A 72,089-nucleotide genomic window follows, 5' to 3' on the forward strand; every position below is an offset into this window, starting at 1 on the left:
AGGTACTGTGAGACTCTGAAAAAACTCAAACGGACAATTCAGAACGGGAGAAGAGGAATGTTAAGCAATGGCGGACACATTATCCATGACAATGCTCGCCCACACATCGCTCGGCAAACCGTTGCTCTCCTGCAACAGTTTCAGTGGAACATAATCACCCACCCACCCTATAGTCCCGACTTGGCGCCCAGTGACTATCACCTGTTCTCTAGGTTAAAAGAACATTTGCCCGGAAAGCGATTCAGCTTCGACGACGAGGTGAAAGAAGAGGTTCATAACTTCCTGAACAGCATGGCGGCGAGCTGATATAACATGGGCATACAAAAACTGCCACACCGTCTACAAAAATGCATCGACAGAAATCGTGATTATGTCGAAAAATAGCTAAATGTTCAAGTTGTAAACTGATGTAAACCATTTTAGGAATAAACAGGTCTATGTACTTATAAAAAAATAGGATACCTTACTTTTGGGATTACCCTCATAATATTAGTATCTTGTGAAGTTAAAGAGACTAGTCAGGGATAATCTATGCTCAAACAAGTGTACGGGAACAAGAAGGACTGAAGAAATACCCTTGAGGTTCTCTGAGGCTATAGATGCTGCGGTAATAAATAGGTCAGTAAGCAGTTTAGTTGAGGAGGAATGGACGTCTCTAAAAAGAGCGATCACAGAAGTGGGAAAGAAAAATATAGGTACAAGAAAGTTAACTGCGAAGGAACCATGGGTAACAGAAGGATACGTCACCTGATCGACGAAAGAAGGAAGCACAGGAATGTTCAGTGAAATTCGGGAATACGGAAATACAGGTAACTTAGAAATGAAATAAATAGGAATTGAAAAGGAGCTAAGACGAAATGGCTGCAGGAAAAATGTGAAGACATCGAAAAAGGAATGATTGTCGGAGAGACTGACACAGTATCTTTGTAGAAAAGACGAAATATCTTCTGCTGAAATTAAAAGCATGGGTGGTAACATTAAGAATGAAAAGGGAATTTCATTATTCAATGTAGAGGAGAGAGCGGATAGATACAAAGAGTAAAATGAGGACATCTGTGAGGGGGACGACTTGTCTGATGATATAATAGAAGAAACAAGCGTCGTCATAGAAGAGATAGGGAGCCAGTATGAGATCCATAACTTAAAAGAGCTTTGGGAGACTTGACATCAAATAAAGTAGAAGGGATCGATGACAATACATCGGAATTTCTAAAATCATTGAGGCAAGTGGCAACAAAACGACTATTCACGTTGGTGTGTAGAGTGCCAATATACCAACAGACTTTCATTCGCGTAGTTCCGAAGACAGCAAGAGCAGCCAAATGTGACAATTACCACAAAAATCAAGTGGCTCTGAGCACTACGGGACTTAACTGCAGTGGTCATCAGTCCCCTAGAACTTAGAACTACTTAAACCTAACTAACCTAAGGACATCACACACATCCATGCCCAAGGCAGGATTCGAACCTGCGACCGTAGCGGTCGCGTGGCTCCAGACTGTAGCGCCTAGAACCGCTCGGCCACTCCGGCTGGCCAATTACCACAACAATTTCCAAGTTGCTGACTAGCACAGTATACAGAAGAGTGGTAAAAAAAACTGAGGAGTAGTTAGATGACGATCAGTTTTGCTTCAGGAAAGGTATAGATACCAGATAGGTAGTTCTGACGTTGCAATTGATAATGGGAGCAAGACTAAAGAAAAATTAATACACGTTCATACGGTTAGTCGACAGGGACGGTGTAAAATCGTGCAAGATATTCGAAATTCTGAGAAAAGTACGGGTAAGCTGTAGAAAAAGACGGGTAACACACGATAGGTACAAGAGCCAAGAGGGAACGAAGTGCTGGAATTAAAAGGGGTGTAACACTGGGATGTAGTCATTTACCCCTAGCGTTCAATATACACATCGAAGACTCAATGACGGAAATAAAAGAATAGTTCAGAAGTGGAATTAAAATTCAAGGTGAAAGGATGTCAGTGATAAGAATCGCTGATGACATTGCTATCCTCAGTGAAAACGAAAAAGAATTACAGGATCTATTCAGTGGAACGAATAGTCTAATGAGTACAGAATGTGAACTGAAAGAAAATCGAAGAAAGACGAAAATAGTGAGAAGCAGCATAAATGAGAGCAGCAAGAAACTTATGGTGAGAACAGGTGATCACGTAGTAGATGAAATCAAGGAATTCTGCTTCCTGGACAGCAAAATAACCCATGAAGGACGGGGCGAGGAGGACACGAAAAGCAATCTAGCATTGGCAACAAGGGCATTCTTGGCCAAAAGAAGTTTACTAGTATCCAAACATAGTCCTTAATTTGGGAAAGAAATGTTTGAGAACGTACGTTTGGAACAGAGCAGCAATGAAATATGGACTATGTGAAAACGGAAACAAAAGAGAATCGAAGAGATTTCGTGCTACAGAATAATTTTGAAAATTAGGTGAACTGATAAGGTAAGGTATGAGGAAATTCTCCGGACAATCGGCGAGGAAATGTATATATGATAACCACTTACAAGAAGAATGGACAGGGTGATGGGACATCTGTTAAGACATCAGGGAATAACCTCCATGGTAAAAATTGTAGAGGAAGACACAGACCGAATTTTTTTTTTTTTTTTTTTTTAAGAAAACCTTGTGACATTTCCGCTGTATGTCGACGGTAGTATCTGTACGTGAGTCACGAGTGACAGTAGTTCAGCAGCATAGTAGTCTACATTTCGTCCAGTAAATCAGCTGGCACAACATACTTAGCCTCGATCTTTATGAGCTTGTGGAAGACGAATCTGTGCTTTGCATTACGGATTTTGTGATGTTAACTGCAACAAATTAAGAAAAGACCGTTAGTTTAGGCGCTAACATTACACGGCACTTCAACATACTTAGATATTACAAAACATGAATTTCTCGTATCACAGCTGACAAACGTTTCCTTTCCGTTTTTTCGTGCCAAATATGACGCTACTATCCGAAGTCAACACAAATTTTCCATACGGATTTCACTATGTATGTCACTGACGACTGTTCAAATTTAGGTTAAATCTTAAACGGATGTTGGTAACTCCACCGTAATATCTCCACTTCTTCGTAATGATCACATCCTACATGAATATAACTGAAAATAACTATTTTCAACAGCACTTTTTTTGTTGTTGATACTCGTAAAGACAAAATTACAGTTCACTGTTGATTTTTCTCTGAACATGATGTTTTTAATGTTTTAAATATTGTTTCAGTATCACAAAAATTCAAATATGACATTGGTACCAATATTTGTGTGACTCAAGTGTGCTTCAGAATTTATATTTGAGACGTAATTTACGTAATTAGCATTTAATTTCATCCCAGCTCAACAGTTTTGATGTAATTTAAACGTTTTGTGTTTACGTAAACTTTGCAGTTAAATATTTCATCGTATAATGTGTAAACTACTATTCCCTAATACTTTCGTTGGATTTTCAGTTTTTTACACAAGACGTAGTCATTCACGAATTGTGTCAGGTATATTCCACAATTAAATTTCTTCTCAAGGGATTATCTTTAAATGTGTAGATGACACCAAACATGGTTGTAGTAATTTTTCAGAATTATGTACATATTACAGTTGCGTAAAATTACAGTCATGAATAAAATATTGGTTGTAATTACTGTAACTTATAAAATTTTCTTTTGTTTATTAATAAGCTTGTTCATGAATATCAAAAATAGTGGTCCGATATGTATTTCTTCATCTAACATTTTTACTAATTTGCTCTGGATATAATACTTTGTATGATACCTGCAGATATAATTCAGTGGACAATTCCTCACTCAAAATAACGTAAGAAAACTTTGTTTTGTTAACGCTATACATGTATGGAACAGACTGGGGAAAAATTCTTGGCCATAAATTCTTCTCTAGTGCTTTGTACAAGTTTGCTCTTGTTGTTATTATGCACCCTGTAAAATAGTGAAACAAATTAGTGAACAAATCAGATTTTCCAAGAGAATCTTTGTGTTTATAAAGGTAAAACAAACTGTTTTCGGGATGCTGGTTTCTATCAATTAATCCGTCTAAAAAAAATGGGCTACTAATGTTTAAAGGACGTTAAGGAAATGTGTATCACATAATATTGCAAACTTCTGTAAAGTAATGAAACACTTATGTCTATCTATAAAGCTGTCCCAAAATATTATCCTGTTGATACTGATGTAAAGGACTCCAAAGGGTAATTTGAGTGGTTCAAATGGCTCTGAGGACTATGGGACTTAACATCTGTGGTCATCAGTCCCCTAGAACTTAGAACTACTTAAACCTAACTAACCTAACGGCATCACACAACTCCCAATCATCACGAGAGAGAGAGGTAATTTGAGTGGATTTGACAGATAGAAATACACTGAAGCGCCAAAGAAACTGGTATGAACATGCGTATTCAAATAGAGAGACATGTAAACAGGCAGCATACGGCGTTGCAGTCGGCAACGTCTATATAAGACAACAAGTGCCTGGCGCAGTTGTTAGATCGGTTACTGCTGCTACAATGGCAGTTTATCAAGATTTGAGTGAGTTTGAACGTTGTGTTATGGTCGGCGCATGAGTGGTGGGACACAGCATCTCCAAGTAGCGATGAAGTGGGGATTTTCCCTAACGACCATATCACGTTGTTGTTGTTGTTGTTGTGGTCCTCAGTCCTGAGACTGGTTTGATGCAGCTCTCCATGCTACTCTATCCTGTGCAAGCTTCTTCATCTCCCAGTATCTACTGCAGCCTACATCCTTCTGAATCTGCTTAGTGTATTCATCTCTTGGTCTCCCTCTACGATTTTTACCCTCCACGCTGCCCTCCAATACTAAATTGGTGGTCCCTTGATGCCTCAGAACATGTCCTACCAACCGATCCCTTCTTCTGGTCAAGTTGTGCTACAAACTTCTCTTCTCCCCAATCCTATTCAATACTTCCTCATTAGTTATGTGATCTACCCATCTAGTCTTCAGCATGCTTCTGTAGCACCACATTTCGAAAGCTTCTATTCTCTTCTTGTCCAAACTATTTATTGTCCATGTTTCACTTCCATACATGGCTACACTCCATACAAATACTTCCAGAAACGACTTCCTGACACTTAAATCTATACTCGATGTTAACAAATTTCTCTTCTTCAGAAACGCTTTCCTTGCCATTGCCAGTCTACATTTTATATCCTCTCTACTTCGACCATCATCAGTTATTTTGCTCCCCAAATAGCAAAACTCCTTTACTACTCTAAGTGTCTCATTTCCTAATCTAATCCCCTCAGCATCACCCGACTTAATTCGGCTACATTCCATTATCCTCGTTTTGCTTTTGTTGATGTTCATTTTATATACTCCTCTCAAGACACTGTCCACTCCATTCAACTGCTCTTCCAAGTCCTATTCTGTCTCTGACAGAATTACAGTGTCATCGGCGAGCCTCAAAGTTTTTATTTCTTCTCCATGGATTTTAATACCTACTCCGAATTTTTCTTTTGTTTCCTTGTATCACGTATGTACTGTGAATATCATGAATCCGGTAAAACATAAAATCTCCGACACTGCTGCGGCCGGAAAAAGATCCTTCAAGAACGGGATCAAAAACGATTAAAGAGAATCTTTCGACGTGTCAGAAATGCAACTCTTCCGCAAATTGCTGCAGATTTCAATACGGGGCCATCAACAAGTGTCAGCGTGCGAACCATTCAACGAAACACCATCGATATGGGCTTTCGATGCCGAAGGTTCACTCTTGTACTCTTGATGACTGCGCGACACAAAGCTTTACGCCTCGCATGGGCCCACCAATACCGACATTGGACTGTTGACGACTGGATTCATGTTGCCTGGTCGGGTGAGTCTCGTTTCAAATTGTATCGAGCGGTTGGATGTGTACGGGCATGGAGCCAACCTAATGAATCCATTTACCCTGCATGTCAGCAGGGGACTGTTCAAGCTGGTAGAGCCTCTGTAATGGTGTGGGGCGTGTGCAGTTGGAGTGATATGGGACGCCTGATACATATAGATAGAACTCTGACAGGTGTCACGTACATTAGTGTGTTTGTTCATCTGCATCTATTTATGTCCAATGTGCATTCTGACGGACTTGGGCAATTCCAGCAGGGCAATGTGACACTGCACACGTCCAGAATTGCCACAGAGTGGCTCCAGAAACACTCTTTAGAATGTAAACAGTTCTGCTGGTCACCAAACACCCCAGACTTGAACATCATTGAGCATATCTGGGATGCCTTGTAACGTGCTGTTCAGAAGAGATCTCCACACCTTTTACGGATTTATGGACAGCCGTGCAGGATTCATGGTGTCAATTACCTCCAGCACTACTTCAGACATTAGTCGAGTCCATGCCACGACGTGTTTCTGCACTTCTGCGTGTTCGCGAGGGCTCTACACGATATTAGGTAGTTGTGCCAGTTTCTTTGGCTCTTCAGTGTACAATCAAAAGAATACTGCATTTGTTACAGTTATATGTTTTATATTGGGACCTTGCAGGAAAGCGATCTTAACCCAGATTCAGTTCTCGTGGGCAAAGTGTTGAGTGACAATACTTAAACGCATTTCAGAAAAAGTGTGACTTTGTAGGGGTATACGCGAAATAATAGACTATCTTCTCTGGGGCAGCGACGATCTACTAGAGCAAGGCAGAGGCAAAGCCTAAAAGGAAGAGAGAGATGAAAAAGAAAAGCAGGAGTCATTAGCCATCTTCCATGAGGAGAAGCCAAAACCCAAGAGAGAGGCATTCATCTCTCTGCAGGAAGAGCTGGAAGACAGTCATATGGCCTCTCCCCCACGTCTGCTCATTGATCACTGAGCTAATGACTTCTTGATACATATTAACAGCTAAGGTGACTGCAAACACAAAGCAAGCAATGCAGTTTCCAGTCCCGAGCAACAAAAGATTTTCGTTTTTCATAACATTCTCAATGCAGGATGTATATGCAGGGTCCAGTCGCATTTGACCACCACTTACGTTCGACGTCAGCATGCAATAATGGCTCACAGACGCCAGGTGGCAGCACTACCAGTGGAGGATATAAAGCGTGCATGTCAGGATGATGTGGACGACAGTCCACTCGTTGTCATAATGCGGAAACGGAGCTATTTATCTGACGTCGAAAAGGGTTTGATTATTTGCTTTCGTGCCAACGGTGGAAGCATTTCCGAAACGGCAAAGTCTTTAAACAGTTCGCGTGCCGCCATGGTTAGGCTATACCGTGCATGGAAGAATGGTGTTATCCAAAACTGGAGCTGAGGCAACTGTGGTGTACTACGGGCCAGAGATGACAGGTGCTGAACGATGGCTACGCATTGTGTACAGGCGAATGTACGTGTAGCTGTTGAGCAACTGACCACCCAGATGAACCAAGGGGCCGGCCGCTGTGGCCGAGCGGTTCTAGGTGCTTCAGTCCGGAACCGTGCTGCTGCTACGGTAGCAGGTTCAAATCCTGCCTCGGGCATGGCTGTGTGTGATGTCCTTAGGTTAGTTAGGTTTAAGTAGGTCTGAGTCTAGGGAACTGATGACCTCAGATGTTAAGTCCCACAGTGCTTAGAGCCATTTGAACCATTTGAACCAAGGGGCTACCAACACTGTATCCTCGAAGTTGGCTCATCGAACGTTGCTGCGTGTGGGCTACGTACCAGACGCGTGGTTCATGCACCCATGCTGACTGCTGCCCGTCGGCGACGAAGGCTGTAGCACACCAGTACCTCAACTAGGCGCCCACTGTGTGACGACAGTTGGCCATTTCAGGTGAATAACATTTCACGCCCCATCGGACAGATGGTCGTTGGGTGTGTGTTGCGTGAAACGTCTGAAAACAAACACCCAACAACAGTCGTCCAAAGTGTCCACCCCGGAGGGCATCTCGTCATTCTGGAATGTACAGTGGATCGACACAAGCTTGCATCTATCCTTGGGGACTAAGTCCACCAATACATGCAATTTGTTTTTCCTATGCACGATGGCATCTACAGCAGAACAATACAAGTTGACATAAGGCTCGCAGTGTGTGGTTCAAAGAGCACCAGTGTGAGTTTACCCTATTGTCCTGACCTACAAACTCCCTAGATTTAAATCCAGTATGCCGGCCGCTGTGGATGAGCGGTTCTAGGCACTTCAGTCCGGAACCACGCGGTCACTACGGTCGCAGGCTCGAATCCTGCCTCGGACATGGATGTGTATGGTGTCCTTAGGTTAGTTCGGTTTAAGTAGTTCTACGCCTGGGGGACTGATGACCTCAGATGTTAAGTCCCATAGTGCTTAGAACCATTTGAACCATTTGAAACCCAGTAGAGATTCTCTGGGACCACTTAGATCGGGCTGTTTGCGTCACCGATCTTCAACAGGAAAACCTAGCGCAGCTCGTCATGGCTAGAGTCGGCATGACTCCACATCCCAGTCGGTATCTTCAAAAACCTCACTGATTGTCTTCTTGCACGTCCAGTAGCGGTCGGCACTGCAAAAGGTGGTTATTTAGGTTCAAAAATGGTTCAAATGGCTCTGAGCACTATGGGACTCAACATCTTAGGTCATAAGTCCCCTAGAACTTAGAACTACTTAAACCTAACTAACCTAAGGACATCACACACACCCATGCCCGAGGCAGGATTCGAACCTGCGACCGTAGCGGTCCCGCAGTTCCGGACTGCAGCGCCAGAACCGCACGGCCACCGCGGCCGGCGGTTATTTAGGCTTCCGACTGTGGGTGACAGTGTGAATGGACAGTGTAATTAAACTTTCGTGACAAACGAGTGATCGTAGGACAATGAAACTTTGTGGAAGAGAAATTAAAAAAGTGTAAATGTCGTGTGGCTAGGACCAGTCGTCGGGTAGACCGTTCGCCGGGTGCAAGTCTTATGATATGGCGCCACTTCAGCGACTTGCGCGTCGACGGGGTTGAAATGATGATGATGATTAGGACAACACAACACCAGTCCCTTAGCGGAGAAAGTCTCCGACTCAGTCGGGAATCGAACCCGGGTCCTTAGGGTTGACATTCTATCGCGCTGACCACTCAGCTACCGGGGGCGGACTGAAGAGAAATGACGAATAAACTTTCTCCTTCTTTCGTTTCACCCTCTTTGAGGTATGCAGGATCAATCATTTCTTTGTGCGTTGTTCTTTTCTTAGGGCCCAGTATTTCTTCATTCTTTCTGATCTTCTTTTCCTCTCTTCTTCCGAGATGAAGGGTTTGGACTTTTGGGTAGATTTGTCTTGGAACCTTATGTTTTCGTCTTTAGCAATTAATTTAGCTGTTCGAACGATAAGTGAATTTTCTGAAATCTTTAATTCTACTACATCTTTCTCAGTTTATTTAAACCAGTTGGGTTTCGTTTTGCGGTTACGGAAAAAGTCAAAGATTTGTTTGGTTAATCTGTTGGAAGTCATTCTGAGAAGATACCATAAAAATTTATCCTCCTTTTTCATATAGTATCTGTAAGTTTTTCCGTTTTCTTGTAGAGAGTTTCATTTATGATGTATATAATCTTATTTTCTTGAAATTTTGGTCCTATGATTTTTCTTAAAAATTTTCTTACCTTTAGCTCTAGTTTCTCCATTTGGCCTTTGAAATTCGTGTTGAGTGTTTCTGCTGCACACAGTGCGACGAATAAACTACTGAAAGAAACATATTTTAATTTTCAAATGAGAAGGTAACATTTGATAATTGCGTACCACATTCACTACATTCTAGATTTGATTAGATTAGATTAGTACTTGTTCCATAGATCATGAATACGACACTTCGTAGTGATGTGGAACGTGTCAGGTTAATAAAAGGTGTCTATGCAAGATATTAGATTACACAAAATATCACATGACAATTAATATTATTTTTTTGTGGGGGTTCGGGAAATTACCTACTTACTATATCCAAAAATTCATCTAATGAGTAGAAGGAGTTGCCATTAAGAAATTCTTTTAATTTCCTTTTAAATGCTATATGGCTATATGTCAGACTTTTGGTCCTATTAGGTAAGTGACCGAAGACTTTTGTGGCAACATAACTTACCCCCTTCTGAGCCAAGTCAGATTTAACCTTGAGTACACTGCTATTACTTTTGAATTCGTTCGGATTGTTAATAACAAATTTCTTAAGTGAATATATACATTGTGAGGCTACAGTGACGATCTCTAGTTCTTTAAATTAGTGTATGCAGGATGATCTTCGATGAGCTCCAGCAATTATTCTGATTACACGCTTTTGTACAATGAACACTCTTTTACTCAATGATGAGTTACCCCAGAATACGATGCCATACGAAAGCAGAGAATGAAAATAGGCGTGGTAAGCTAATTTACTGAGATGTATATCGCCAAAATTTGCAATGACCCTAACAAGTAGCTGAACTCAAACGTTTCAGCAGATCCTCAGTGTGTTTTTTCCAGTTCAACCCCTCATCAATGCATACACCTAGAAATTTTGAATATTCTACCTTAGCTACCGATTTCTGATCGAAGTCTATATTTATTAATGATGTCGTTCCATTTACTGTGTGGAATTATATATACTCTGTTTTGTCAAAGTTTAATGAGAGCCCTTTGCAGAGAACCACTTGACGATTTTCTGAAAAACATCGTTTGCAATTTCACCAGTTAATTCTTGTCTGTTGGGTGTGATAGCTATACTTGTATCATCGGCAAAATGTTGTTCATTGTAACGACCACCTGCATCCATGACAACTTGTAACTGCGCAAGAGATAATATCTCTAATGCTGGCCGAAATAATGGTGGACCCTGGAATGTTCTGGTGTCATGATACATCTCCTGCACTGCTTGAAGATAGCAAATTGCATCCAGCATCCTCACTCATGGCAGCGCTTAACTTGTTCAACAACTTGGGCCGCAGTTGGCTGTCGGTCTCTCCCAGAGGCAATTCCCAACGCCAGTCAGATCGAACTTCCGAATCATTTCTTCAATCCCGGTACGGGAAGAGGGCCTCTCTACATTCCTTTAATGCGTCTGTGCTCACCAAGAGCAGCAGCACAACTGCCATTCTTTTTATGAAACAGCTTTACGGATAAAGCCTGGTCACGATGTCCGGACCCGTGATGACTGCCTGCAGCGGTTATGTGTTTCAAACCTGCGTAGCCCTACCAGTGCTGCCACCTAACGGCAAGACGTGACACAGACGCTACCAACAACGCAAATCCTCGAGCGCGCAGTCTGAACATCATTACTACAAATCTGAGTAACAAAATGGCTCTAAGCACGATGGGACTTAAAATCTGATGTCATCAGTCCCCCAGGCTTAGAACTACTTAAACCTAACTAACCTAAGGACATCACACACATCCATGCCCAAGGCAGGATTCGAACCTGCGACCGTAGCAGCAACGCGGTTCCAGACTGAAGCGCCTAGAATCGCTCAGCCTCAGCGGCCAGCTTTGGGTACCCATATGGTAAAAAGTTTTACTCTACACTGGCTCACGTAGCGAATATCTAATTACACTACTAGCCACTAAAATTGCTACACCACGAAGATGACGTGCTACAGACGCGAAATTTAACCGACAGGAAGAAGATGGTGTGATATGCAAATGATTAACTTTTCAGAGCATTCACACAATGTTGGCGCCGGTTGCCACACCTACAACGTGCTGACATGGGGAAAGTTTCCAACTGATTTTTCATACACAAACAGCAGTTGACTGGCGTTGCTTGGTGAAACGTTGTTGTGATGTCTCGTGCAAGGAGGAGAAACACGTACCATCACGTTTCCTACTTTGATAAAGGTCGGATTGTAGCCTAGCGCAATTGCGGTATATCGTATCGCGACATTGCTGCTCGGGTGGGTAGAGATCCAATGACTGTTAGCAGACTATCGAATCGGTGGGTTCAGGAGGGTAATACGGAACGCCGTGCTGCATCCCAACGGCCTCGTATCACTAGCAGTCGAGATGACAGGCATCTTATCCGCATGGCTGTAACGGATCGTGCAGCCCCGTCTCTATCCCTGAGTCAACAAATAGGGACGTTTGCGAGACAACAACCATCTGCACGAGCAGTTCGACGACGTTTGCAGCAGCATGGACTATCAGCTCGGAGACCATGGCTACGGTTACCCTTCACGCTGCATCACAGACAAGAGCGCCTCCGATGGTGTACTCAGCGACGAATCCGTGTACACAAATGGCTAAACGTCATTTTTTCGGATGAATCCAGGTTCTATTTACAGCATCATGATGGTCGCATCCGTGTTTGCCGACATCGTGGTGAACACAGTGGAAGCGTGTATTCGTCATCGCCATACTGGCGTATCACCCGGCGTGATGGTATGGGGTGCCATTGGTTACACGTCTCGGTCACCTCTTGTTCGCATTGACGGTACTTTGAAAACGGATGTTACATTTCAGATGTGTTACGACCCGTGGCTCTACCCATCATTCAACCCCTACCAAACCCTACATTTCAGCAGGAAAATGCACGACCACATGTTGCAGGTCCTGTACGGGCCTCTCTGGATACAGAAAATGTTCGACTGCTGCCCTGCCCAGCACTTTCTCCAGATCTTTCACAAATTGAAAACGTCTGGTCAATGGTGGCCGAGCAACTGGCTCGTCACAATACGCCAGTCACTACTATTGATGAACTGTAGTATCGTGTTGAATCTGCATGGGCAGCTGTACCTGTACACGCCATCCAAGCTCTGTTTGACTCAATGCCACGGCGTGTCAAGGCCGATTTCTCAGGATCTATGCACCGAAATTGCGTGAAAATGTAATCACATGTCAGTTCTAGCACAATATATTTGTCCAATGAATACCCGTTTATCATCTGCATTTCTTCTTGGTGTAGCAACTTTAATTGCCAGTAGTGTATAACCACCATGATTCGCTACTACGGTTTCATGGCGTTATACCTTCAACGGTTTCACCCCCATCGAGCCATCCATTGCATTTAAGTTAAGACGACAGGAGTAGTAAAATTTTTCTGTAGTGCTTGCAAATGTAGATAATGTTTTCAAAAGTAAACTTCCGATGTGACTGAAATTAATTTCTTTAAATTAATTTGTTTCGAATTATGGCTGTGTACCATCGATTTTTAACATAGAAACGATTCAACAACTGGGTTCTTCTCAGGGAACGACGCAGAGATTGATATCGGTATATACTGGGAGAGACACTGTGGCAATTCCTTGTTGTAAAAAGGAGGAATGTTCCTGCAGTGACATATTACTTCACCTGAATATACTGACTCCGTAAATGTTTCCTGCGTGAATTTGCGTATGGAGGGTTACGTTGGACAAACTCCGAGATTGAACCCTAACAGGCTGTGCTCGGTGGTCGCTGTTTGTTGGAACAGAGCTCTCCTTACCTCATCAGAAGATGTCTCGTTGTCCTCACTGGAACTCCTCACCGGAAAGCACAGCCGCTACCATAGCCATTGTCACTGTTTGGAAATGGAAATGCCATGTGGCTAGGGCCTCCCATCGGGTAGACCGTTCGCCTGGTGCAAATCTTTCGAGTTGACGCCACTTCGTCGACTTGCGTGTCGTAGGGGATGAAAAGATGATGATAAGGACTACACAGTACCCAGTCCCTGAGCGAAGAAAATCTCCGACCCAGCGTGGAATCGAACCCGGACCGTTAGGTATGACATTCCGTCGAGCTGACCACTCAGCTACCAGGGGCGGACATTGTTACGGTGAAAGTATGGCTCGACACTATTATCACGAATTGATTGTTCATAGTCTCTGAGTTAAGCCACTGCGTGCAGTTTTTGTTAATTAAGGAAAATGGTTATATTTGGCGATATGATTAATATAGTGCCACCTGAAAGGCAGTAAAAACCTACAGGCCAATTTTAAGATCGCGATGTCTAATCCTATATCTAAGACCACTAAAATCATTATCTTTTATTATTGAAAGTCATTTAATACCTCACCAGTTTCTCACTTTTCCGCGCAGAGTGCAGTTCGTCAGACATCGGCTATCTCTACCGACATTTGTCACCTTGATTTATTTTTGTACCTTTCCTAATAAATAATGTTGCAAATATGAGTCGTCAGTACGAGTACGGATTCAGGTATGGCCAACTTGGCTACAGTAAGTTATTTGTTACTTATTACCATTTGAAGCAACGCATATTGTCGCCGACTTTATAAGGGGTTTCTACGATCTGCCATAGCTCAAGGTCAATGTCTCCTCCCGACTGAAACTTTCCTATTATCTGGGTCTGCGTGTCGTGACCATCTGTCGCGGCGTGCGTAACTTTCCTGTCTCTTCGGCCACACACACAGCTATAGCAGTCGGCCTAATTCTGTATTGAAATAATGTGGCATAAACGCCATAACATGAAAACTAATAAATGAGGTGGGCAGAACACTTAGTGACGCGGATGGATTCTAAGATACAAGAAAATGCCATGAAGAGCACTCAATGGTAGACGGGTAGGTAACAGTAGAAGACATACCGTCCATCCAAAGAATTCAGAGTCTGGTTTTATTCCTGGCGAATAAGCGACGTCAACGCAATAACTGCGGTAGCAGCTTGAACTGACAGCTTTGGATAACAGATATACATCCTATCAGTGAGTTGTAGGTGGGCGCTGTTAAGTGTTGGACGTGCAGCCGTAGTATGTAAACATAGTTGTGTCACAAATCACAATAGAGCAACGTCTCCAAATCAAGTGTCCAAGATAATCGCCAGAATATTTTGGACAATAGAAAATCGTATGCAAAGTTTGCCCCACAAACTTTGACTTCCGAACAAAAACAACGACGTGTGGATTTCTGCAGCCACTTAATTGAAACGCGAAACGCAGACAATTTTTTTTTCCGGAAAATGTCATCAGTGGTGACTGTCTTGCTGTTATCAGTACGAACCTACCACAAAACGACAAAGTGCACAGAAATTTACACGATGGATCAGCGCTTTGACGTCAAAACCGACATTTGATGCAATGTGGCACGTGAGTTGAACGACATCGCAAAGAAGGACTTTTCTGACAATTTCGCATGGTTGTATGAACGTTCTGTGCGTTGAAATCAAGTGGGGCGAGGCTATGTAGAACGTCTAAGGTATTAAAACCACCACCTTGAAGTTTGTCTATAGTTTTCGTAGTCCAGTCTGGAAACTATTTGGGTATGCAGGAGCAACATGGTTGAATAGTAATGCATGGAGACGTCTGGGTGATCCTTTTATCGCCAGTGAATGACAAATGGCGGAAGTCAATGCTGATGGAGGTCATGATACATAGATTAATAGTGTGCTTTCAAATGTTCAGCTGAGTTGTTGATTCCATAATTCTGCACAATATTTAGACGACTGACCTAGTTGGTGCTCCTCAGTTGCTGCGAGCTGTGTTGTGTCTGCCTAGACTTCAACCATACTGTGAAGAACGTCACGCCGCTATGTACTGGATGCTTATTATGGTGATCTGCGTGCTCCAGTCGGCCGTTGTGGCCGAGCGGTTCTAGGCGCTTCAGTACGGAACCGCACTGTTGCTACGGTCGCAGGTTCGAATCCTGCTTCGAGCATGGATGTCTGTGATGTCCTTAGGTTAGTTAGGTTTAAGAAGTTCTAAGTCTAGGGGACTGATGACCTCAGATGTTAAGTCTCATAGTGCTTAGAGCCATTTGAACCATTTTGCGGGCTGCAGCGCAGGATTTTAAACATCGCAGGACTCTGAAAAATCGTAGGTACGTTCATTAATCGGTGCGTTTGCGGAGTACGCTGAAAAAAATAGTTCCATTTCCTGTCGCCATGTGAACATATGGCGCTGTAAGCAGTCAGAATTTGGTGTGGATGCAGGAAAGGGGAGGAAACTGTCCAAACGTGATAATGGTGGTTCTGGCACGTTTGTTCGAGTATAGTCACAAGTTACAACTTGTGTTCATTATGGTCTCCTGAATTGACAAGGAAATAGACAATTTCCGTGATACAGCTCGAGCACAGGCTGCAGAATTTAAGGCATGTGCTGTGCAATCAACTACAGCAATTCCATGAACAACTGCCTGCAGAACCACCTCAGTTACCTGTTTCTTCAGATTTCTTCAGATTTCTTGATCGTATTCTTTAGCCCGTTTATTGACATGGGGCCTCTTCACAGCTATATTGCCGGCGATATTCTACGAATGCAGGGCTGCTGTTGTAACAGTTCACGGTCTTTCTTATCAATAACCATTGTTTCATACAGAAAACGTCAGCCTTCTTAATCCTTTACACGAACACTCACTTCACAAAAGACATCAACACGCGTCGGTAAGTGACAAACGATATACTGCTGTGAAAATGGGAAACATTTCGCATTCTCACTGATTACAGCGCCATATCTTCACCTGGTGGCAGAAAATCGAACTATTATTTTTTTCAAAATACTCTTCAGGCAATCAGATTAATGAACACACCTAACATGTTTCAGCATCCTGCGGTGTATGAAGCCCGCACTAAAGCACGCGTAACACCATCAATGTAATTATAACCACCTGGCATAACCGTGTTCGACTTACAGCTTCTGTTACACCTTTTGATACTCATTTATTTTTCAGGGCCAGCATAGTCATTCAATGAATCACACATGGCCTTAGCATTTTTCAGCTCTTGTGGGTGAGACGACCCGTATTTTGGTACAGACGCCAAGTTTTGGTCAGTATAATTAAGGAATTTATCGAAAAGAAGGAAGTGATAGAAAAGCTAACAAAAGCAAGTACTGGGTTCTGGCATTCTGGCACTCAACTTGTCAGCATCTCATAACTGACAGCATGTCTCTGGAAACCGTCTCAGGTAGCTGTAATTTTGGTTGGTATAATGACAGCAACACTGTCTGGATCACTCCGCTTTTATTAATGATGCCTGGTTTCGATCTAGTTAGCAGATAATCTTCAGATATGGCGCTAGAAGGTGATTAATTTCATTATTACCAGTACTGACAGGCTGCACCTTTCTGCACTGGATCTCAAGATGATCGGTCGTCAGATAAAACAGAATAGTGGCCGGCCTGAGTGGCCGAGCGGTTCTAAGCGCTACAGTCTGGAATCGCGCGACAGCTACGGTCGCAGGTTCGAATCCTGCCTCGGGCATGGATGTGTGTGATGTCCTTAGGTTACTTAGGTTTAAGTAGTTGTAAGTTCTAGGGGACTGATGACCGCAGCAGTTAACTCCCATAGTGCTCAGAGCAATTTGAACCATTTTTGAACAGAATAGTGATACAGATGGTGTGTTTCACAAATTATTAATTGAGGATCTCACCGATCATATCATCCACTAGAGCTAGGAAAGGCTGAGAGAATCTGCGTTTCGTAGAATGTCTGTGCGCGTTCTGAAAAATAAATGAGCATCAATACAAGTATGGGGACCGTGCGCCGAATTGGGGTATGAACAGTGGTGCTACAACAAAACTTTACCTTAGAGTCAATGCAGCGAGTACATATAATAACAAAACTCGCAGCATCTAAAGAAGACCACTGGACTGGGACGATCGTCGAAATGTCATCCGGAAATGGAACTGGCCGAACACCCGTAGGCTCGTCATTAATCAATCACGCCAAGAAAGCCTTTGAGAGCACATAAAACGTACATGTCAGAGAATCATGTGGTACCATTACGGACTATATGTGGCCATTATCTGCCCTAACCTTGTCAGACTAGACCAGTAAGTATAAAGAGGGTCTTAAAAAATGTGCCACATATTTCTTTAGGTGGTAGAATTGTTCAAAACTAGAAGAGACGTTATCGCAGTAATCTGACCGGAAACAAATAGCTGGTGAGATATGGTCCGATCCGCCCTTTCTTTACTATCGGCCTGTTACTTGAAGGAACTACAGGCACTGCTGCAGGTTGTTACCACGCATCCTGACACTTCCTTCAGCCCTTCTTCGCAGTGAATCACGCATTCTTTCAAGTTCAGCTGGCGCCATTCCGATTGCGTCTTATGCATTGGTCACACGCTCCTGTAGCGTCTGCGCGTTGCCGATGGGTTGGGCATACACCATAACGTTTAAATATCTCCATAGCCAGAATTCCAACAGACTCAGGTATGGCGTAAGGGAGAATCCACGTCCAATCAGTTGCCCATGAAACCCTGCGGTAAGGTACTGTCGTGCTGTCCGAAGAAAATGGGGTGGTGCTGAAACCACGGTCGTCGTCGTTCTGTAAGGGCTAATATTCTACAATAGCGCTATTCATTCATCGAGTAGAAATCGGTGATACACAGCACCTGTTCATTTGTTTGGTGAGTTGTATGGCCGTATGAGCCTATCGCCGACGGTGAAGCATCCTGATGCCTCATCTCCAGCACTGGTCGTTGATTTGCCTATGCCCACATGTGCGTATTGTGGTAAATTACTAAGCCAACTCTTGAGAATCCTTCCTTGACCGTAAATGAAATGCAGGCTGTGAACTGGAGACCTTCAGCAATATGTTGTAGAAGTTGCTGGCAGAACTGTAATCGGGCGTGGTGGTCGACAGGTCGAAGAGCTAGCACGCATCACATACCATAGAGACAAAGCCACTTCTCGAGCAGAACTGACCATACAGGAGTATGGGTGGTATCTACAATAATTCCAATTCTCCGCTCTCCTGCTTCAGGATCATCTTCTGCTCGTCACAAACTGAGGTCCTCCATTTCCAGCGTACGAACTGAGCGAGGCCTACAACGGTCCAGTGTCCGTGCTACGAGTGGTCTAGTTGCAAACCGCTGGAATAACCTACCGAACATTCTGTCAGATGGAATGGAATATTGTGGATGAATTTTGGCCTAAAATTAGGGGCCTGGCTAATACCGCCATCGCCTAACCCATAACAGAATACCATGTCTGTTATCTGCCCCGTGGAATAGCATGTCTCCATTGCACTGTTTGCAGTACAGTTTGCTAACACTGCACAATGTCATTAACCATGTTCTTCTGACGTAATGCATGGGGAGCATAACCTCCACTGACTGATGTAGCAGACTGGTGCACTACTATGACTGGTACTAGCGGCACCGTCAGTGTCCAAAAAATCACAGCCATTCAAACACACGACATGAACTGCAACTGTAAGACGGTAGACACGTCAAAATACTAAACATTATCCTTCACAAGTAAAATGGCCTGTAACAGGTGTTGATGCCTGAACATATTAGGGGGACCGGAGAGTAATTCGCTTTTATACATTAAATTCAGAGAGATTAATTGTTAACAAGTTTTTATTATTAAATTTGGAAATTTGTGGTAAGTTCCCCTGGGACCAGACTGCTGAGGTCATCGGTTCCTAGGCTTACACACTACGTAACCTAACTTAAACTAAGGACAAGGCACACACCCATGCCCGAGAGAGGACTCGAAGCTCCGACGGGGGCAGCCGCGCGAAACGTGGCAAGACGCCCCAGACCGCGTGGCTACCCCGCGCGACTTTTATTATTAGTCAATGATGTAATCACCCTCGTTATAAAGAACAATGTTTCCTCTTAATGTGAAACTTTTCAATGACGGATGAATAAGAATCAATTGGTTTTTGAGCAAAATATCTAGATGGCGTTTAGGACATCATCCAAAATTTCACATGTTTTTGCCATTTAGTCATCGGAATAAACTCAAGCACGACGGCTAAATGCGGGCGAGTGGGATGGGTGAGGCGACGCTCCCACCCCAGTTGATTAATTTTTTCAGTCCAGTCTTGCATTATCCCGTTCCGGAATAACTGCCTTTTCTGTTGACAGTTGCTGCGCACTTTTCCAGATTGATATACTCGGTCTAATTGTTCAGAGTAAAGGTCCGCTGCATTCACAGGTTCCAGGTTTCAGCAGTTCAAATAATGAACGACCTCCACGAAACAAAACAGGGCCATTTTGGGGTCTAAACATGGCTTAGGTGTACTTCGTGGTTCTACCTTCGGACAAAGTCACTGCAGTTTGCATTTTGGATTATCGTACAAGACCAATTTTTCATTGCCAGTGTTCAAGCGGTCAAAAAACACTTCTGTATCGTGTTTCTGTTGAAGCAATAAGTTGGATGTGATGGATCGGCTAGCTCTATATATCTTTCCCAATCTGCCGTAAATGTTCTAGGATAGTTGGTTAGTAGTGTTTCACAGTTCCTCGATTGTCTGACACTGATTTGCTTCCACATCCGCGCTTAACATGTCATTGTCTAAAGTTATTGGTTGTCCTGGTCGATACGAGTCGGAAATATCATATCTGCATCTACATCTACAACCATACTCCGGAAGCCACCTGACGGTGTGGGGCGGAGGGTACTTTGAGTACCTCTAACGGTTCTCCCTTCTATTCCAGTCTCGTATTGTTCGTGGAAAGAAAGATTGTCGGTACGCCCCTGTGTGGGCTCTAATGTCTCTGATTTTATCCTCATGGTCTCTTCGCGAGATGTACGTAGGAGGGAGCAATATACTGCTTGACTCCTCGGAGAAGGTATGTTCTCGAAACTTCAACAAAAGCTCGTACCGAGCTACTGAGCGTCTCTCTTGCAGAGTCTTCCACTGGAGTTTATCTATCATCTCCGTAACGCTTTCGCGATTACTAAATGATCCTGCAACGAAGCGCGCTGCTCTCCGTTCGATCTTCTCTATCTCTTCTATCAATCCTGTCTGCCACGGATCCCACACCGGTGAGCAGTATTCAAGCAGTGGGCGAACAAGTGTTCTGTAACCTACTTCCTTTGTTTTCGGATTGCATTTCCTTAGTGTTCTTCCAATGAATCTCAGTCAGGCATCTGCTTTACCGACGATTACTTTTATATGATCATTCCATTTTAAGTCAATCCTAATGCCTACTCCCAGATAATTTATGAAATTAACTGCTTCCGGTTGCTGACCTGCTATATTGTAGCTAAATGATAAAGGATCTTTCTTTCTATGTATTCGCAACACGTTACACTTTTTTACATTGAGTTTCAATTGCCATTGCCTGCACCATGCGTCAAGTCATTGCAGATCCTCCTGCAATTCAATACAATTTTCAACTGTTACAACTACACGATATACTACAGCAACATCCGCAAAAAGCCTCAGTGAACTTCCTATGTTATCCACGAGGTCAGTTATATATATTGTGAATAGCAACGGTTCTACGACACTCTCCTGCAGCACATCTGAAATCACTCTTACTTCGGAAGACGGGATATGAACTTAGGAAACGACCTTTGGCATCTACGAACGTCCAGTGCTCTTGAATAAACATTGCAAATGTTTTTGGTAGCAGCTGTTGCGTTGCTACCCTTGCGAAACTCAAAAAACGATTCCAGATCTACCACTTCTGACATTTTGCTGGCCATTTCTCCATCAGCTGCAAATAAATTTTGACATTTAATTATTTACGAGTAAACAAGTCATAATTACTGGAAATTTTCTTCTAGTTTGGACCAATACTGTCTCCTGTAGAACTGTGTGACACTGTTTAAAAACCGCCCTGTGTAAGGTAGGTGATTTACAGACTTGAAAAAGAAAGAAAAAACAACACACCACGAAGGAACTATCCGTACTGGACAGAAATCACTAGGTGTGATGTACATGTACACACAAATAATGACTACAGTTTCAGAAAAATTGGATGATTTATTCAAGAGAAAAAGCTTGACAAACAGAGCAAGTCAATAATGTGTTGGCCTACCTCTACCCATTATGAATGCAGTTATTCGCCATGACTCCATCCAGATTTTTTGTTTTTTTAGGCAACTGTCAGCAGTGGATATAAGTTTCAGGAAATTCTTGACACTTGGCTATTTAAAAACAAGTCATTAAATTGCTACCGGTTTCGGTCACTAACCTCTGGCACATGAATCAACGTTAGAAAACAGAAATGACAGCAAAACTTCATTTGCAAAACGTCATGAAGACACAAAATACAAAAACGCAACTTACGAAGACTTGGCTACTACAGATCACCTGTCAACCATTCATAACCTATAATCGTATTAACTGTCAGTTTCATGACTGGTAATACAGAAGAACAATACTTTTATATACATTAACAACGTTCTCCATGCCTACACAACAGGACACTGACCATATGTAGTCAGGACACAGCACGAGAAGCCAAGGCACTTGGAGATCCAGACATAATTTTAAGATAAAAACAACCCTAACTACAACAATTACAGTGTAGTCATTAGTAAAAATGTACAAAAACCATAAGAATCAATTACCAAAAACTGTTGAATTTTCTATTTAATAGACCTGGTGTCTCGTTGTCTGGAGTAAAAGTGTCTTCATTGACGAGCCCTGCTGCGAACTCAGAGCCAATAACTAAGGAAGACGTGTCGGGAGGCGCCCAGGACAGCAGAGGGATACCAACATGACTGTCGCCCGCCGTACGGCCCGACAAGCAGAAGAGATGGTCTGGGCAGCCATTTCATTTCATAGCAGGACGCCTTTGGTTGTCATCCGCGGCACCGTTACAACATAGCGGTAAGTCGTCGATATTCTTTGCCCTGTTTTGTTGCATTTCATGGCAGGTCATCGTAAGCTTACATTTCAGGAAGATAATGCCAGCCCATACACGGTGCCAATTTTACTACTTGTCTTCGTGCTTGCCAAACCCTACTTTGGCCAGCAAGTTCGCAGTATCTCTCCTTAATTGAGTGCGTTAAGAGCACTATGGACAGGGCCCTCAACCAGCTCGGGAATTTAATCTAACGTATCGTTTGGACATTATTTGCCACGACATCCCTCAGGAAGACATCCATCAGATATATCAATGCCAAGCCGAATAACAGCTTGCTTAAGGGCCAGAGATGAACCAATACGTTACTGAGTTGGTCAATTCATGAAGCTCTTCCTCTTCCATAAATCATCCAATTTTTCTGGAACTGTAATCATGTGTTTATTTTCTGTGTACGTTCAACTTCTGTCCCGCTAGAATAATTTCTAATTACTTCATGGTACGTCGTTTATTTTTTCAATTTCCTTAGAGTGTCGTGTAATTAATGCAATATTATTGTAAAAATGACCCCCAGATGGATAAAAGATCTTCTTCTGCTGCTATTACTACACTACTGGCCATTAAAATTGCTACACCACGAAGATGACGTGCTACAGACGCGAAATTTAACCGACAGGTAGAAGATGCTGTGATATGCAAATGATTTTCAAAGAACTCACACAAGGTTGGCGCCGGAGGCGGCACCTACATGAGGAAAGTTTCCAACCGATTTCTCATACACAAACAGCAGTTGACCGGCGTTGCCTGGTGAAACGTTGTTGCGATGCCTCGTGTAAGGAGAAGAAATGCGTACCATCACGTTTCCAACTTTGATAAAGGTCAGATTGTAGCCTATCGCAATTGCGGTTTATCGTATCGCGACATCGCTACTCGCGTTGGTCGAAATCCAATGATGGTTAGCAGAATATGGAATGGGTGGGTTCAGGAGGGTAATACGCAACGCCGTGCTGGATCCCAACGGCCTCGTATCACTAGCAGTAGAGATGACAGGCATCTTATCCACATGGCTGTAACGGATCGTGCAGCCACGTCTCGATCCCTGAGTCAACAGATGGGGACGTTAGCAAGACAACAACCATCTGCACGAACAGTTCGACGACGTTTGCAGCAGCACGGACTATCAGCTCGGAGACCATGGCTGCGTGTACCCTTGACGCTGCATCACAGACAGGAGCGCCTGCGATGGTGTACTCAACGACGAACCTGGGTTGCACGAATGGCAAAACGTCATTTTTTCTATAAATCGAGGTTCTATTTACAGCATCGTGATGGTCGCATCCGTGTTGGGCGACATCGCGGTGAATGCACATTGGAAGCTTGTATTCGTATCGCCATACTGGCGTATCATCCGGCGTGATGGTATGGGGTGCCATTGGTTACACGTCTCGGTCACCTCTCGTTCGCATTGACGGCGCTTTGAATAGTGGACGTTACATTTTAGATGTGTTACGACCCGTGGCTCCACCCTTAATTCGATCTCTGCGAAACCGTACATTTCAGCAGAATAATGCACGTCCGCATGTTGCAGGTCCTGTACGGGCCTTTCTGGATACAGAAAATGTTCGACTGCTGTCCTGGCTAGCACATTCTCCATATCTCTCACCAATTGAAAACGTCTGGTAAATGGTGGCCGAGCAACTGTCTCGTCACAATACGCCAGTCACTACTCGTGATGAACTGTGGTATCGTGTTGGAGTTGCGCGGGCAGCTTTACCTGTACACGCCATCCAAGCTCTGTCTGACTCAATGTCCGGGCGTATGAAGGACGTTATTACGGCCAGAGGTGATTGTTCTGGGTACTGATTTCTCAGGATCTATGCACCCAAATTGCATGAAAATGTAATCACATGTCAGTTCTGGTAAAATATGTTTGTCCAATGAATACCCGTTTATCATCTGCATTTCTTCTCGGTGTAGCAATTTTAATGGCCAGTAGTGTAAAACTGGTACTACAGTAACCAGTTGTGTATGTCTCTTTGCATGGGTGTGGACTGCCTGCGGCCTGCGTCCAAGTACCGCAGACAGCCAGAGGTCAACAGTCCCGGTGAGGTAGCGGCTGCTTCGCTTGTTCGTGCATTCCCTGGGAACGTGGGAAGCCAGACGAGACAAGACGGGACGGGACGGGACCAGACAGCACAGTAGGTCAGCCGGCAGCATTAGCCGCTGCATGTGCTGCACCGTGAGTCAGTCCCCGGACGGCTGTCTCTAGGGAAACCCGCTCTGAGAACCTGAACCTGAGGCTGGGCCGCAGCCCGCCAGTCGCAAGGCCGCCGCTAATGAGGGAAGGGCGCCGCCGAGTCGGGACTGACGGCCTCGTTACCACTGGTCGCTGATCCACTGTGTAAGGTCTCCACACTGGTGAGGATCCCGGGCTCGGTTCTCAGAGGGTCATAGTTTGTTGGGGCGCAGCCCCGAATCCTCCTGCGGTCAGAAAAATGGTACCGAATTCTCCCGAGCCCGCAAGGGTCTGAAAAAGGATGGGACCGAATCCTCCCGTTTGAAGCAGGTAGCAGTTCTAAACGTTATGAATACTCCAAGCAATGTAACCGCTCAATGTCATTCAGTACTACCACGACGACACCTCTCGATCGCCATTAACACTCGTGGTGTCAACTCGCCTTCATACATGGCAGCGGACGTTTGAAAATTCGTGACGCTACCTCAATGGTCGTCAATTGATTTAAGTGTATTTCCCGGCTGGCTCTTAATTCAATTACTGCCACGGGGGTGAGGAGAAAGAACACATCCTTGTGGTACCAGCATTATGCGTATTTAGATGTTCGATTAATCTGAATGGTTTGCAATGTTCCAGCGCTTCTACTCGAACTCTATGCTGATGTACTGACAAGGACCATTTTCGCAGATAAACATGCAAGTACGTAATGGATGTTCAGTTTCTCAATATAGTTCGTCGCACTCACGCATTATACATCCGCTGTAAGAACAATTTCATGCATTTACATTTTTTGGTGTCCCACAATATTGGTTGGCTAAATATTATGACGATACGTTGCATACAACTTCCACAGATATTGTTTATCATGTAGTCAAGACTGCGTAATGAAGCCAAAATCGTGGATAAAATTGAAATGTAGTTTGTTTATTAACACTTCTCTTTTCACTAATTAAATATGAAATATGAAGCGGTATTGGAGGTGATGATCCTATCCTTCTTTTTTAGTATTTTAGGTCCCCATTAATTAATATCTGGTAATTAATAAGCGAACTATTTTTTACGCTGGCGCGTTGTTTGTATCAGTTACCCCCGCAACTGTCCAAGGATAAGATTCTATTAATGTTCCGCGCACACGCGTTTCACCATTTTATAAAATGCAGAATTACGTAAACTATAGCTTTCCGTTGCGCACAACTTTCGTGGGTTCCACAACCATAATAGTTTCCCAAGAGTATTTTTCCCAACTAACACAAAGTTCGAATTATGTTGTCGGATTCATTTTCACTTCACCCGACAATAAACGTCTCTGATCACTTTGTCACACGTCATGTATTTTAAACGTGCTTGAAGAGTCTTTAAATAATCTCCTTAAGAATTTCGCAGTCGCGTACCACTTTTTCATCGACTACCCCGATCGCGATAACTGAAGGTAGAGAGCTCAATAATGTGTTACATGTTCTTTTATATGTATTAAAAAACAAACGCCCCCCTATATCTTTCTGTCCCGCTTGGTCTTTGCTACTTTGCTTTTTATTACTTTTCGTTATATTGCTTCTTAGTAATACTGTGAAGTTTTTAAAGTTCGTATTACTTTCCCCTTTTTAATTCTTTCCTGATTTTAATTAATATGATGCTAATTGACACGCCTGCCCACAAAGTACCGTTACAGCAGGCAAAGGAAAGCAAATGAAGTTACAGTAGAAGAAGTTAAAGTTTTTCGCGTGTATTGTGAGTACAACTGAGATCTGGAGAGTAGTCTTCCGAAGTGAGATAGATTTCAGGTGTGCCCCAGGGGAGTGTCGTAGGACCGTTGCTATTCGCAATATATATAAATGACCTTGTGGATAACATCGGAAATTTACTGAGGCTTTTTGCGGATGATGCTGTAACATATCGTGATGTTGTAACAATGGAAAATTATTGAAATGCAGGAGGATCTGCAACGAATTGACGCATGGTGCAGGGAATGGCAATTGAATCTCAGTGTAGATAAGTGTAATGTGCTGTGAATACAAAGAAAGAAAGATCTTTTATCATTAAGCTACAATGTAGCAGGTCAGCAGCAGGAAGCAGTTAATTCCATAAATTATTTGGGAGTGGGCATTAGGAGTGATTTAAAATGGAATGATCATATAAAGTTGATCGTCGGTAAAGCAGATGCCAGACTGAGATTCATTGGAAGAATCCTAAGGAAATGCAATCCGAAAACAAAGGAAGTAGGTTACAGTACACTTGTTCGCCCACTGCTTGAATGCTGCTCACCAGTGTGGGATCCGTACCAGATGGGGTTGATAGAAGAAATAGAGAAGATCCAACGGAGAGCAGCGTGCTTCGTTACAGGATCATTTAGCAATCGCGAAAGCGTTACGAAGATGATTGATAAACTCCAGTGGAAGACTTTGCAGGAGAGACGCTCAGTAGCTCGGTACGGGCTTTTGATGAAGTTTCGAGAACATGCCTTCACCGAAGAGTCAAGCAGTATACTGCTCCCTCCTACGTATATCTCGTGAAGAGACCATGAGGATAAAATCAGAGAAATTAGAGCCCACACAGAGGCATACCGACAATCTTTCTTTCCACGAACAATACGAGACTGGAATAGAAGGGAGAACCGATAGAGGTACTGAAAGTACCCTCCACCACACACCGTCAGGTGGTTTGCGGAGTATGGATGTAGATGTAGATCTGGAAATTTTACCAGTTTCGAAATTTGCCACTTGCTGTTCCATAAATTTCAAGTGTGGGCAATTTCTTTCCTTTTTCTTCGTTTTCGACGAATTTATTGCAATAGAATCGAGCTGAATTTGTTTCAGCACTTCAAGAAATAGGTAAATGTCAGGACTGGACGAGTAGAACTGATTATTACATTTGCTATGGAAACTTCCGCAAGCATCAGTTGTTCGCTGTCTGTTACAACTTAGTTCTGCCCACATGGATGAAGGAAAGAGTGCATTCTCTTCTATGTAAGTTTCTACTAAATAGTCACAAAAGGCTTGCAATTTTTTCGATGCAGGTATCTCTGCCATGAAATCGTCAACAAAACAGTCGCCAACCATATCAGGAGCCTAGCTTTGTAAATAGATTTACGAAAATTGTTGACATCTCTCGTATTTGTTCAAAAATTGCTCAAATGTGTGTGAAATCTTACGGGACTTAACTGCTAATGTCATCAGTCCCTAAGCTTACACACTACTTAACCTAAATTATACTAAGGACAAACACACACACCCATGCCCGAGGGAGGACTCGAACCTCCGCCGGGACCAGCCGCACAGTCTACAACTGCAGCCCCTAGACCGCTCGGCTAATCCCGGCGGCCCTCTCGTAGTTGTATCTTGCATATCTCTTCCTTTTAACTTCTGGTAAAGGATTTTTGACGGTCTCTTAAAAATATCTTCTACGGCTTTTCTCTTTAGGTCAGAGATGATTTCTTGCCTCTGAATTTTGTTATGAGGCATTTCTTTATGATTGTTCTGTTCTTGACACTCCACGACATCCAGCTCCTCAATAGAAATAGTTTTAACAAAACTTCTGCAGCAATTAACGTTGAACGTCCATCGTGCTAGACCACCTTTCAGCAGTTTTTGAAAACCGAAGGCGTTAGCTTTCAAAACCAACATTTTCCTCCCGTTCCTACTTACTGAATCTGTAAGCTCGTCTGAGGACGTGTTCACTCTACAACTATCGGCCGCGAACTGCGAACTGGCCGCAGGCAGCTGTGATCATTGTGGTCATTAGCGCACACAATACTCTGTCGCAATGTGTCCGTTTGGGAGGATTTTGTCCTCTTACCTGCTTGCCTTACCTACCTGGTTTCGGGAGGATTCGTTGCTGCGCCCATTTGTTGCTGCCCACCCTTTTCCCAATCCTATGAGTATAGCTCGCTATCACCCCCACAGCTACAGGTTTGCAGGAATTTTATAATGTAGGTCACGGGAAGCGTCTTTGACTAATAATCAGAACGTCCAGGGTCTCGCGTCTGAACAGTGCCACTGCTTAAAAATCGGGCAAAAATCGCCAGCATTGGCACCGAAGATTTTCGCTGTAAGAAGTCACTCTCGTTCTGCCAACGGCGTTGTCAAAGAGAGTGGAGGAGCGTACAGAGGTCAGGACACTCTCTTGCCCTTGGAGTGGGAAACTAACCTTAAAAAATTAATTATTCAAAAACAGTCTTAATCGAATTTGTTATTATTATACCGCCAACCGGTTTCAACTCGACGTAGGGGTCATATTCTGGGCGTTTATACTGTGAAATTATAGATATCATAGATGTAACAATGTACATAATGTAATAAACTTTTACGAATTTTACGAGTTGACTACGGAACATTCGTTATTATTTTATTATTAACACTATAATTGTAACTCTTTTTAAATGGAATGGTTCCGTTTTCTGTTATTTACTGTCACTTAAATTTATGTTAATCCAAGGTGACTAGTAATTACATATAATAAACTGTACTTAATGCCGTTGATCGCCGCTGGGGGTGTTGCCGTCTATTCACGTGATCTCAGTACGCTATTTAAGCCCATACGAAGGGTTAGTCACGCATAGTTTCTGCCGTTATGTAGACAGGAGAGACACCACCAGCAGTCCACCAATGGGTAACATATTTTAAATTTACGTAATTTTTGCTGTTGTATAATGGAGTCTTTCTGACGGATATCTATAATTTCACAGTGTAAACGCCCAGAAGATGACCCCTACGTCGGGTTGAAACTGGTCGGCGGTATAATAATAACAAATGCGATTAAGACTGTTTTTGATTAAGCACTGCTTCATCTCCACAACCATGTTGTCCAAAAATCTACCTTTAAAAGGCGGAAGAATCAGCAATGACCAGAGGCATGTGGATGCAGAAGGCAATGGAAACCAATTCATTACAGACACATAATGTGTATACGCAGAATATGCGGCCTATAATTGAAAATGTGTCGTGATGATCTCTCAGTTGACAATTCCAGAATAATCCTCCATTTGGATCCCCGGGAGAGACGGCCAAGTGGGAGGTGACCATGAAAAAATGATTGAATAACCAACAAAGAACGACATTCTACGAGTCTCGGAGTGGAATGTCAGTAGTTTTAACGTGGTGCAGAAGCTAGAAATTTTGAAAAGGGCAATGCAGAGGCTCAGTCATAGTATAGTGGGGGTCAGTGAACTGAAATGGAGAGAAGACAAGGATTTCCATCAGATAAGTACAAGTAAATGTTTAAAGTGTTGAAAAAAGCTACACATATGGCACCGATGGTGTTGCCGAACTTAGAGGGACCCTTTGAATTTTATTCACACCACAGGAGGCTATGAGGCAAGAGAACTGACAAAGCGTAAACACCTTTTGCTGCTTCGGATCACGTTCATATTTCAAGAGACTGTTTTGAACCGTGCCTGGCGGTTCCACGCTGTACACCAGAGCAAGACCTGTGGTCGCGCTACACACCAAAAGGATGCGGTCACGTGTTTAGAGAAGGTCTGAGTGCCAGCAGTGACAAAGGTTGCCAAGAAGGTCGTCCTGCGAACTATCGTTGTTGACAGCAAAATGAGGAAGGGACGGTTTCATTGACGCAATTGCGACACTCCTTCAGGCCTTTCCGTGTCGATTCTGAGCGTCGGTGTGTCTGACATGTTTTCCTTGGAACCTGTAATATATTAAAAAAATTAATAATTAATTGATTGAATATTAGTAACTGAATACGAATTGAATTTGTTATAAAATGTCTGCTTGTGCTTCGGGCTTCCTTACGATTTTGGTGAAGATGCAGGCAGCTAAAGGACTCCATGGGCACTGGCGCTTGTCGTAATTACACAAAAATTCACTTCACACACTTCCATAAATAAAAATGCTTTATATTGGTCTTATATATTGTATTATTCACACACATTTACACTACTTGCCATTAAAATTGCTACACCGAGAAGAAATGCAGATGATAAATGGGTATTCGTTGGACAAATATATTATACTAGAACTGACATGTGATTACAGTTTCACGTAATTTGGGTGCATAGATCCTGAGAAATCAGTACCCAGAACAACCACCACTGGCCGTAATAACGGCCTTGATACGCCTGGGCATTGAGTCAAACAGAGATTGGATGCCATTTACAGGTACAGCTGATACCACAGTTCATCAAGAGTAGTGACTGGCGTATTGTGACGAGACAGTTGCTCGTCCACCATTTACCAGACGTTTTCAATTGGTGAGAGATATGGAGAATGTGCTAGCCAGGACAGCAGTCGAACATATTCTGTATCCAGAAAGGCCCGTACAGGACCTGCAACATGCGGTCGTGCATTATCCTGCTGAAATGTGGGGTTTCGCAAGGGATCGAATGAAGGGTAGAGCCACGGGTCGTAACACATCTGAAATGCAACGTCCACTGTTCAAAGTGCCATCAATGCGAACAAGAGGTGACCGAGGCGTGTAACCAATGGCACTCCATACCATCACGCCGGGTCATACACCAGTATGGCGATGACGAATACACGCTTCCAATGTGCGTCCACCGCGATGTCGCCAAACACGGATGCGACCATCATGAAGTTGTAAACAGAACCTGGATTCATCCGAAAAAATGACGTTTTGCCATTCGTGCACCCAGGTCCGTCGTTGAGTACACTATCGCAGGCGCTCCTGTCTGTGATGCAGCGTCAAGGGCAACCGTAGCCGTGGTCTCCGAGCTGATAGTCCGTGCTGCTGCAAACGTCGTCGAACTGTTCGTGCAGATGGTTGTTATCTTGCTAACGTCCCCATCTGTCGACTCAGGGATCGAGACGTGGCTGCACGATCCGTTACAGCCATGCGGATAAGTTGCCTGTCATCTCGACTGCTAGTGATACGGGGCCGTTGGGATCCAGCACGGCGTTCCGTATTACCCTCCTGAACCTACTCATTCCATATTCTGCTAACAGTCATTGGATCTCGACCAATGCGAGCAGCAATGTTTCGATACGATAAACCGGAATTGCGATAGGCTACAATCCGATCTTTATCAAAGTCGGAAACGTGATGGTACGCATTTCCCCTCCTTACACGAGGCATCACAACAACGTTTCACCAAGCAACGCAAGTCAACTGCTGTTTGTGTATGAGAAATCGGCTGTAAACTTTCCTCATGTCAGCACGTTGCAGGTGTCGCCACCGGCGCCAACCTTGTGTGAATGCTCTGAAAAGCTAATCATTTGTATATCACAGCATCTTCTTCCTGCCGGTTAAATTTCGCCTCTGTAGCACGTCATCTTCGTAGTGTAGCAATTTTAATGGCCAGTAGTGTAAATACACTTACACTGCAGTACTTTTGCTCGAAAAATCCACATCCTTCTCTTATGAGAAAAAACCTCGACTGTGTTCTACTACTAAAAACAAAAAACAGTATATCAAAAGATGAATGTGAAAAAATTAATTCGTTGGTTTGGGCTTCCCTAATTAATGTCTCTGCCGAGTTTTTTACTTTCAATCGCTATTTTTTCCTTGCTTGTTCTTAAAATACTAACTTAGCGGCATCCTGGAGGGTCTTACATTATGTTCCTGTACAAACCGCGTGATTTCTACACTGGTCGCCGTGATTCAGACATCCATCGCAAAGGTGCCAAAAGAAGGGCTGAGATGCGGGGAACACAGATGTGGGTGATATCTTCCCATGGTGTGACACGTCCACTATGGCAATGGATTGAACTGTGGTGGCATTTCGTGCCAGTGTGCCATCATAACCCACCTTACAGCTCACATGAACCTCTAAGTTGTGACCTTTTTTCTCATTTGTCGACACCTTGCTGTTTCAAGCGGCACCGAGCTCGGGGATGACGCCTCGCTTTTGCACTTTTACAGAGTAAGAGTGTAGACACATTTGAACCAAAATTCAAACTTTGCAACGCAATGGGAGACAGTTACGGTGTTTCGAAAAAATGACCCTTTGTGTTCTGCATTTAAAGTATATAAACGATGCTCCGATACTTCAGTGAAAGGATCCCTGCGTATCGCCAACCGAGGATGACGTCCCAAGGCGGTAGGATTTTGCACTTTTACAGAGGGAGACTATAAGCAGCTTTGAATCGAATTTCAAACTTTGCAACGGAATGGGAGGTAATAAAAGTGTGCAAATTGCAGAGGCATTTCAGTTAGAAGTACAATGAGTTGCTTTTACATAAAGATTCTCAGAGATCGAGTAAGAAGACAAAGTTCAAGAGGAGAAAGAACGCTCAGCGCTCAGAGCTGGTAGGACTTGCACCGACAATTTTCTTTAATAAGTAGTAGAGAAAATAGCATTCGTTAATCAAGAGATCCATCTTATGTTTGTAGACCTTCTTAAGGCGTGTGGTACAAAGGCTCTGCGAAAATATTACGAAACACAATCATCATTAATTGATTTAAAGAAACCCCCTTCTGTTGATTTATTCAAACCACAGATCCCCTTCAGCTGATTTATTTAAAGGACGCTCGGATTCGGGACGTAAGGATCCCAGTTTCAGGTGTATAAAATTATTGTATTCAGACATACATCACATGCGCACGGACAGTCAGTGCCAGGCCTCCAGATCCCTGCATCTTTGGCGGAAAATGCACGCTGTATCGCAGCCGCACCCTGTGAACACCAACCAGCAATTAGACTCCAATAAGGGCTCTCCAGAATTTGTAATTCGTCCTACATCAAGAATAAAACCTGTTAATACACTATCGCAAAGGTTTCCCTGTCGACAAGTGTTTGCGTCAAGGTGCTTGTGTGCCATCTCTCCTATTTAAAATAACTCTGGCAAAAGCTCTAAATCAACGAAAAAAGTAAATGCATGGGAATGGGTAAAGTCAGTTTGCATATACTGAAATTTGTGGATGGTTAATTCGTTAGAATATCTGGTACGAAAATTACAGGAGGAATACAAACGATGGGGCTTTTGATTTCCAGAAAACAAGATATCTTCAAAGAGGGGCAGGACTTCCAGCATCCAGCTCGATGCAGCGAAAATTTCCGCTTTCAACAGTTATACACTGTCCAGTTATATCGATGTGTGCACCTGTCAAAAACTTGAATAATCACCTTTTGCAGCGGGGACCGCTGTGAGAAGTGCAGGGACACGACTAATCAGGTTCTGTAAGACACCAACAGGGACGTGAAGCCAGGCAGATTCCAGTGCTCCGGCCGCTGTGACCAAGCGGTTCTAGGCGCTTCAGTCTGGAACCGCGCGAGCGCTACGGTCGCGGGTTCGAATCCTGCCTCGGGCATGGATGTGTGTGATGTCCTTAGGTTAGTTAGGTTTAAGTAGTTCTAAATTATGGGAGACTGATGACCTCAGATGTTAAGTCCCATAGTGCTCAGAGCCATTTGATTTCAGTGCCGTGGTCAGCTGCACTATGTTTCTCGGTTGAGGACTCATGACACGCAACCCCTATCGAGGTGGTCCCACAGAATCTAAATCTAAGTCTGGAGAGTTTGGTGGCGAGGATAGTACGCTGTACTCATCCTGGTGCTCTTCAAACAATGCACGTACACGAGCGGTGAGTGACACGTTTCTTTGCCCTTCTGATATACGCCATAGTGCCGAGGAAAAACAAACTGCAAGTTGGGGTGAGCGTGATCCCCACGGATAGACGCATACTTGTGTTGATCCACTGTACGTTCAAGAAAGCACTGCTTCCCGAACGGGAAGGCGTGCTGGTCCCCGGCACGAATTCCCACGGCGGATTAGTGTCGAGGTCCGGTGTGCCGGCCAGCCTGTGGATGGTTTTTAGGCGGTTTTCCATCTGCCTCGGCGAATGCACGCTGGTTCCCCTTATCCCGCCTCAGCTACACTACGTCGGCGATTGTTGCGCAAACACTGTCTGCACGTACGCACCGGCCGTTGTGACCGACCGGTTCTAGGCGCTTCAATCTGGAACCCCGCAACCGCTGCGATCGCAGGTCCGAATCCTGCCTCGGGCATGGACGTGTGTGACGCCCTTAGGTTAGGTAGGTTTAAGTAGTTCTAAGTTCTAGGAGACTGATGACCTCAGATGTTAAGTCCCGTAGTGCTCAGAGCCATTTGAACCATTTGAACCTTGGGTTCGATGGGGGGCGGCGATGGGGTAGGTGGACTGCTGCAGCCTTTTGTAGGGTTGTAAACCACTGAGGGCTACTGCGGGACGAAGCCTCTCCGTCGTTTCTAGGTCCTCAATTCAATACCCAATACACATCTTTAAGAAAGACGTGATCATCCAGGCTATGCCCCCCGGCCTGGACCCTTCCGGCGATTGTTGCAGCGTGTGAACTTTCAGATTTTTCATGCCGTACACGCCAACAGCCATTTGTCCGATGGAGCAGAAAAAGTGGTTCAGCTGAAAAACCCACCCGTCACCACTCAGTGGACGTCCAGTTGCGGTACTGACGTGCAAATTCCAGCCTTCGTCGCCAATGTACAGGAGTCATCATGAGTGCAGGAATAAGACGCCCGCTGTGGAGGCCCATAAGCAGCAACGTTCGCTGAACGGTCGTTGAGGAGACACTGCTCGTTGCCCCTTGGTTCATGTGGGCGTTCAGATGCTCAGCAACTTCACATATATTCCTCCGTACACGTCTCTGCATCTGAAGCTCACACCTCTACGGGCCATGGTGTACCACAGTCGCTTCTTCACCGTTTTCGGATAGAGCGATTTTGCCGTCTACAAACATTACCGTTTCGTAAACGCTTCCGACGGTCATGACCTTTCGGACGTCAAATCAATCACTCCGTTTTTGCATTACGACAACGACTGGACTGTTTCCCACGTCCCCCACGATACGCTTTACATTCCCTCTGCTGCTACTGCTGCCGCCTGTGTGTGCTTGTTGTATGTTGACGTAGAACATAGGCGGTGGCCACGTTAATGTGACTAGTTCATGTTTATACCTAGGAGTCTCATTTGAGAGTACACACAGAGACGATCAAGAAATTACTTAACGAATAACTCAGACTGACTTCCGCATTTTTGAAGTAGCGAAACTGAATCGAAACGGAAATACAGGGTGAGCACAAAGTCTTGCCCTGATTATAACAATTTATTTATTTCGTAACATGTGTTGTGTCACAGTACCCACAGCAGCTTCTATCCTAGCCTTCAGTTCGTCGACGTCAGCAACTGGTGTGACAAAGACTCTGTCCTTGATATAGCCCCACAAAAAAAAGTCAAGGGGCGTAATGTCTGGAGAGGGGAGTAACGTCTGGATCGGTGGATTGGAAGGAACGGTCCAACACCCTGGCCACCCTGCTCTCCAGACATTACGCCCCTTGAATTTTTTTTCTGGGGCTTTATCAAGGACATAGTCTTCGTCACAGCAGTTGCTGGCGTTGACGAACTGAAGGCTAGGATACAAGCTGCTCTGGTTACTGTTACATTATACATGTTACGAAACACCTGGCAGGAACTGGAATACCGCCCCCCCCCATTCACCAAGCTACCAAGGGAGCACACGTTCAGGTTTGCTAACGTAAGTGGCATTTAAAAAAACTAGTAACACTAACCTATGTAACGTCATCAAATGTAACTTACTATGTCAAACGGTTATTGTATTATAAATTTTTATAATCAGGACAAGACTTTGTGCTCACCCTGTATATTTTGTATGAAAATCTAATTAAAATTTCCTTGTTTGTATGGCCTAAGATATGCAGAGTTACAGAGAATAACAAGAGGAAGTCTGAGGCGACTGAAATGGATGTTTCCAGACCGTCATTGAAAATATCCATAAGAGAGAAAATATCTAACGAAGAGATTCATTACGAATAGATATAGAAAGGTCATTAACAACTGACATCGAATAGAAGCTACACCGTATGGTCATATCGAACGCACGGATGTATCCAGGTTACCCAAGTAGACTACGCTGTGAACACCACAGAACAACAGAAAACATGGAAAGTCGAGGAAAACTTCGAAAGAGGGCATTGTAAAGGCAACTACGTTGAAGAAAGTTAAGAGATGATCAGTGAGACTATATACAATTACGCTTCCAAGTATGAGAGGAAGCTCATGCCTTGACCGCAGTCAGGGTAGGAAGCTGTAAGACAGCATCAGAGCAGCCTATAACAAGGTGTGTAAGTACATTTTTGGATCATAACTTACCACGTGCATTGACCTATACCAAAGGAAATGTAAGAAAGAATTATAAGAAATCAGCAGTATTTCTTACAAGGGGAAGGCCTCAGACACAGCCAACCGATTCGGCTCAAATTTTGCAGGTCGCTTGTGTACAACCTGAAACGAAGGAATCTAAGATATTTTTCGTTAACACCCCCGCAATTTTGAGAAAATCACCCCTAAAGGTTATGACGAGCAATCGACTCAAAATTGGAGAGATCGATGGATAATTGTAAACAGAGCATTTTTCATCATTAGGTATGGGGTCCGCAAACGCAAAGTTTTCCAGAAATCGAGGAAAGAAACTTTTACAACTGCCGCTTCTGTACCCTCATGGTAAACGATTTTCCCCGACAGCGGCGATAGTGCAACGGCGAAGGTAACTGACTAGGAATCGGAAAACCCGTGTTCGAATCTGGAAGAAACCTCGCGGATTTTTTCTTTTCGTTTGTATTTTTCCATATCTCAATTGATAGGGATGGGAGGTTTAATAAGGTAAGTAAATCAATAAGGAATGATAATACTAAGGTAGGAAAACTTATTTCCCAAATGCCGTGTGTTAGTAAACTATTAAACTTTTAAGCCTTGTCACATGAAAACAACTCGGAGTAAGAGTGCTGCGATTTCCTCACGAGGGATCACAGATAGTCAACCGCGCGACGCTTGTTTACAACGAGACACGGGACGGAATGTACGGGACGGAATGCACGCGGGGAGAGTTATGTTGTGCCAGTTGCCTCTCCATCATATCATAGTTGTGAACCTGGAAGATTGAAGGTGTCCAGCACGAGCATTATGGAAGTCAATCGGAAAGAGTTGTTTTCCGTCATTAGGCTGCCGCGAACCTCGTGGATACATGTAGTGATTTTTCCATCGTTAATGCGCCGAATGAAATACGTTTTGTGAGTGAATACAGTGTTCTTCCGTAAGTTCAAAAATGATTCAAATGGCTCTAAGCACTATGGGACTTAACATCTGAGGTCATCAGTTCCATAGAGTTAGAACTACTTAAACCTAACTAACCTAAGGACATCACACACATCCATGCCAGAGGCAGGATTCGAACCTGCGACCGTCGCAGCAGCGCGGTTCCGGACTGAAGCGCCTAGAACCTCACGGCCACAACGGCCGGCTCTTCCGTAAGTAACTTATGACGAGTACTGTATGTAGTTTGTAGTAATTAGCTCGTCTGTTTACGTCGTAGTAACTAGTTATTGTTTGTTGTGTCATATCTTTCAGGTGCATAATCTGAATAATGGAGAATGTACACCCATCGACTAGCGCTGTAATATAAACACTCCTGGAAATGGAAAAAAGAACACATTGACACCAGTGTGTCAGACCCACCATACTTGCTCCGGACACTGCGAGAGGGCTGTACAAGCAATGATCACACGCACGGCACAGCGGACACACCAGGAACCGCGGTGTTGGCCGTCGAATGGCGCTAGCTGCGCAGCATTTGTGCACCGCCGCCGTCAGTGTCAGCCAGTTTGCCGTGGCATACGGAGCTCCATCGCAGTCTTTAACACTGGTAGCATGCCGCGACAGCGTGGACGTCAACCGTATGTACAGTTGACGGACTTTGAGCGAGGGCGTATAGTGGGCATGCGGGAGGCCGGGTGGACGTACCGCCGAATTGCTCAACACGTGGGGCGTGAGGTCTCCACAGTACATCGATGTTGTCGCCAGTGGTCGGCGGAACGTGCACGTGCCCGTCGACCTGGGACCGGACCGCAGCGATGCACGGATGCACGCCAAGACCGTAGGATCCTACGCAGTGCCGTAGGGGACCGCACCGCCACTTCCCAGCAAATTAGGGACACTGTTGCTCCTGGGGTATCGGCGAGGACCATTCGCAACCGTCTCCATGAAGCTGGGCTACGGTCCCGCACACCGTTAGGCCGTCTTCCGCTCACGCCCCAACATCGTGCAGCCCGCCTCCAGTGGTGTCGCGACAGGCGTGAATGGAGGGACGAATGGAGACGTGTCGTCTTCAGCGATGAGAGTCGCTTCTGCCTTGGTGCCAATGATGGTCGTATGCGTGTTTGGCGCCGTGCAGGTGAGCGCCACAATCAGGACTGCATACGACCGAGGCACACAGGGCCAACACCCGGCATCATGGTGTGGGGAGCGATCTCCTACACTGGCCGCACACCACTGGTGATCGTCGAGGGGACACTGAATAGTGCACGGTACATCCAAACCGTCATCGAACCCATCGTTCTACCATTCCTAGACCGGCAAGGGAACTTGCTGTTCCAACGGGACAATGCACGTCCGCATGTATCCCGTGCCACCCAACGTGCTCTAGAAGGTGTAAGTCAACTACCCTGGCTAGCAAGATCTCCGGATCTGTCCCCCATTGAGCATGTTTGGGACTGGATGAAGCGTCGTCTCACGCGGTCTGCACGTCCAGCACGAACGCTGGTCCAACTGAGGCGCCAGGTGGAAATGGCATGGCAAGCCGTTCCACAGGACTACATCCAGCATCTCTACGATCGTCTCCATGGGAGAATAGCAGCCTGCATTGCTGCGAAAGGTGGATATACACTGTATTAGTGCCGACATTGTGCATGGTCTGTTGTCTGTGTCTATGTGCCTGTGGTTCTGTCAGTGTGATCATGTGATGTATCTGAGCCCAGGAATGTGTCAATAAAGTTTCCCCTTCCTGGGACAATGAATTCACGGTGTTCTTATTTCCATTTCCAGGAGTGTAGTTGGGACCCTGTCACAGACGATGGCAAGCGGGAAGTTACCGGCGCTGTGTTTTGGTTTGTAAAAGTGTTACGAGGCAGATGCATAATCAATGCACTACCGGAAGAAGGCAATTCTGTTTCTCGGCGTTCCAGATTGATAGGAGCTGCTAGCGTCGAGCGATTTTTGGAGCTGACAAACGAAATGAACTTTGTTGATACTGAAGTACTATACCATGAAGACGAAGCAGAAGGTGATTCAGTGGAAGATATCCCGACTAGTGAATCGCAAAATGGTCATAAGACTTTGGAAATCTCCATGTCATTGGGAATATATGCTTTATCTGTTCCCGATGGGTATTACGAACCGGTTACTAAACGATTGAACTACAGCGCTATACCTCTGGAAGTAAAAGTAAAGGCGGTAGCGCTAGCCAGAAATCATCCAAATTGGAATTTACAAACACTGCGAAAGAATGGAGCAACAACAGCCCTGAAAAGGAAGAAGGGCTTGAAATTGTGGGAAAGTGATATCGTTAAAGGAGGGACAAGATACGACAAATACCAGGCGATAAATGAGTGGACATACGACAGATTTATCGAATCTTGTTGTCGTAACGAGAATGTAACAACGAGAATACTTCAGGAGTGGGGTGCAGGTGTAGCGCTTCAATATACGACCAACAAGGATTTTACATTTGCTGCATCATTATCTTTGGCAAGAAATTTCAAATCGGAGTATAAAATTCGTCAACGGCACAACACTAAATACGTCTCTCATTAGGAGGTACAATATATAGTAGATAGTAGATAGTAGAAAGTGGCGGCTCTTTCCAGCACGCAAACGGCGTCACTTATGACCGGTTTTAATCGTGATTACGTGATCAACACCGATCAAACTGAATGAGAGTATCGGGTGAACATTCGACGCACGTTATCGCATAAGGGGAAAAAACGAACTCTTGTCGCAGTTGGTAATAAAAACAAACTAACACATGCCATCACAATCTCTGGAAAAGTGTTGCTTAAGGTTTTCCTGTGTTTCCAAGAAACGAATGTTACATTTGGTCCTCGGGTTATAGAAGAGGTCAATCGTTTAACCGCCTCGTTGAAAAATGTTTACATTCCCTGCTCCAAATCCGGGGAACTGACGAATGCGATTTACAGAATATTTCTTGAGAATGTTTTAAAACCATACGTTTTTGATATCGAGTTTTGTCTCATATTGGATTCCTGGAGTGGACAAATTAATACTACAATATATGCCACAATGTTTAAAGATGGCGAGGGTCAGCCGACGTGCACAGGAAAAGTAATACCGCAAAACTGCACACCCGCATGCCAACCGTGTGATGTTTATTTCTATCGCCAGGTTAAAAACTTTATTTCCAGGCTTCAGAATTGCAGTGTGCTTCTGGAAACCCAGCGGAAATTGCACAAACGCACGGATGCAATAACTATTCACAGCATAATTCATAACCAACTTTCAGCACCGATTTTTCAGGCAATGATATCGTATGCGTGGTACGCATCAAAATTAATTCCCGAAAAAGACATATTTTTAAATGTAAACCAAGATTGTTTTCCACCGACTCTTCGGAAGGAACAGTGTAGCTGTCGAAAGATTGAATTCGTTAGATGTTCTTGGGGTCGTGAGTGTATTTGTTTCGAATGTTTATATGACAAGTACCATCCATCTAGTTGTTCGAAGAAAAGTGAGGACATGTAACGGTGACTGGAAGAGCCATTGGAAAGTGACCTGGAGTATCATTTTAGTTGTTTACTATCCCAAGAGTTTGAAAAATTTATTTGCCTACCTTATTATTATCATTCCTTATTGATTTACTTACCTTATTAACCATCCTATCACTATCAATTGAGACATGGAATAATACAAACGAAAAGAAAACCACCCGCTAGGTTTCTTCGAGATTCTAACCCGGGTTCTCCGATTCCTAGCCAGTTACCTTGGCCGTTGCGCTGTCAGTGCTGCCGGCGAATAAGCTTTTACCATGTGGGTACAAAAGCGGCGGTTGTAAAGGTTTCTTAGCTCGATTTCTGGAAAAGTAAGCGTTTTCGGACCACCTGATGATGAAACATGCTCTATTTACAATTATCTATCGATCCCGCCATTTTTGAGTCGGTTGCTCGTCATAACCTTTAGGGGTGAAATCTGAGCCGGCAGGTGTGGCCGTGCGGTTCTAGGCACTTCAGTCTGAAACCACGTGACCGCTACGGTCGCAGGTTCGAATCCTGCCTCGGGCATGGATGTGTGTGATCTCCTTAGGTTAGTTAGGTTTAAGTAGTTCTAAGTTCTGGGGGACTGATGACCACAGATGTTAAGTCCCATAGTGCTCAGAGCCATTTGAACCATTTTTTTTTATTTTCTCAAAAACGCGGGGGTGTTGACCAAAAATATCTTAGATTCCTTCGTTTTAGGTTCTACACAAGCGACCTGCCAAATCTGAGCCGAATCGGTTGGCCGTGTCTGAGGCCTTCTCCTTGTTAGTCATATAACAGGCAAAAAATATAAAAGAGGAAGCCGAGAGTTTTATTTGTTTGAACATTAATTAAGCATTATTCTTTTTCTGTCAGTGTCACGTTTTGCAAGGACCCTAACTTTCTTCGAGGTACCCGCTGATATTTGATCTTCTTCAGAGATAATGGTCTTATTGATCTGCAGGGACGACACGCTAGACTAGGTACTCCTGTACGATGCGATGGCAGCCCGCGTGTTTATTTCCCACGCGCTGTTCCGTAGTGAAGGCATGTTTTTGCGCGTCCGCATACGGAGTGACACCCGTAATTGTCTGATCCTTTCCCTTCTGGCCGAGCGAAGCTTAACGGTGCCTACCGGCAGATTGCACACTGCCTCCGCCGATCGTATGTCACAGCAGACTGCCAACCTGTCCACGCCGCGCACATTCCCCGAGAACAGGTTTCCAGGCCGCCGCACATACGGCAAATCTCCGATTGACAGGCGAAGGCCTATCGCGCGTTGCAGCGCGAAATCGCAGGGAATGCTCATCGATCCTAGGCAGCACTTATCTCCTTCGCGAGTACTTCATTTGTAAAGCTGCGCTGCGAGCGAGATAGCAGACGCTGAACGCTGAAATGAAAAGCATTTGCATGTTAGAGTCTCACTTACGCAATGGTTCCGCGACGGTATTGGTTAGTGGGTCACATTCCTCATTATCTATGCACTCAATGCCTTAATTTTAGACTGTTTACAAGATTCAAAGAAGTAAATTAATTAATTTGACGCATCACCTTTTCTAAAACTAAATATCATTGTAGAGATCATATCTCCCTGTCGTAGCCCCCTCTGTATTTGGAATTCAGCAGCCAGTTCTTGCTCTATTCTTACTTTACACACTGTTGCTCTCATTGTCATTTCTGTTAAATTGACCAATTTTAGTTGGATTCTAAATTCTTCCATGATCTGTATAATTTTCTTCCTGTGTAGGCTGTCGTACGATAACAGGAACAATATTTAATCGGCAAGTTCAAGTGGTAGCATATGCGGATGATGTAGCATTAATGGCAAGGAATATAAGGGCACTAAATGGAGAACTACGATATGTTAGAGGAAGCAGCAAGAGAAGTAGGTCTAGAAGTAAACATAAACAAAACAAAGTATATAGTGCTGGGGGAGCCCAGTATAAACGGGCAAAACAATTCAATAGTACTGAGTGGGAAAGAATATGAAAGAGTGAAAACATTAAAATATTTAGTTTCTGTAATAACGGAGGACAGTAAGGTAGCAGTAGAAATTTAAGAAAGGATAGAGAGTGGAAATCGTTGCTGTTTTGCTTTGCAGAATGTATTTAATTCCAGGAATGTTAGTAGGAATACAAAAATCAAAATATACACGACCATATTAAGACCTATAGTAATATATACCTCAGAAGGCTGGGTATTGACATTAAAGGGGGATCTGGTTATTGAGATGGGAAAGAAAGATACTGAGAAGGATTTTTGGAGCAATGAGAGAGGAAGATGGCTGGAGAGTAAGGTCAAATGTAGAACTACAAACACTTTTTGGACAGGCCGGCCGGGGTGGCCGAGCGGTTCTAGGCGCTACAGTCTGGAACCGTGCGACCGCTACGGTGTGTGATGTCCTTAGGTTAGTTAGGTTTAAGTAGTTCTAAGTTTTAGGTGACTGATTACCTGAGAAGTTGAGTCCCATAGGGCTCAGAGCCATTTGAACCATTTTAACTTTTTGGACAGATGGACATTGTTGTTAAAATTAAGCAGGGAAGAATAAGACAGACAGGACATGTACAGAGACTGCCAGAAACTTGGAGTGTCAAAAAGTTTTCATGGGGAAACCTGACGGGAGAAGAAGAAGAGGTAGACACGGAAAAAGGTGGCAGGACGATATGGAAGAAGATCTAAAGGCGGTGGGAACAAGAAATTGGAGAAGGAAGGCGATGGACAGAGAAGAATGGAGGCAGGAGATACAGGAGGCCAAGGTTCTACAAGGACTGTAGAGCCAACCAAGAATAAGAAGAAGAAATTAATTAATTACTTAAGTAATCTATCATAAATCTTGTGGGGCAGTGCGCCGTCTTTTCTTACGAGAACCTGAAAACTATTTTTGTGGTCAGCCAGAAGCGATAGAAAACATACTGACCATAGTTTCCAGTCTGCAAGTCCACATTCTTCTTTTGTTCCTTGAAGTAAATATTTCTACTCTCTGTTTTCTCAGCAGGATCAGGGACTGTAATTATAAATAAAAATCTTGAGTTCTAAATGATTGACATATTTGATAAAATTTCACACTCGCAACATAGTAGTATTCCTGATCATAATAATAATAATAATGTTCCTATCCTAAACAGCACTAGTAGCAGTTCAGAGGTGACCTCTACGGAGAGTTTCCATTAAATGGTCCTTCGCCCCGACTTTTAATAATCAACGTTAATTGCTTGCCACAAAAATGGAATATAATCTCACCAATTGCCACGCAGTTCTGTTAACATGACGAGCGGCACACAAACAGTTACCTCCGCGAAATCTAAGCGATCCAGGACGATGTACAGGCCTCGCGATTTCACTTCATATTAGTACCTAAAACATGCATTTACCAGCAGTCTGGCTGTGACGTCATCCGAGGCAGCGGGTAAGCCGGCGTTTGACTGACGCAGACAGATTGATAGCAGGGTGCGAAGTGAAGTGTGTTACAGCCTCTCAGGCCGTATTTATGTAGGGGTGCAGCAAACGGCCAAAGGGAGCACACGCCGCCGTCCACCCTATAACCCGGTAGGAGTCTATAATGGCCGCTTTCTCGGACACATTGTTTTATGACACTGTCATGAATAAATTTAGAATCCTAGTAATTTTTATATGAATGGAGTAACATTGGCTTTAATTACAGTACAAGTTATAGCTTGACTGCATTTAAACTCCGTCGGCTATAATTTTTAGAACGGAACTGACAGTAGAACAAGAGCTCTGAACTACAACTTTAAGAGATCTTGTATTGATTGGTATTTGCATCAAAGTCTTGAAACCTGTTGTAGCTCTATTATTTAATGGGTTTCAACAGGTGCTGTAATCAAAACTTTTTATCATTAATATCAATGATACTTAATCTATTGCAAATAAAGACGATTTGGTTCCAAATGTAATTTTCAGTAAATTATTTGAAAACTATTAGAGGTATCTTAGTGGGGTCACATAGTTAAGCCGTTCATATCAATCTGACGCTTCAGACGAATTTTCATCTTTCGCAGTCTAATATTTAGCGCCCTCAATGTTTCGTAGAAACGTCGATTTTGACTAAATTATTGCTCAAATCAAGTTGAAACTTCCAACAGTTGATTGCAACATACATATGCACATTCTGAAAAATTTTTTGGTTTTCTAGCTTTATTATTTTGTGCCACATGTTTTTTTTTATTTAAAACGATGTATATAGGGATTCATCTGATCACTCTGAGATTTAACAGTTTAAACATTAATATACTGAAGAGCCGGCCGCTGTGGCCAAGTGGTTTTAGGCACTTCAGTCAGCTGCTACGGTCGCAGGTTCGAATCCTGCCTCGGGCATGGATGTGTGTGATGTCCTTAGGTTAATTAGGTTTAAGCAGTTCTAAGTCTACGGGACTGATGACCTCAGATGTTAAGTCCTATAGTGCTCAGAGCCATTTGAATCATTAATATACTAAAGCATATGCTGACAAAGTTCGGAAAACCAACTTTAATTTTTAATTTCATCCTTAGATTATGGCGCAATACTTTGTATTTTACACAAAGGGGCGTTATGATGACATGGCGCTACTAGCAGTGAACTGGGGTAAGTCCTTGCACACTCGCTCTCCTCTGTATCTCTCAAATGACACAGCGCCTGTTTCATCCCAATCTGCCCTACAACTTTTACTGTAGGAAGTACTGGGACCAACGTAGAAGTGCTCTGACAGATGTAGCTCCGATAAAGTATTTACAGGGTGACAGTGAACTATAAGAAATAAAATCGTCATAATTTCTGAACTGTTTGCGTTAGGAAGTTCAAACTGCACGGTTGGCCGCGGGGCATGATGGGAATTAGTATGCTCTGTATCGTTTGGTTTAGCAATGAAGCCGATTTTCATTTGGATTGATACGTAAATAAGCAAAATTGGCGCATTTGGGAGAAGTATCTTCACCCTCAACGGGTGACTGTGTGATATGGAATGTCCAGTCACGGAATAATCGGTGCGATATTCCTTGATGGCACGGTGACTACCGAATGGTACGTGAAGGTTTTAGAAGCTGATTTATCCCCATTATCCAAAGTGATCCTGATTTCGACAAGATGTGGTGGAGCTCGACCCCATTGAAGCAGGTGAGTGATGTCCTGGAGAAGCACTTTAGGGACTGCATTCTGGCTCTGGGGTGCCCAGAGTCCACTGACATGGGCCTCGATTGGCCGCCATATTCTCTGGACCTGACCACATGCGATTCCTTTTTGTGGGTCTGTATTAAAGAAAAGATGTACAGCATTAAGCTCAAAACCATTGCTGAGCTGAAAACAGCCATTCAGGAGGTCATCGATAGCATCGATGTTCCGACACTTCAGCGGGCCATGCAGAATTTCGCTATTCGTCTGCTCCACATCATCGCCAATGATGGCAGGCATTTCGAACATGTCATAATATAAATCACAATATCTGTAGTGGCGTTTACATGTTGAATAAAGTGTGTGGACGCCGTAGTTTGTAACTAATTTAATTTTTTTTTCATATATTTCAGTAATTGTCACCCTGTGCTTGTACTAAATACCGAGATGGCGTCGGTCTGATCTCAAGGATAAATACACTACTTCGTTGTCGTCATTGTTCCATCTTTGTCCCTTGCAGAAGTTGTGCATGTTGGATGGTTTGCGGTTGACTGTTTGGCTGGCAGGTTATCGTGCAGTTGCCTTAAATAATTAAAACTGATCTCATATGTACTGCTATGATAAATCATCACTTCCACTACATATATCACACAAAAATCACTCGTGATGTTGCTATACTTAAACATAAGCACGGAAAATCAAACGATCGCAGCTTGTGTTGACGACAAAGCCGCCTCATATGTCACATACGGTGCTTCCAACGTGTGAATGTTTTTTCTAGGTTCCTGAGTTACTGAGAATGGCAAGAAAGATGTTGACAGATTCCCTACTGGTAATGTTTGTTTGTGTTTCTTTGGCCTCCACAGTTTAACTCCATTTAGATACCGAAAACACGTTTCCTTAGAGTACATAATTCTTCTTGTTCCTGAAACGGTTCTGCTTATGCAGGTCGTTCACAGAGCCTCTTCCCAGCTTCTCGTTTCTCCGACATTCTATCATTTAGCATCTTGTCCAATTGCAGTCCTCTTTGGTTCACACCACCTTCACATGGTCTCTCCGTCTTGTTCGTAGTCTTGTAGTTCTAAAGAGAAAATACATAAATGCATATTTACAGAATCGAAAGCTCAGTAAGTCACTTATATTTTCCACAAAAAACGTTTAACAAATAGTAAGTAAATTAGACATGTTTGTGTTGTCAATTCACATAATAATATAGATAAATGAAAATACGTGTTCTACAGATTTTTCCCTATATTCTTAGGAAAATTTAGTCAATACAGATCAATGTCGGCCGTCGGAACAAAATCCTGGTCGCAGTGTAGAAGTAGATACTCGTTCGCTGCAGCACACTGAGTCTCTCGTAAATTAATTGCACTTTACGTGACAAAATAGAATAATGTCTCAGATGTTACCAAAATTATAGTTTTCTTAACAGCCTTCTCAGTGCAAGTTTCTACGAGATTCAATGCAATGTAAATGCATCAGCGCGTCATTTTTCGTTACATAGGTGAAACAATTTCATGGTTTTTTATATCTCGGAATGCTTTTGTGTTCTCACAATAAAATGTATATCACATCCATCTATAAACTTTGAGGTAGTTCACGAGACGGTCCGCAGTCGATCCCAAGGATTTGTTTGCAACTCTCGAATGCGTGGTATCGGTGCCCTTTAGGAGGAGGGAGAACCGCGCCATCGATAGGTAAAGCTGGTAAGTGATTCGGCTCGGTTACAGTTTATCGGCGCGCTCTGCCTCGTGCCTTGGCTGAAGTGTTAGCCAGTCTTGAATGCTTTCGTTTTGAGATGGTGAAGTACCAAGCCCGTTGTGGTGTGCGACCTGTACCGGGGCACGGTGTGCTGTGTATCAACTGTCACAGTGAAGTTTAGATGAGTGCGGTCGATACAGTCGCGCATGCGGCAGCTCTCACGGTTCAAAGCAAAAGATTGGTGGATTCGGTTGGATAAATGGAGCCGTCTGCTAAATCTTACCTTTAAGGCTGCCGTGCACTCACTGTGGAAGAATAACTGGCTGATGGAATCTACCTGTGGAGGCTACAACTATGCTTTTCGGAAACGATGAGCATTGATCAATTCACGTGTTAAATAATGATTTTTGCCTTCGCCGTGAGATAACTAGTTGAAAGTGGTGCTCTCCCTTAACGTCGTCAGTGTTGCGGTATAACTGTAATGAGCTGTTATAAACTTGCTTCTGTGCAATATTATGGCATGTTGTTGTGCTCCTTGTGCATCGTTATTGGTTTGGAAAAAAATATGTATTTTTCCTTTTTAAATCGTAAAGTAGCAGTGCCAAGCCAGGTGCAGCGTTATTTGTCTGGTATTAATTTAAAGCATTTTCTGGCTTAGGTAATTCACAACTGTGGCTATTCGTAATTTGAGAACACAGCGGCGAACAGTTAGTGCAGCTACTTAAAATTTTAGATTTGAGCCGTCAATTTCAATTGCCGTATTTGCTGGCTTGGTTTAAAGTTTCATTGCTTTAACTGATTTTTTAAGCTCATGCTAATCTCTGCACGTTTGGGCAATCTATGTGTCGTATCATGTTTAAGTGATGGTTAAAAGTTGTTGGTTACAAGTCACTCCGGCCTCTCTGGCCGAGCGGTTCCAGGCGCTTCACTCCAGAACCGCGCTGATGCTGCGGTCGCAGGTTCGAATCCTGCCTCGGGCATGGCTGTGTGTGATGTCCTTAGGTTGGTAACGTTTAAAAAGTTCTAAGTCTAGGGGACTGATGACCTCAGATGTTAAGTCCCATAGTGCTTAGAGCCATTTGAACGATGTTTAAAGGTCACATACAGTACTTCTGCGCACAGAGCAAGTGGTCAGCTTTTGAAATAAAAATAAAAAACATTTCACACCCATTCACAAACACAAATCTTACACTATTCTGTCAGGTCCATAAATCACACAAAATTGGTTTAATTCATGGTCTGGAAATATATGTAGACCATAAAATACCAAGCGAAAAATTCCTCATTGTCTACTTAGGCGGTGAATCGATTACTTCCTTTAAAAGTTTATCATCAATATGATAGCTACATAGTAAATTTATAGTTGCAACCCAGAGGTATGAAATAGAATATAAATCGTAGTTGATAGTTTAAGTTGCCAATGGTGTTTGTGATAGGAGTTGTAAGTAATAGCTTGATGTAAATAATGTAATCCACGAAAAATGGAACACCACTGACTGTATAGAAACTCTTTGGGAAACCACACCATCGTCCTATATTTATACTACATTTTGAGTTCACCTAAACAAACAATGTGAGTAGTGGTTTGCGTGTGTGTGAGTTCCTACACAATGGAGGAGGAACAATACCTGTAACTAAATACAGAGAAGTTAATATTTTCTAATATCAGCACGTAAACAATCATAAACTTTTCCGATTTTCTGGCTGCAGCAAAAGTATAAGAAGACAAATACAGAACAACACATACATGCATATCACACAAAATACCATTATCGATTGTTGCGTTTGAAAAAGGAATAAATTCCTGAAACACGTCATGTTATACATGAGATAAGAACTGGTGCAGTGAAATTACCCTGTGATATTAGTCACAGGGTTAGTTAGTTAGTTTTCAAACTTTACTTTGCTGTCTGTCAGACATTGGATAAGTGATCAAAAATATTTAGTGAAGCATTGTGCATCCTTATTTGTGCTAAAGACAACCTTAATGTGGAGTAATAAATGCAATTTTTCCTCCTGGTATTGTAATTCTCAACATCGCTGTTCCTTTTGAACTGTAGAGGATTATGTACAACAAGCTACAAGGCGGAATCAATATGTTTTGAAGCAGCAGTCAGAATGCCCAGTTCCTTAGGCAGATCTCTACAAGATGATCGTGGGTGAGTACCCCATATTATAATTACAGCATATTTTTGCGCAACAAATACATTTTTTAACGATGTGTTGCCCCAGAATATTATTCCATATGAGATTAGTGATTGAAAATGTGTAAAATACTTCAACTTACTGATTTGTAGTAATTACAAATATGGCTGAACTCAGTTGTTTTAGGAGTTCCAAAATGTGCTTATTCCAATTTAAACTCTGAGCAATGTGAACACCTAAGAATTTTTAAGTTTCCGGTCTAGTTATTTCCTCTCCATGTGTTACATTTATCATCCGTGCAGCACCCCTAGATGTGCAGAACTGAATATGTTACGTCTTTTTAAAATTGAGGGTGAAACCATTCGCAGAAAACCAGTCAACAATACTTTTAAGAACGCTGTTCACCATTTCTTCTGTTTCTGTACGTATGCTTGGATTGATTAAAAGGTGTCAAGGAGCTGTTCCCCTGGAAGACGACGGATTTGCGCCCTCCCATCGGCACGATGAAGAATGTATCTGGATTCATCAGACGATGCAACACTCTACCGCTGCGTCAACGTCCAGTGCTGATGGTCACGTCCCCATTTCAGTCGTAGTTGCCGATGTCGTGGTGCTAACATTAGCACTTGCGTGGGTCGTCAGCCATGAAGGCCTATCTCCAGAAGTGATCGGTGCACTGTGTGTTCAGACACACTCATACACCGCCCAGCATTAAAGTCTGATGTTAGTTCCGCCACATTTCGCCGCCTGTCCTGTTTTACCAGTCTGCCCAGCCTACGATGTTCGACATCTGTAATGAGGGGCGGCCGCCCAACCCCACGACGTCTGGACGTGGTTCCACTTTGGGTTCGCCACGTGTTGAAGACACTCACCACAGCACTCCTCGAACACCCGACTGGTCGTGCAGTTTCCGGAAATGCTTCTGCCGCGCTTATGAGCCATCACAAGTTGTCCTCGGTCAAACGCAGATAGATCGCATGCCTTCTCCATTCTACACATTGACAGCACACTCACAGATATTACACGCATCTTGCGTGTATCCGACTAGTAGTCATTCCTCCACAGTTGAGGCAGCTATCGCCTGGACGGGTTTATAGAGATACGCTACTGGCCATTAAAAATACTACACCACGAAGATGACGTCCTTCAGACGCAAATTTACCCGACAGGAAGAAGATGCTGTCATATGCAAATGATTAGCTTTTCAGAGCATTCACACAAGGTTGGTGCCGGTGGCGACAACTACAAGGTGCTAAAATGAGGAAAGTTTCCAAACGATTGCTCATACACAAACAGCAGTTGACCGGCGTTGTCTGGTGAAACGTTGTTGTGATGCCTCGTGTAACGAGGAGAAATGCGTACCGTCACGTTTCCGACTTTGATAAAGGTCGGATTGTAGCCTATCGCGATTACGGTTTACCGTATCGCGACATTGCTGCTCTCGTTGGTCGAGATCCAACGACTGTTAGCAGAATATGGAATCGCTGGGTTCGGGAGGGTAATACGGAACGCCGAGCTAGATCCCAATGGCCTCGTATTACTAGCAGTCGAGATGACAGGCATCTTATCAGCAAGGCTGTAAAGGATCTTGCAGCTACGTCTCGATCCCTGAGTCAACAGGTGGGGACGTTTGCAAGACAACAACCATCAGTACGAACAGTTCGACGACGTTTGCAGCAGCATGGACTATCAGCTCGGAGACCATGGCTGCAGTTACACTTGACGCTGCATCACAGACAGGAGCGCCTGCGATGGTGTACTCAACGACAAACCCGGGTGCACAAATGGCTAAACGTCATTTTCTCGGATGAATCCAGATTCTGTTTACAGCATCATGTTGGTCGCATCCGTGTTTGGCGGCATCGCGGTGAACGCACATTGTAAGCGTGTATTCTTCATCGCCATACTGGTGTATCAACCCGGCGTGATGGTATGGGGTGCCATTGGTTACACGCCTCGGTCACCTCTTGTTCGCATTGACGGCACTTACAACAGTGGACGTTACATTTCAGATGTGTTACGACCCGTGGCTCTACCCTTCATTCGATCCCTGCGAAACCCTACATTTCAGCAGGATAATGCACGACCGCATGTTGCAGGTCCTGTTCGGGCCTTTCTGGATATAGAAAATGTTCGACTGCTGCCCTGGCCAGCACATTCTCCATATCTCTCACCAACTGAAAACGTCTGGTCAATGGTGGCCGAGCAACTGGCTCGTCACAATGAACTGTGGTATCGTGTTGAAGCTGCATGGGCAGCTGTACCTGTACACGCCATCCAAGCTCTGTTTGACTCAATGCCCAGGCGTATCAAGGCTGTTATAACGGCCAGAGTTGGTTGTTCTGGGTACTGATATCCCAGGATCTATGCACCCAAACTGCGTGAAAATATAATCACATGTCAGTTCTAGTATAATATATTTGCCCAATGAATACCCGTTAATCATCTGCATTTCTTCTTGGTGTAGAAATTTTAATGGCTAGTAGTGTAGTAGGTTGGTTGTCATGATGTTCCGGCTGATCAGTGTTAATGACGTTCTCAGTTGAGCAACCCTTCTGAAACACAAACTGTGATGTGCCGAGGATATTATTGTTGCTGGGATACATAACAGTTTCAAAAATTTTGGAAAATGATGTCAACAGTGATGCAGGTCAGAAATTATTGACATCTGTCTCATCACCTTCCTTAAATAGGCGTGATCCCATCTAGAGTTGGTAGGCTGTCTGGTGCGAGTCCAATTTGAAGCCACTTCCGCGACTTGGTAGTCGGTGAAGATGAGGTAAAATGATCAGAACAATATAGAAACGCAGTCCCCGAGCGAAGACTATCTTCGACCAAGTCCGAACATGGAACCCTGCGATCTAGAGGCAGCGATCCTATCCACCGGACCACTAGCTACTGACAACTGGTGCAATGTTTTCTCAATTAAATTATAAATGACACTGTGTTTAGGATTTCTAAAAACATCGATTATGATGAATAAAATAAAGCACAGTATATCGAAATTTCCACCCATTTTGGGTCTCAAATTACAGTCACTTCTTTGTCAACCATATGGTATGTAGTTCATATTATCAGAGGTGAAGTACATCACGACGTCTTGAGCACCGTAATTTGAACACGACTCTTGATTATTTCTCCTCGGGCGGTGAAAGGGAACTGGGTCTATGTGATCCGTCAGAGAAGGTTGTCACTCGTCTATTATACTGTGTTGCGTATACCGAATATATGACGGTTCTCATTTATACGTGGAAAGTTGGCTCGTTTCTGTTGTGTCGTAAACATTCTATACTGAACCATGTTGTAAACGCCTAGCATCTCGAGAGTAAATTAACTGGGCTGAAGGGTTTTACAGCACTATTCGTTCTCTCGTGACGACAAACGGTTATATCAACAATTGCGCTTGTTTTATGCGAATGGAAATGTTGTCTTCCTCTAGGAGTATGTTGATGCCTTAGCAGGAGTGTTATAGGCCTACAGAGCGAACGTATTATAGAAATAAACAAACAAAGAATGAAGATGATGAATGATAACTGAAAGGTGAACAGTGATTTTCTCATCACCAAAATTCGGAAAGACGCAGTGGCAAAAGTAAATTCTCGTAATCAAGAAGAAAGAGTCTGTAAAATCAGGTACGGCAGCAAAAACAGACAGTGTGAAAATGTCGCGTGCTTGCTGATATCTTTTCTTATGAGAATGCTTGACACATTCTGCTCAATGACAGTGACTTGTTTTATCTCGCATCTAAGACAAAGCTTGTAAGTTGCTATAGTGCCCTAAATTTTCTAAAGTTAGTCTGACTCATTTAAACGCACGCAATTTAGGGCCTATTCTGTACTGAACTCGGCATTATCTGATTCACTGAACTTGTTCCATGAAAACATTTAACTTTAGCATGAATTTACTGGCAGAATTTTGTCCAGAAGCTGAAAACCTCTTTTGTTGCACCGATGATTATTCTCGATGAATTTTGCATTTTTTTCTTTGTCTTGCACGTCGTATATACGTACACCGACGATTTTAGCTGGTACATAAAAAGGAACACACGCAGCGTTAGTTGTCGCAAATGTATGTAGTTACAAGTTTGGGGAGCCATGGGAGGAACAATACAGAATATTGTTCATTTGGGTTAAAAGAACCGATAAACGATCTCCTGTAAATCACTACATTGTTATTCAAATTATGTAAATAAACGGGAATTCCTACTACAAACAGCGTAAATACACACATGGCCAAACAATGGAAGCACACAACGCGTGACCTCACTCGAAATACAAGTCTCGCGAACTTCTACATCTATATATATACACATATACTCTGTATGCGAAAGCTAATATCAGGAACTACTCAAGGGGTTTTCATTAACAAATTGACTGATTCACGAGGATGGTCGACATATAGAGGTTGAGTCCCGAGGTTTTCCCCCGGTTGCTGGAGGTTATTCCTTAGATTGGTTGGAATAAAATGTGTAAATAGAGTAATGTGATCAGATTCATAATTAAGGAACTACCACAGAGCTCTGGAACTTGCCAAGGTGTATGGAGCGCTACACTTGTGTTTACAGGACACACGATCAGTCTTAAGTAGACAAGTGAAGCGGGTGGTACGTTTGCATAACAACCACGTTGTTCATACTGAGGTCACTGTTTACTGTTACTGTCTCCTTCGTACAGTACACTTTCCGATACCGTACAAGGTTTCATCGCAGGAGTATGGAGAAATGGTGTACATTTTGGGCTTCTGTGATGGTAATGCGAAAGCTGCTGTTGCCGAATATCACTGTCGGTATCCTAATCGTAGATTCCGAGTGCCAAAACTTGTAGTGGAGCATATCGAACATTGCTAGAAACTGGTATTCTTCCCAGTATTTGTATTCACTCTGAAAGACATCGTGACGTTCAAGAAGAAGAATACAATCTTAATTCAGTAGTAGTAACTTTTTACGAGAGGACTTACCGCAGCTTCTTGAAGACGTTCCTCTGGGAACAAGATGCCACATGTACGTCCAATATGACGGGGCACCCGCACACTTCCACCATGTGTTAATCAGCAGTTCCCACATCGATGGACAGGTCGCAGGGGCCCTATCAACTGGCCTACCAGACCCCCAGATTTAATACCCCCTAGATTACTGCAACTGGGGGTGGACGAAAGACTTCGATATGAAGTGGGACAAGCATGTAATGGCAGTTGTGGGGGATGACGGACAGTCGTCTTCGGTTCATTGGTAGAATTTTGCGAAGATGTGGTTCATCTGTAAAGGAGACCGCTTATAAAACACTAATACGACCTATTCTTGAGTACTGCTCGAGCAATTGGGATCCCTATCAGGTCGGATTTTGGGAGGACATAGTAGCAGTTCAGAGGCGGGCTGCTAGATTTATTACTGATAGGTTTGATGATCACGCGAGCGTTACGGAAATGCTTCAGGAACTCAGGGGGGAGCCTCTAGAGGAAAGGAGGCGTTCTTTTCGTGAATCGCTACTGACCACCATTTGAGGCTGACAGCAGTACAATTTTACTGCCGCCAACTTACATTTCGCAGAAAGACACAAAGATAAGATAAGAGAGATTAGGGCACGTACAGAGGCATATAGGCAGTCATTTTTCCCTCGTTCTGTTTGGGAGTGGAACAGGGAGAGAAGATGCTAGTTGTACGAGGTATCCTCCGTCACGCACCGTATGGTGGATTGCGGAGTGTGAATGTAGATTTAGATGTAGATGTAGACATCGTGTACGAAGTTAAGGTGGAAACATGAGAACAATTGATACAAAGCATTTTTGATGCCGCAACGTCAATAAGGTACGATCATGTGAAATTACGAAATGCTACTCGTGCGGGTCATTTCCGTGCGAATCTTTGCCTTCAAATGCAAGGAGGAAATTTTGAACACTTGCTTTAAATCCACTCTGAATGCAAGGGACTGCTACAAAATTGTTTAAATTAATTATTATGTGCAGTTTTGATAGCGAAATCCTACAATAAAAGTTTTTCTCCCATTTTACTGAGTTTTGTGTGTTGTTGTTGTGGTCTTCAGTCCTGAGACTGGTTTGATGCAGCTCTCCATGCTACCCTATTCTGTGCAAGCTTCTTCATCTCCCAGTACTTACTGCAACCTACACCCTTCTGAATGTGCTTAGTATATTCATCTCATGGTCTCCCTCTACGATTTTTACCCTCCACGCTGCCCTCCAATGCTAAATTTGTGATCCCTTGATGCCTCAGAACATGCCATACCAACCGGTCCCTTCTTCTTGTCAAATTGTGCCACAAACTCCTCTTCTCCCCAATTCTGTTCAATACCTACCGATTAGTTACGTTATATACCCATCTAATCTTCAGCATACTTCTGTAGCACCATATTTCGAGAGCTTCTGTTCTCTTCTTGTCCAAAAAATCTATCGTCCATGTTTCGCTTCCATTCATGGCTACACTCCATACAAATATTTCAGAAACGACTTACTGGCACTTAAATCTATACTCGATGTTAACAAATTCCTCTTCTTCAGAAACGCTTTCCTTGCCATTGCTAGTCTACATTTTATATTCTCTCTACTTCGACCAACATCAGTTATTTTGCTCCCCAAATAGCAAAACTCCTTTACTACTTTAAGTGTCTCATTTCCTAATGTAACTCTCTCAGCATCACCCGACTTAATTCGACTACATTCCATGATCCTCGTTTTGCTGTTGTTGATGTTCATCTTATATCCTCCTTTCAAGACACTGTCCATTCCGTTCAACTGCTCTTCCAAGTCCTTTGCTGTCTCTGACAGAATTACAATGTCATCGGCACCTCAGAGTTTTTATTTCTTCTCCATGGATTTAATATCTACTCCGAATTTTCTTTTGTTTCCTTTACTGATTGCTCAATATACAGATTGAATAACATCGGGGACAGGCTACAACCCTGTCTCACTCCCTTCCCAACCACTGCTTCCCTTTCATGCCCCTCGACCCTTATAACTGCCATCTGGTTTCTGTACAAATTGTAAATAGCCTTTCGCTCACTGTATTTTACCCCTGCCATCTTCAGAAATTGAAAGAGAGTATTCCAGTCAACATTGTCAACAGCTGTCTCTAAGTCTACAAATGCTAGAAACGTACGTTTGCCTTTTGTTAATCTTTCTTCTAAGATAAGGCGTAAGGTCAGTATTGCCTCATGTGTTCCAACATTACTACGGAATCCAAACTAATCTTCCCCGAGGTCAACTTCTACCAGTTTTTCCATTCGTCTGTAAAGAATTCGCGTTAGTATTTTGCAGCTGTGACTTATTAAACTGATAGTTCGGTAATTTTCACATCTGCCAATACCTGCTTTCTTTGGGATTGGAATTATTATATTCTTCTTGAAGTCTGAGGGTATTTCGCCTGTCTCATACATCTTGCTCACCAGATGGTAGAGTTTTGTCATGACTGGCTCTCCCAAGGCCGTCAGTAATTCTAATGAAATGTTGTCTACTCCCGGGGCCTTATTTCGGCTCATGTCTTTCAGTGCTCTGTCAAACTCTTCACGCAGTATCGTATCTCCCAATTCATCTTCATCTGCATCCTCTTCCATTTCCATAATATTGTCTTCAAGTACATCGCCCTTGTATATACCCTCTATATACTCCTTCCACCTTTCTGCTTTCCCTTCTTTGCTTAGAACAGGGTTTCCGTCGGAGCTCTTGATATTCATACAAGTGATTCTCTTTTCTCCAAAGGTCTCTTTAATTTTCCTGTAGGCAGTATTTATCTTACCCCTAGTGAAATAAGCCTCTACATCCTTACATTTGTCCTCTAGCCATCCCTGCTTAGCAGTTTTGCACTTCCTGTCGATCTCATTTTTGAGACGTTTGTATTCCTTTTTGCCTGCTTCATTTACTGGATTTTTATATTTTCTCCTTTCATCAATTAAATTCAATATTTCTTTGGTTACCGAAAGACTTCTGCTAGTATTCGTCTTTTTACCTACTTGATCGTCTGCTGCCTTCACTACTTCATCCCTCAGAGCTACCCATTCTTCTTCTACTGTATTTCTTTCCCCCAGTCCTGTCAATTGCTCCCTTATGCTCTCTACAACCTCTGATTTAGTGAGTTTATCCAGGTCCTATCTCCTTAAATTCCCACCTTTTGCAGTTTCTTCAGTTTTAATCTACAGTTCATAACCAATAGATTGTGGTCAGAGTCCACATCTTCCCCTGGAAATGTCTTACAATTTAAAACCTGGTTCCTAAATCTCTGTCTTATCGTTATATAATCTATCTGATACCTTTTAGTACCACCAGGGTTCTTCCATGTATACAACCTTCTTTCATGATTCTTCAACCAAGTGTTAGCTATGATTAATTTATGCTCTATGCAAAATTCTACCAGACGGCTTCCTCTTTCATTTCTTCCCCCCAATCCATATTCACCTACTATGTTTCCTTCTCTCCCTTTTCCTACTCTTGAATTCCAGTCACCCACGACTATTAAATTTTCGTCTCCCTTCACTACCTGAATAATTTCTTTTATCTCGTCATACATTTCATCAATTTTTTCATCATCTGCAGAGCTAGTTGGCATACAAACTTGTACTATTGTGGTAGGCGTGGGCTTCGTGTCTATCTTGGCCACAATAATGCGTTCACTATGCTGTTTGTAGTAGCTTACCCGTCCTCCTATTTTTTTATTCATTATTAAACCTACTCCTGCATTACCCATTTTTTATTTTGTATTTATAATCCTGTGTTCACCTGACCAAAATTCTTGTTCCTCCTGCCACCGAACTTCACTAATTCCCACTATATCTAACTTCAACCTATCCATTTCTCTTTTTAAATTTTCTAACCTACCTGCCCGATTAAGGGATCTGCTGACATTCCACGCTCCGATCCGTAGAACGCCAGTTTTCTTTCTCCCGATAACGACGTCCTCCTGAGTAGTCCCCGCCCGGATATCCGAATGGTGGACTATTTTACCTCCGGAATATTTTACGCAAGAGGACGTCATCATCATTTAACCATACAGTAAAGCTGCATGCCCTCGGGAGATATTACGGCTGTAGTTTCCCCTTTCTTTCAGCCGTTCGCAGTACCAGCACAGCAAGGCCGTTTTGGTTACTGTTACAAGGCCAGATCAGTCAATCATCCAGACTGTTGCCCCTGCAACTACTGAAAAGGCTGCTGCCCCTCTTCAGGAACCACACATTTGTCTGGCCTCTCAACAGATACCCCTCCGTTGTGGTTGCACCTACGGTACGGCCATCTGTATCGCTGAGGCACGCAAGCCTCCCCACCAACGGCAAGATCCATGGTTCATTGGGGGGGGGGGGGGGGGGGGGCGGGGCGGGGGGGTTGTGTGTATGTACATAAACATTTTTACTCAAACTGTGCTTCAAAAACTATGTATCCGCCACAGGAAACAGCACGTTATTTTTCGACTTGTGTTAGATTTGTAAATTTATTTTCCCGATGTGTCTATTTTGTAATATGACATAGTAATCCTGCTGGGAGGAGAATTAACCTACAGCTGGAAAAAATAATCAATGTAGGCTGTCAAAGCACCTGGAGGTGAGCCCCCAGTGATCGAAATGCGTCGTGCATTGAAATAAAATCACGATTGTGACTGAAGGCGGTTCTTCTTTATTTTATGATAGTAATGGTTTCTGCGTGCTCATCCTTCAATGTGACACATTTTTCCCAATGATGGATGAAGTGGCGCGCACTTTGATTGTGTAAGTCTTCATTTTGGTTATCAGGAAATATTCCTTCTTGAAAATAACCTCGTTGAGAGGAAATAGAAGAAAATCACAGGGTGCCATATTAATTGATAGCCAAAAGAAGTGGAATGTATGACCGAGTGCCAGCTCATCTTCGTGAAGCATAAACATCCCTGTAGACAGCTTACTGCAACACTTCGTCTCCATAATGCCTTCACGGGATTTCGGTTGTATGTTCCTTAGCAACAACCCATCGTACATTTTGTCTTCCCTTTCGCTTTACCACTGTAGATAGTGGCTGTCGGTGGTTTAGACAATGAATGGGATAAATATGGATGACGAATGTCGCTGGAAATGGTGCTCAGAGTGGCACTGTTCTGGCAACAGTACACGACGTCCTCATCTCATGTCATTTGCTAATTAATTGTTTCACTCCTACATAGTGTTCCATAGTACACGTCGTGGAGGAGGGACTTCAGGTATGTAGTACGATTGAAGTTATACATTACAGGCATAAACAAACACTACATTCAATTTCTGTAACGAACAGCCATTTATGACTAGTGCTAATCTAGTCCAGTTATGGGACGTAATTCTCGATTATTTCTAAATAAATGATGTCAAAGGTTTAGAATTGCATCCCCAGTCATTCATAGGATTTTAGAAACGCCGAATTGCACGACAGATCGATGGTCCACGTTAAACTGTGGGATCGCCTGTAACTATCTGGGAAAGTCAGTTCAAGGGATGGAGGAATGCAAGGTCCTACCACCTCCAATAGGACAATGCCTAGTAAAGTACTGTGGTGTTCCAACCAATCTTTAGGTCGATGACAGCTTTAACATATTGACTGGGTAGCAGCTGTGTTGGGACTACAGAATAGGAGAACTGGGAGTTGTGTTTGGCGTCTAACTTGTAACACAACTTTACTTCAGAATAGCAAATTCACATGGACCTTCAAATGACCATACATGAACGATGTAGGTGAACTGAACTACGCTACGAGCAGTAACGCTACTTTTACTCTTTTTAATGGTGTAATTATACCGTAGGCGACATTTCGTCAGAACTGCTGATATCCTTGGGTGAGCCACCCACAACAAAATTATTCCATCTGGTGTGCAAGATATATGAGATAGGCGAAATACCCTCAGACTTCAAGAAGAATGTAATAGTTTCAATTCCAAAGAAATCAGGCGCTGAAAGTTATGAACATTACCGAACTATCAGTTTAATAAGTCATGCCTGCAAAATATTAACTCGAATTATTTACAGATGACTGGAAAAACTGGTAGAAACTGGTCTCGAGGAAGATCGGTTTGGATTCCGGAGAAATGTTGGAACATGTGACTCAGAATTTAAGAAAAGGTTAACCTACGTTTATAACTTTTGTAAATTTGGGCAAAGCTATTAACAGTGTTGATTGGAATACGCTCTTCGAAGTCCTGAAATTAACCCAATACTTACCACACAACTTATCTTAGAAGATAGGTAGGTCATGGAAAGGCAAACTTACTTTTGGAGCTTTCGTAAATTTGGCAAAGCTTTTGAAAATGCTGACTAGAACACACTGTTTGAAATTCTGAAGGTGGCAGGGTAAAATACAGCGAGCGAAAGGCTAAGAACAACTTCTACAGAAACCAGTCGACAGGTACAAGAGTTGACGAGCATGACGAAGAAGCAGTGGTTGAGAAGAGATTGACAGTGGGTTGTAGTCTATCCCCAATGCTGTTCGGTGTGTACATTGAACAAAAAGGAAAGGAAACGAAAGAATGATTTGGAGGAGGAACAAAAATTTAATGAGAAGAAAAAAAACCAGGAGGATTGCCAATGACATTATAATTCTGCCGGAAACAGCAAAGGACTTGAAGGAATTAGATTAGAGAACGGAAAACTAAAAGAAGTAGAGAAGTTTGTTGAAACTTCCTGGCAGATTAAAACTGTGTGCCGGAACGAGACTCGAACTCGGGACCTTAGTCTTTCGCGGGTAAGTGCTCTACCAACCTTTTTTTTTTTTTTTTTTTTTAATCTCATTTCATTCGTTGTATCTGCTCGGGGCGGACGTCGCAAGACACCCGTTTCAGTTCGTCGTTCACCCATTAACTCAGTTTTTTTATTACAGAGGGCAGCTAACCCTCTGACTGAACACGCTGAGTTACCGTGCCGGCGCCAACTGAGCGCGACTCACGCCCCGTCCTAACACCTTTACTTCTGCCAGTACCTCGTCTCCTACCTACCAATCTTTACAGAAGCTCTCCTGCGAACCTTGCAGAAGTAGCAATCCTGAAAGAAAGGATATTGCGGAGACATGGCTTAGCCACAGCCTGGGGGAAGTTTCTAGAATGAGATTTTCACTCTGCAGCGGAGTGTGCGCTGATATGAAACTTCCTGGCAGATTAAAACTGTGTGCCCGACCGAGACTCGAACTCGGGACCTTTGCCTTTCGCGGGCAAGTGCTCTACCATCTGAGCTACCGAAGCACGACTCACGCCCAGTACTCAGAGCTTTACTTCTGCCAGTATCTCGTCTCCTACCTACCAATCTTTACAGAAGCTCTTCTGCGAACCTTGGAGAACTAACAATCCTGAAAGAAAGGATATTGCGGAGACATGGCTTAGCCACAGCCAGGGGGATGTTTCTAGAATGAGATTTTCACTCTGCAGCGGAGTGTGCGCTGATATGAAACTTCCTGTTAGGACGGTGCGTGAGTCGTGCTTGGGTAGCTCAGTTGGTAGAGCACTTGCCTGTGAAAGGCAAAGGTCCCGAGTTCGAGTCTCGGTCCGGCACACAGTTTTAATCTGTCTGGAAGTTTCATATCAGCGCACACTCCACTGCAGAGTGAAAATCTCATTCTAGAAGTTTTCTTATTTGGGTAGTAAAACAACTGATGATGGGCGAGATAGAGAGGATATAAGGTAGTCTGGAAATTGCATGAAAAGCGTTTATAAAGAATTTGTTAACATCAAATATAGATCTTAGTGTTAGGAATTCTTTTAAGAAAGGATTTCTTTGAAGTGTAGCCTTGTGTGAAGCGAGGACAAGAAGAGAAAAGAGTCTTTTGAAGCGTGGTGCTACAGAAGACTGCTGAATATGAAATGGGTAGACCATTTAAATAAAATTGTTAGGGCTTTCATGCCCACCTGCTGTCGAACCGCTTGTCGGCTTCTGACTCGGGTTCTTGGGCGGACATTTGTTTGATGATTTTTCTGTCGCTTCGCCAATACGAACAAGTTCACCCTCCATTGCTGCTGGTTTACTGGAGTCGAGCTAGCGGCGTCAGATTGTATGTACCTGGCGTGCCAACTTCTAAGGGCTTTTCCGTGGTCGTTTCCGGTGCAGTGCTCTTCTTGCTACCTGCAGCGGTTGTTCGCTGTAGCACCGGAATCTAACATCCGTTCACCTTGAGGCTTTCTTCTTTCTTGTTGAAGCCATTATTATTTCTATAGGTTCTCTGAACACGCGGGTGTGATAGCTCCTCTACAGCGAGAACTCCAGTGTCGGCGAATTTTGCAATGTGGTTGGTCTCAAACAGCGCGTTCTGTGTCACGGCCGATTTCTCCACCAGCCCCAACCCGCAATACCGCTTATGTTCGGTGATCCTGGTGTTAATTGATCTTCCAGTCATTCCAAAGAAGACTTTTCCGCATGCACATGGTATGCGGTATATGTCCGACATTGCGAGTGAGTCCCTTTTCTCCTTTGCCGATCTGAGGCTCTCTTTGAACTTCTATGTCTGTTTATGCTTAGTCTTTTCGCTGTATTTGCGCCGTATACGGCCGATTCTGTCCGTCAGTGTGTGAATGTATGGCAGAAAGGCCGTACCCGACATTTCTTTTTACGATGTGTCACTTCGCCTAGTCTCTGATTCTGTGACACTTATGTTAGTGATGGAGTACCTATTGCTTCTCAGAACGCTTTCCAAGTGTGTTTCCTTGCTCTGGTGCTGATTTGTCACTTTGTGCAAGTATCGACCAGTATGTGTCGGTTTTTGACAAGTGGGTCCCGGGTTTCCCCATTCCTCGTGACCAGCACATCTAGAAAGGGTAGCTGTTTGTCCTTCTCTACCTCCATGGTATATTTTACGTTAGCATGGAGGCTGTTCAGGTGTCTTCGGAAGTCATCGAGCTGTTCCTCACCATGGCTCCACACAACGAAGGTGTCATCGATGTATCTGTACCACAACTTTGGTTTACAAGGTGCCAAGTCCATTTTCCATGAAGAAGTTGGCCACCACTGGAGTAAATATACTCTTGGCGACGCCTTTCATCTGTTCGTAGAAGTTACCGTTCCGCCACCACTGGAGTAAATAGACTACTCTTGGCGACGCCTTTCATCTGTTCGTAGAAGTTACCGTTCCACATGAAACAGCACGTGATGAGGCATGCATGAAAGAGCTTTTGATGTCTCGCTGGAAAATGGAGCCGATGTAATCGAGAGTGTCGGCGAGTGGCACTTTGGTATATAAGGGAACAATATCAAACCTGACCAGGATGTCGTTTGGTACAAGTTTTACTTTATTTAGCTCCTCAATGAAACGACTCAGCCGGCCGGAGTGACTGAGCGGTTCTAGGCGCTTCAGTCTGGAACTCCGCGACCGCTACGGTTGCAGGTTCGAATCCTGCCTCGGTCATGGATGTGTGTGATGTCCTTAGGTTAGTTGGGTTTAAGTAGTTCTAAGTTCTAGGGGACTAACGATCTCAGATGTTAAGTCCCGTAGTACTCAGAGCGATTTGAACCATTTGAAATGACTCAGGACTGAAGATCACAACAATAACAGTTATACTGATAATCAATAGAAATGATAAAATTATCTGTGACAGAAACCCACTCAAACAGAACTGTATTTGGTATTTTGCGCTACCTAGTGGGTGGAACAATCGAAAAATAGTGATTACTTGCATCCTTATACCCAGTAAAAGTATAAAGTATCAGGAAAATACGTGGACAGGGCCGATATACTGACAGTATAATATTGTTGTATGCATTTTGATATTATTTCAAGTAATTTAGAAATGTGTGACACCTCTTTGCAATTTCTACTCAAATACATAAGCCATTCGCAACACATTGACGGATGTAGCACACTAATCAACTCCGTGAACTTGTATTCGGGTGGACAGCAGTTCAAATCCCTGTATGGCTAACCAGACTCAGTTTTCATCCGATTTACACCCGTCGTCTAGGGGTAGCGTCTTTGATTAGTAATCAAAACGGTCCTTGGTCCCGGTTTCGAGGCCCCCATCGCTTAAACTTTGAATAAAAATCATCAGCATTAGCGGCAGAAGACTTTCGGCGTAAGAAGTCACCCTCATTCTGCCAACGGTCTTGTCAAAGAGGGCGGGGGGGTAGAAAATGGCTCAGAGCACTGTAGGACTTAACATCTGAGGTCATCAGTCCCCTAGAACTTAGAACTACTTAAACGTAATTAACTTAAGGACATCACACACATCCACGCCCGAGGCAGGATTCGAACCTGCGACCATAGCAGTCGCGCAGTTCAGGACTGAAGCGCCTAGAACCGCTCGGCCACCGCGGCCGGCGGCGGAGGGGTAAACAGTGGTTCAGGACATTCTCTTGCCTTGAGGGTGAGGGACGGGCTGCGGTGGGAAACTTACCCCAAAGGCGGAAGAAGGAGCAAAGATCAAAGGCATGAGGATGCAGGAGGCAATGGAAACCGCTACATTAAAGATACATAACGTGCATCCACAGGACAATGGCCTGTAGCTGCAAAGCCGTCATGATAAAGTTCTACGAGTCCGCGCAGGGAATTACAGAAGTTTGAACGTGGCAGGGAAGCTAGAAAATCTGAAAATTGGAATGCAAAGGTTCAATCTAGGTATAGTGGGGGTTAGTGAAGTGAAATGGAAAGACAAGGATCTCCGGTAAGATGAGTATAGGGTAATACCAACAGCAGCAGAAAATGATATAACGGGAGTAGGATTCGTTGTGAATAAGAAGGTAGGGCAGAATGTGTGTTACTGTAAACAGTTCAGTGATAGAGTTGTTCTCGTCAGAAACCACAGCAAACCAACACCGATAGAGATAGGTCAGCTATACATGCCGACGTCGCAAGCTGCAGATAAAGAGATAGAGAAAGTATGTGAGGATATTGAATTGGTAATTTAGTAAGTAAAATGAGATGAAAATCTAACAGTCATGGCGAACTGAAATGCGGACGTAGGGGAAGGAGTAGAAGAGAATATTACAGGAGCTTATGGGCTTGACTGTAGGAATGAGAAAGACTAATTGAGTCCTGGAATAAATTTCAGAAGGTAATAGCGAATACTCTGTTCACGAATCGCATAACACGGAGGTATACACGGAAAAGGCCGGGTGGTGCGGAAAGATTTCAGTTGTATTACATCATGGTCATACAGATATTCCGAATTCAGATGTTTGGATTGTAAGGCGTACCCAGATGCAGATATGGACTCACATCACAATTTAGTAGTAATGAAGGATAGGCTAAAATCTAAGAGATTATTCAAGAAGTGGGATACGGCTCGGTTCAGTTCAGTTGAAGAGGAACGGACATCTCTAAAAAGGGAAATCACAGACGTTGGAAAGAAAAACGTAGGTACATAGAAGGAAACTGCGACGAAATCATGGGTAACAGAAGAAATACTTCAGCAGATCGATGAAAGAAGGAAGTATAAAGATGTTCAGTAAAATTCAGAAATAGAGAACTACAAATCCCTTAGGAATGAAGTAAATTGGAAGTGCAAGAAGCCAAGGCGAAATGGTTACATGAAAAATATGAAGAAATCGAAACAGAAATAATTTCCGGAAGGATGTGTTAGATGACAGATTTCGTTTATGAAAGGTAAAGCTACCAGAGAGGCAATTCTGAGGCTGAGGTTGGTAATGGAAGCAAGACTAAAGAAAACTCAAGACACGTTCATTGGATTAGTCACTCAGGAAAAAGTGTTCGACAATATCAAATTGTGGACGATGTTCGAAATTCTGAGAAAAGTGGGGGTAAACTATACGGAAAGGTGGGAAATATTCAATATGCCCAAGAGCCAATAGGGAGCAGTAGGAGAGCAAGACCAAGAACCAAGTGATCGCATTAAAATGAATGTAATACAGGGATGTAGCCTTTCGCTGCTACTGCTTAATATATATATCGAAGTAGCAATGATGGAAATAAAAGAAGGATTCAAGAGTGGAATTAAAATTCAAAGTGAAAGGATTTCAATGATACGCTTCGCTTTTGACATTGCTATCCTCACTGAAAGTGAAGAAGATTTACAGGGTATGTTGACTAAAATGAACAGTTTAATGAGTACGGAATACATATTGAGAGCAAGTCGAAGAAAGACGGAAGTAATGAGAAGTAGCAGAAATGAGAACAGTGAGAAACTTAACATCAGGATTGATGGTCACGAAATAGATGAAGTTAAGATATTCTGCCACCTAGGCAGCGAAATAACCCATGACGGACGGAGCAATGAGGACATCAAAGGCAGACTAGCACTGGCAAAAAGGGCATTCATAGCCAAGAGAAGTCTACTAGGATCAAATATAGACCTCAATTTGAGGAAGACATTTCAGAGAATGTACGTTTGGAACACAGCATTGAGTGATTGTGAAACAAGGACTGTGCGAATATTATGTTGTCAGAGTGTGTAAATGTTTGTGGAGAGAGACAGAAGTATGCGGCGCACATCAAATAAATATCACATTTATTATGTATGGAGGGACGCTGTATGATTTAAAGATTTTACATTTATTCAAAGAATCTTAGAGAAGCTATAAAGTTCCAGGTTACTGGGAGACCATAGAGGTGATTTCTATTTTTAATAGATGAGTAGCAGAACTATATAACGATTACATAGGTGTAAGCGTTCAAAATGCAGGGTATGAAATCTACTCAGAAATATTAAATAATCGCTTAATACCAATATATTTCTGAGAGGAGCACAAAGTAGATTTAGAAAGAGACGCTCCCTGATCTGCATAATCAAAAGAATTTTAGAAAATCGACGAGAAGACAAGCTACACACAAATGTTGATTTTATTGATTTCGAAAAATCTTTTGACTTTCTCATTAAAAACGAATTGTGGACAACAATGGGAGGCTGGTGCAGGAAATGACTATTGACCTCCAACATTAACAAATATAACGTATTGCGTATGCAAAGAAAGAATGACCCGTTACTGTATGATTACACTATTTCAGAAGAATCGGTGGAAACAGTGACTTCCATAAAATATCTAGGAGTGCAGGTACGAAGGTGTTTAAAGAGGAACGACCACATAAAACTAACTGTAGGAACGGCAGATGCCAGACTGAGATTCATTAGGGGAATCCTCAGGAAGTACAGTTCGTCAACAAAGGAGATAGCTTATAGAACCCTTGTAGACCAATAATTGAATATTGCTCATCAATCTGGGATCCGTACCAGATAGGTTTGATAGATGAAATAGAGAAGTTCCAGAGTAGAGCAGCGAGAATCGTTTCAGGCTAATTTAGGAAGCGTGAAAGCGTCACGGAGATGTTCAACCAGCTCCAGCAGCAAACGGTGCATGACAAGCACCACGACATGGTTTACTGTTGGCTACGGAGTCTTTCGCGACGGATTTCTTGAATAAAAATCTCTCGGTGTACATGCCACGTCAATTCAGAATAAAACTCCAAGCTTTCGACCACTACCTCCATGGTTGTCGTCAGGGCTAAAACTGACTGTTGTGAACTAGCGAGGCTTCCACTTTTATATGCAATGGACGGCTTCTGATTGGCTGAAATACGTCATAGCAACAGCGATATGACGCGTAGTGAAGTGGTGCCCTCTACTTCCATAGTTATAGTTTCTATCCCGCGTTGCTTGCAGCGCCAGCCCTTGGTTTACTGTTAATCTACATCTACATCTACATTTATAATCCGCAAGCCACCCAACGGTGTGTGACGGAGGGCACTTTACATGCCACCTTCACTACCTCCCTTTCCTGTTCCAGTCGCGTATGGTCCGCGGGAAGAACGACTGCCGGAAAGCCTCCGTACGCGCTCGAATCTCTCTAATTTTACATTCGTGATCTCCTCGGGAAGTATAAGTAGGGGGAAGCAATATATTCGATACCTCATCCAGAAACACACCCTCTTGAAACCTGGACAGCAAGCTACACCGCGATGCAAAGCGCCTCTCAGGCTGAGTCTGCCACTTGAGTTTGTTAAACATCTCCGTAACGCTATCGCGCTTACCAAATAAACCTGTGACGAAACGCGCCGCTCTTCTTTGGATCTTCTCTGTCTCCTCTGTCAACCCGACCTGGTACGGATCCCACACTGATGAGCAATACCCAAGTATAGGTCGAACGAGTGTTTTGTAAGCCACCTTCTTTGTTGATGGACTACATTTTCTAAGGACTCTCCCAATGAATCTCAACCTAGCACCCGCCTTACCAACAATTAATTTTATATGATCATTCCACTTCAAATCGTCCCGTATGCATCCTCCCAGATATTTTCCAGAAGTAACTGCTACCAGTGTTTGTTCCGCTATCATATACTCATACAATAAAGGATCCTTCTTTCTAAGTATTTGCTATACATTACATTTGTCTATGTTAAGGGTCAGTTGCCACTCCCTGCACTAAGTGCCTATCCGCTGCGGATCTTCCTGCATTTCGCTGCGATTTTATAATGCTGCAACTTCTCTGTATACTACAGTATCATTCGCGAAAATCCGCATGGAACTTCCGACATTATCTACTAGGTCATTTATATATGTTGTGAAAAGCAATGATCCCATAACACTCCCCTGTGGCACGCCAGAGGTTACTTTAACGTCTGTAGACGTCTATCCATTGACAACAACATGCTGTGTTCTGTTTGCTAAAAACTCTTCAATCCAGCCACACAGCTGGTCTGATATTCCGTAGACTCTTACTTTGTTTATCAGGCGACAGTGCGGAACTGTATCGAACGCCTTCCGGAAGTCAAGGAAAATTGCATATACCCGGGAACCTGTATCTAATATTTTCTGGGTCTCATGAACAAATAAAGCGAGTTGGGTCTCACACGATCGCTGTTTCCGGAATCCATGTAACAGAGTAGATTCTGGGTTTCCAGAAATTACATGATACGCGAGCAAAAAACATGTTCTAAAATTCTACAATGTTATGAGAGCGTACGTTCCCAAGAGAGTCAGTAAATATATTGCGTTCTCCTGCGTACATCTCGTGTAAAGACCATTCACGTAAAATTAGAGAGATTGGAGCCGACAGGTAAGCTCACCGGCAATCGTCCTTCCCGTGAAACATTCGCGACAGGAACAGGAAATGGGGAAGTGAAAGTCGTACACAAAGTACTCTCCGACACATACCGCATCGTGGCTTGGAGAGTATTGTTGTAGATGCCGATGCAAAGACGATGTCCCATACCTCTTATACAATCAAAAATGTATATCAAGAAATTAAAATAATCAGGAACATATGCAGTTAAAAAACAGTAATAAATGAAGTCGTCAAAATAGGTTGTACCTTGTCACCGACGCTCTTCAACGTCTATATCGAGGATCTCATAGGAAACTGGAAGAATGAAGTACATGAAGGTATACAACTGAAAAGAAGTTCTGATCATAACGCTATGCTATATGCAAATAATGTCTGTCATCTTAATACAAAATGAGGAACCAAACCAACAACATTTGTTGTGCAGATTACATCAACCAGGAAGACAATCTGAAAATATCGACCATTAGAACTAGGGCTATGGCTCACGGTGGAATACATCCAGACCGATCAAAAATTGTTAATGAACACAAGGCACTGAAACAAGTGTCCCGCTTTAGGTATTCAGCGTCGAATATCAGCTGAAATAATGATAATGATGTACACAAAAAAGTCGTTAATTTTCAACACGTGTATTGAAGTAAAAATAAAACTTCAAAGAACAAGGCAAGAAAAGGCATCAAACTAAAAGTTTTATAAAACAATGGTTCAAATGGCTCTGAGCGCTATGGGACTGAACTTCTGAGGTCATCAGTCCCCTAGAACTTAGAACTACTGAAACCTAACTAACCTAAGGACGTCACACACATCCATTCCCGAGGCAGGATTCGAACCTGCGACCGTAGCGGTCGCGCGGCTCCAGACTGTAGCGCCTGGAACCGCTCTGCCACTACGGCCGGCTATAAAACAATGACTGTGATTGTGTTGCCCCATGGCATTGAACCCTGGATTGAAAAAAAAAAAAAAAAAAAAAACAGCATAAAACCGGCTGAAATGATATTTTTAACATGTATCAAATGTTGCTGAAGGAAAGATCTTATAAGAAAAGAGAGGAGTTAGGAATGCTTAACTCAAACGATGAAGTCGAGGGACATAGGGAGAAACGCAGGCAACATCTTAAAAGTACGTAAGAAGACAGAATTCCAGGCACTGTAAACAAGTACAGGTCCTCAGAAAGAAAGAGATTTTCGAAGACAGAGGAAAAGATGGTCTGAAAAATGTGAAGTCAGGAAGACATGTTGCCAAAATAATGAAGTACCGTAGTACAAGAAAGAGTCAAAAGGGCAATGTGGCGCTCTCCGCAGCGTTGTCAGTTACCACGGTAAGGGACCGGTTGGAGGGTAAGGTGTGGAACAAAAACAGCACATCGTCTCTACGCAGAAAGCAAAGCGCATCCGCCTTTCTACTTGTACACCGCTGTAGTAACACGGCAGCAGCTGTCCAATCTGCTCCAAGGACCACGCCCCTAATTAGGAGATTTAGCAGTGAGTAAAATACAAACCGCGTAACGACACCCAGACCGCGTCGATGCATCACCAATAGCCGCGCAGCGCCGCCGGCGGCGTCCCAGCATACAGGGCGTAATTAGCGGAGACGGGAGCTGGCTGCGCTCTCAGCGGCGGCAGACGGCCTGCCATTGTTCTAGTCTAAGACTTCCGCGGCCTCGCAATGGGAACGCCCGCTCTGCGCCGGCAAATTGAGTCTGCCCCGAGACAAAAGGCCGGAGAACGGCCGGCGAAAGCGCTCACCACTGTACGCAAATGCAGCGAACGGACCCGCCACTCCACTGTGCGGCTTCAGGTCCGGCCTCCACTACGAGAAAGCTGGACCTGCATCAGCACTGACGAGACTCTTCTGTGTCTGCCCCTTACAGTTCATCTTACAGTCCGTAGAGGTGTGTACCCTATGGTATAGTTAAGATAGCTCTAAAGCCTTTGTAAATATCTACAGGGTGGTCCATTGATCGTGACCGGGCCAAATATCTCACCAAAAAACTACAAAGAACGAAACTTGTCTAGCTTGAAGGGAAAAACCAGATGGCGCTATGTTTGGCCCGCTAGATGGCGCTGCCATAGGTCAAACGGATATCAACTGCGTTTTTTTTTAAATAGGAACCCCCATTTTTTATTACATATTCGTGCAG

Source organism: Schistocerca piceifrons, chromosome 1 (genome assembly GCF_021461385.2).
Source record: "Schistocerca piceifrons isolate TAMUIC-IGC-003096 chromosome 1, iqSchPice1.1, whole genome shotgun sequence".
NCBI lineage: Eukaryota > Metazoa > Arthropoda > Insecta > Orthoptera > Acrididae > Schistocerca > Schistocerca piceifrons.